This window comes from Molossus molossus, unplaced genomic scaffold, assembly GCF_014108415.1.
Source record: "Molossus molossus isolate mMolMol1 unplaced genomic scaffold, mMolMol1.p scaffold_m16_p_16, whole genome shotgun sequence".
Classification (NCBI taxonomy): Eukaryota; Metazoa; Chordata; class Mammalia; order Chiroptera; family Molossidae; genus Molossus; species Molossus molossus.
Window position 1 is genome coordinate 12212602 of NW_023425351.1, and position 72089 is coordinate 12284690.

Below are 72089 nucleotides of genomic sequence, written 5' to 3' on the forward strand. Positions count from 1 at the left end.
GCCCTCAAAATTGAACAACTATCCTAAAACCAAATTGAGCTATTAGATCTGTTTTGTAAGTTTTACTACATACAATGAGCAAACCAGTTAATGCATACACATATGATTAATATTTGTTAAATGATTCACGCTTATAGCCTTTGCTTAACTAGAGGCTGCTCCTTTTAGCTCTGGGATATTTTATCATCACCTTTTCTGTAGAAAGGACCCAGTAAGATTTTTCTACTTTAGTTTTCTAAAGGGAGAAAAGATTTCCAAGGAGAGAAGAGCCTGTGATGTGCCCCAGGCTGTCTGTTGCAACTGAGTTTGTTGTCCCTGCTGGCTGTCAGGGTCTCAGAGGCTGCTAGCAGTGCGTCCCCTGAGCTTGCTGAAAGAGCAATCCTGGGAGGTGCAGTTCAGGTAGGAGCTAAGCCTGGTTTGGAGGCTCAAGTGGTTGGTGTTCATTTTAATATAGTTCCACTAAACTTTCTTTTTCTCTCTCATGCTGACGATGAGAATGACTCATGGGAATTCAATCATGCATAGAAGCAGTGTAAATTAGATTGGCCAACCTCTGCAGTTTGGGCAAGTCACGAATTCTGACTTGTTATGAATTATTATTATTTTTTGTTTAAGATCATGGAGAGTAATGTGTGTGAGGTGTGGCTGACAGAGGGGAGAGGCAATACATTTATGAAGTATTTCCTCAAAGTTGCCACAAATTCTATTAACATTTCTGAAAAGTATTATTTAATACTTATTCTTCTTTCTTCCTTATACCTTTAGTAAAAGAAATTCTACTAGGTCAAGCCAATCTCTAATTTTGCTTCAGCCATTACTGAAACTCAGGGAATATTTTTTTGTTTTAAATGTTTATAATTTTAAAAGTATAGGCAATCCCATACAAAACAAACAAAAATAATACCTTGTGATTTTGTTTTTAATTTACTCCTGTGGATTTTTCTAGTAAGTAAAGATAGTAAGAAGAAAACTTTGATATTTTAGTTTATGATCACATTTTCTACTTAACATAATTTTAAAATAAATTTCAACAAGTAATTATTTCCTTCCCTTGCTTCCCAACATGGAAAACATGGAGTGCTGGGGAGATCTTCGCAGAGGCAGCAGTGTACTGGAAGCCCAGACAAGGGGGGCCCAGAGCAGGCAGGTGGAGTGGCTGGAAGTTTGATTACAGTGGGCGCATATGCAGATACAGTGAGCATAATGGGAGCCAGGTTTCTTATGTGGGAAAAGGGATTTACAAACATGGAAAGGTAGCAGGCTAGCAAGGCCTGAGATGTTGGGTTGGAATTAAAGGTATCATCAATTAACTCACGGTTTTAATAGTTTTTAAAGGTAAAAAAAGTAAATAAAGGTAGAAATAGAAGTAGTTATAGATACATTTGTGTATATGTACATGCACACATGTATGCATATATGTCCTGGCTCTGTTTGCTGAGAGTATCTAGAAGCAATGATACCCCAGTATTGATGAGAACCCAGATCTTGGTTTCTAAATGTCATCTTTCACTAAAAGATCCTCTTGACTCCTTGGAGACATGACTGAATCAGGCCTCAGATACAAACAGTATAAGATGAGCCTGGAATATCTTGTTAATGCCAAAAAGTAAGGAAATGGTCAAAGAATGATAGGAACAGATCAAAGGAATACAGGAACCAGCTTGGAAGGTGCCCTGCTGGCTAAATTAGTGACAACATGAGCACCCAAACAAATAGTGTTAATTAAGGATGCCACACCATCGAATAAAGAAGAAATCTATGAGTCTTTACTGATATAAATAAATTAATAAATAAAAGAAGGAAACCCTTCCTTATAGTAGAAGGAATAAATAAATATAGAAGTATGATGGAATAAAAAATTATCATTTGTTTCCCTGGCCAGTGTGGCTCAGTTGGTTGAGTATCATCGTGTACACTGAGAAGTTGCCAGTGCTATTCCTGGTCAGGGCATATGCCTGGGGTTTTGGGTTCAATCCCCAGTAGGGAATCTGCAGGAGGCAGCCTATGGATATTTCTCTCTCTTCCACTCCCTTCCTCTCACCCCCTTTACAATCAATAATACTTTTTAAAAATATTAAAAAATATATTTTTTCTTTATTGATTTTGGAGAGAGAGGGAGAGAGATATAGAAACATGGATGAGAGAGATACAGGAACATCAATTGGCCACCTCCTGCAAGGCCTCCACTGAGGAGTGGGCATAACCCCGGGCATGTGCCCCAATCAGGAATTAAACCGGTGACCCCTTGGTGCATGGATGAACACTCAACCACTGAACCTCATTGGCTAGGCTTAAAAATATTTTTAAGCCCTGGCCAGTTTGGCTCAGCAGTTAGAGCATTGGCCTGTGGTCTGGAGAGCACCAGGTTCGGTTCCCGGTAGGGGCACGTAACTCGGTTGCAGTTTGTCCCTGGCCCTTGTTGGGTTGTGTGGGTGGCAACCACTCCATGTGTCCCTTTCACGTCGATGTTTCTCTCTCTCTCCCCCCCCCCCCCACTCTATCTGAACAAAATATCAGAAAATGTCCTCAGGTGAAGATTAAAAATATACATATATATTTTTATTAAAAGAAATGGGTGTGCTCATTAAAAAAAGAAAACCACCATTTGTCACCCATCTAAGCTATGCTAAGGCAGGTAAGCGCAGGTTTGATGAAGAGTAGTATTAGTATAATAGCAAAGTTCTCCCTACAAAAAGTACTTATCAATTGCATAGGGGAAAATGGTGACTTAAAGATAGAGAAACTGTGTGGATACCAACTTGATCAAGCAATGAAGACCTGATATGTGGCCTTCATTGTCATGCCCCAAGAAGAACACCTCACCATTTTTGTAATTTTCCTGCCAAGAATGCATGAGCTAATATCAGATAAACCTAGGTGAGGGATGTCCTTTAGAATAAAAGTCCTGTACTCTTCAAAATGATAAAAGTTAAAAAAGACAAGGAAAGAATGAAGAACCATTCCAGATAGAAGTTTGAAGAGCCATGATAACTAAATACAGTGTGTGAACATGGACTCAATGTTGAACCAGAAAGAAAAAAGAGACTTTGTTGGAGCAATCTGCAAATTTTGAATTGGGCATGTAACTTAAACGGTAGTAATGTTAACTTCCTGATTTGTGTGATTGTATGGGAGAGTGTCCAATGGAGTATTTAGAGTGAGTGGAACATCATGTCACAACTTGCTCTTAAACGGTTCAAAAAAAGGTTAATGACATACATACATACCTACATACATACATATGTTTTAATATATAATATAGTATATTGATGTATTACTCATTTATGTAGTATCTATAACATATTGGTATATGTTATATGATAATTAGTATATGTATTATATATTGACGTCATATATTTATATTTTTCTATTTACATATTTTTAGAATGAGATAGAGCAAATGTGGAGAAATGTTTTTGTTTATTTAGGTAAAGATGGAGCAAAACTGATAAAATGCCAACAACTTGGAGAGTTTCAGTGAAGATTGTAATAGAGTTCTTTATAGTATTCTTGGAACTTCCTAGTAAGTTTGCAATTATTTACAAATAAATGATTTAATAAGAATGCCTGCGTCTTCATATATCCATATAAGTAACAAGTGCTTTCATAGTAGTTTAATCTGTGATATTTCCTATTTAAACATTTCCATGCTCCCAAACTCCCACTGGACTAACTTTAAAATCTGGAAAACAAGGACTGGGTCTTGCAGTCCTTTTCAGCCCCAGAATTCCATGATGTCGGGTGAGTTCCAGGAAAATGTTACACAATCAGAAGATATCACAAAGAAAGAGTTATTTGTCTTCAAATTCCAGTTTTAGATTGACAAATAAAATAATCTATTAGCTTTACTAAAATAATGTCTATCCACATTCAGAGTCTTAGTTCATAAAAACAGAATTTGCTTTGCCCTGGATCAAAGGTGGAATTTGTGCAGTAATTAAACGAAAAAAACTTTATTATAAAAACAGCAGCATTCCATTATAACCCAGAGCAGTAGAGTCTTCTTTACAATCCCTACTTTCATTTTATCTCAATTTGCTATTTTTTTCTGTATAAAGAACTTTCTCTAAAAGCATATATGCCCAGACATCCACAGACACACATACTCACATACACACACACTAGCACACCTTTACTTAGCAAAAGTGTTTGTGATTATTTGTTCACTTCTTTATTTGGATAAGTTAGAAAGAGATCAGGTCTTTGCCCCTTCCTTTTTTAAAGAAAATCCTTTTTAAAGAGATGGAGGCAGTTTAGGTGACTACAGCTTACCTGGTAGCAAGTTATTGAACAACTAAGACTAGAATTTAGAATCTTTTCGTTATACTGCAGTGAAAGATCTTGACAAGGTTTGTACATCTTGAGTTACTCTCTTTTAAATACATGTGTATGAGGCATAGTATCAAAGTTAAACTCTGTCTCTATGCCTTTAGTAGAAGAATCTAGTCCTACCCAGGTAAGCACTGATTGCAAGGTGCCTCTCTGCATTGCAAAGATTTTTCTAATGGAATACTGAATGTATTACATATCTGTGTATTTTTTCCTTGCCAGTCTTAACAGAGGTTTAGAAGGCTGATATACATAAAACAAATAATTTTTTACCCAGAAAGTAAAAATGTTCACATTCAAAGGCAATTAAAAAATGTACAATAGTTTACAGACCTCTCTGAAAGCTTTTGCTAATATAAGAAACAATTTTGATTAAAGCATAACAATGTTAATTATCACTAGTTATAAATACCTATTTATATTTATAATATAAATATTTATATTCCACAACATTATGGAATTCTATTATATTTTTTTCTTGAAACCATTTGTTTAGTTGTTGCAATGCATTTACCTTCAGTACTAGAGCAGCTTTTAAAGATTTATTCACCCAACGTGTCTTTAGATGTAAACATGCATTAATTTAAATTTTATTTTATTATTAAATCCCTGTGTAGCACTTACTATGTGCCAGCCTCTATTCTAAGAAGTTCATGAACGATGAACTCATTTTATCCTCATAAAACTCTTTGAAGTCATTACTATAATTATCCTCCACTTTACAGAGGGGGCACAGAGATGTTAAACAGTATGTTCAAGGATGCACAGCTGGGCAACTGTACAATGATGATTCAATCCCAAGCAGTTGAATTCCCAAATATGTGCTCATAAGTAATGCACCATGCTGCTCAGAGCCTCAGACATACAAATGCTGGAGAATTATGTGTTGACTAAATGAACAGACTGTTCTCTTGTCTCTTAGACTCATTTGGAAGCACTGAGCAAATTATCCAATTGCTCTGTACCTCAGTTTTTCACTTTATAAAATAAAATTGATATTTGCCACCTATTTCTCTTCCAAACAAAAGTAAGAATGGAGAGAATTTACTTTATCTAGCTGCTATGTGTACGTTTTTATGCATTAAAGTCTTGGTCAGCAGTTAAGTCCAAAGGAGACCAACATCAGTAGACCTTAAACATGTTACAAGACCACAACAATTCAGTATAATTAACAGTCTCCATCTGAATGAGTGTGAAGTATAGGGGCAGAGCTTTGGAGACCTCAACTTCTTTTTATTTGAACTTTATTTCCATATAATTTTGAACTGTTTTCTTTTCTTTTTTTTTTTCAGCTGAATTAGAATTTGTTTGAAGAAAATAATTCTCAAAATAACTTAGATGTTGTCTAGGGTTTAGATTATGTGCTCTAATAAAAAATACCTAATTGTAGATCTCCTAAATGAAAATTGTTTCTTGTGATAACCCTGCATCATTGATGTTAAATATATTATCATGACTTAGGGGACAAAACTAGAAATTTCTGTGCCAAAGGTCCTTAATTCACCTCTACCTATCTCTGCCTTTGTTTAATCCCTACAAATCCCAGCAAGTCCTTCATTAGCTATAAACATGGCATGAGTCCTTCATTAGCTATAAACATGGCACGGAAAGAAATTCCAAACGAGCCCTGGGCGGTTTGGATCAGCGGTTAGAGCTTCGGCCTGTGGACCAAAGAGTCCCCGGTTCGGTTCCCACTAGGAGCTTGTACCAAAAAAAAAAAAAAAAGAAATTCCACACAAGACCCACTACAGTTACCAACAAGGGCAAACAAGTGGTCCAAGCAAGCAATTCACCAATCTTTTTCAGGCTCAATCTCCTCTTCTGAAAATTGAGAATAATAACAAAGGCTGCCTAACTCCAGGGCTATCCTGAAGATCAGACGAGTTAATGTACGTGAAACTGCTTTGTAAACTTCTCTATGATTATGAAGAAATTAACACTAAAGCTTCTGGTGTTTAAAAATACCCCAAAGATAGAAATTTGCTTATGCATTATATCCACATGCAAAATTTTCCATGTAGATTCTTGGCCTGGACTTCCAAGTTGAATGAGTTCAGAAAAGCAATAGGACTTAATCCTCAGAAGAGGTGGGATTTCAGGTGCTTAATGTTCGGAGACAGAACCACTGGTGAAGAGAGAAAGTGCAGGTCTGAAATCAGGTGACCACGTGTCCTGCGTAGATGTGTCTGAGATGAAAAGGGTCTTTGCTGAAGTTTACAGAAATAATTCTTAGTGCCTTGCCTTGAGGAAAATGACCATATGACTTGATCAAAAAGGATAACCATTATAGTATCTATAAGCATTTATTAAATATCAATGGACTGGTGTAGGGATATAAAGATGAAATGAACCAAAGACCCTGTGTAGCTGTTAAAAAGTGTTGACTAAGTTGATGGCAAGGTCCAAGAAATGGACAGAAAGAAAAATTCAAGTTAACAGAGGTCAACTGAAGAATGACTGCAAAGTAATCCAGCAAAGATTTGTAACATTTTCTCTCCTGTTTAAAAAATTCAGGAGCCAACTCAGGTACAGTTTCAAAATCTGATATGCTTGTGGCTAAAGCAGCCCAGAGCTGTCCAGAGTGGTCTGTCCTATGATCTATTAACTTTGATCACTTCCATGATCACAGAACGCACACCTTGCCCTAACCAACCATGCTGACTTGGGAAACTTGGCAAGCCAAAGTTTTGGTGGGGAAAGGCAATATATTATCTTTATGAGAAAAAAATATCTCAAAGCGCTTAACTTACTGATGTCAGCATCACCTTTACATGCCAGAAGAAAAAAACATTTACGGTAGAACAGGCCCTTAGAACACTCAGCTGGAAGTGAACAGATCAGGGAGGAAGACTAATGGTGCCGCACTGTACATTCCTCTGAGGCAGGGGCCGTGTCTGCTCTCCTTCTGGGGGAGGGCAGGTGGGTATGCTACTGCTAAGAGGCTGTCTGGTTAGTTGATACCACTCTACAGGGAAAGCCTGGGCCTCTTCTGGGGTGTGAACACGGTGGGAATAGGAGGTCAGCAGAAGTGGGTGCATGGAAGCCGAGGCACTATTGAAATTTCCTTTAAAGTGGAGGGGCAGATGTGAAGGGAACGGGCAGGGCGGTGTGTGTGTAATTTGTCTTGGGCAAGAAGCTGGCTGCCTCACCCTTACCCTCAACTCCTGGAAGTCTGAGGTTCCCTAAGCCAGAAAATAAAGGGAAGGAGCCCACACTTCAGCCCGGGACCACAGCGGGCGCTGGGGGAGGGTATCTAAGAAACACCCCCGCGGACAAGTTTCTGAGCAGGGAAGTGGACCGGGAACAGCACATTTCCTGCTTTGCCTGTGCAAACCCCAGGCGGGGCCAAGCGGGAACAGGGTCGAGATGTCGCCCGCTGCCAGGGCGGGGTTCAGGGCGGCCTGGAGGGTCGGTGAACTGGGGACGGGTGCTGGCGAAGAGAGGGAGAGGGAGTGAAAACTGAACGCGCGCCTTCTACCCTCTTTCGGAACAAGCGTCCCCAAAGCCCCTCTAGCCGCGGCCCTTTTGGGGCCCGGGCTGGAGAAGCCGCGGCAGCCGAGGCGCAGGGTCGGGCGCAAGGTGCGAGGGACAAGGGGCTTGCACCCTGCGGGGACTTCCCGGGTGGACGTGGGGGTTGGGGTGATGAGCAGCGCCGGCTGCGGCGGCGGCGGAGCTGGTGGTCGCTATCTACCGGGCCACTCCTTCCTCCCCACCTCTCCCATTCTGCCCGCGACCTTCGACCTCGCATCCCGGACCCACGGGGGACTGGCCCAGGGACAGGGAGGAGACGCAAAAGGTATCCAGAGGCGCAGCGCCGCCGCCTCGTCGGCGCCGGGCGCGCGGTGCGAATCGGCGGGTCCGGCTGCGCGGCCCTACCTGAGAGGTGGGCGCTCCGGCCGCGCTGCGACGCACGCCGCCTCCCTCGGCTCCCAACCGCTGCCGCGGGCGCGTGATTTATAAGTGCAAAGGCCTTATTGTTGTTCTTTGACCAAAGGACACCATTGTTTATTCGTCTGCGGGCGGCCCCGACGTTTCCCCGGGATTTGCGGCGCGCACTCCCCGCTCCGCCCCATGGACTTGCTGTTCAGGGTCAATCTGTATATATCTGGGTGCCCACGGCCTTCCCACTGGATTTGAGTCACCTTCAGACGGCTCCCGCTTCCTGAGCATCGAAAACACAAAAGCCTGCAGGAAATCACCCAGCCTTTGCCTGGTCACTCAGGGACCCGGGAAAAGCGCGGTTTTGACTCCGGGTCTGAGCCACTGCTCGTCATCTACCCGGGTAATTTCTGCACTTACTGGCCAAAGGTCCCAAGTGGTAACGGGCACAATTTCTCGCTGCACTAGTCGCTTCCTCAACCAGCCTTTCTAGCCTCGGGTCCGGCCTGGGGACCTTGAGTGCGATTAGTAGCCAGGAGCCCAGAGCTCCTGGACTGTGCAGAGCGAATGCACCCGACCGGCTACGCGAGCGGGTATACAAGACTCATACTCTTACTCATAAAAGTTGCTTGTATTCCCTTCCCCTCCCCCGCTGTAAATCTCTCGTGTTGAGAAAAGCAAGGCTTGCAGGAAGCCACTCCGGATGTTTGCTGCGTTTCATGTGGCATTTGTGGCTGGCTCCGATAACGTCCTAAGTTCCACTTCCAACACCGCATTTAGAGACGGAAATAGGGACTGGGACTGTTTGCGGCGCTGCAGCCCCCAACACCCTCCCCCCCTAAATATATGAGAAATGAATAATAATTAGAAGAAATTAGAGCTAGGTAACGGTATTTAAAATGGACTAATCTTGAAAAGGCACCATTGTTCTCTCCTGGTAACTAGAATTAAATTGCTGCTTTATAAATCCCTGAGAAAATGTTATAAGAACTAGGAGGAGGGGCGCTAAAATTTGAAGCCCCCAACTGCTGGATGCAGTGCTCTTACCTGGTTTCTCAGTAATCTTAACTAACAAAAGTCGGTAGTGAGTCTTCAGGCACAAGTGCAAAAATAATGGGGAACCCCCGGTTTTCTTCCCCATCAGTTTCTCCACTTTCTTGGCACTTCACCATGCAAATAGGTAGGGGAGATAGAATGTCAGAATGAAGAAAACATACAAGGGTAAATACGTGCATATACATGTTTTTATTCAAACCTAGATTGTGTTTTCTATTTTATTAATTTATGGAATTAGTCAAATAGATTAGACAGATAAAATGGATTCTGGAATGAGCATTGTTTTGTTTAGTGTTCAATCACTATTCTAAGAAAATACCTATTAGTTCATAAAACCTTTTGCACTAATAGAAAATTCTACACTGACATCTTTGAAAAGACATTCATTACTATCTAAAAAAGTTGGAGAAGACTGCCAAGAAAACATCAAGAAGCAAGGCACTAAGGGGATTAATTTGTTCTCTCTATTTCCATAGTTTCCTTGCTTATATAACCATTTGCAATGCAACTATGCTTAATTTTCAAGCCCCTCTTTATTTAAAAAAAAAAAAAAAGCTTTAAAGGGAAAGTACACAATCAGTTAAATTTGTTTAAGATCAACTAATACAAAACCAACCATCACCTCCCTAAGGTTTTCTTAAGAGATTTTTTTTTTTTCTTGTCTGAACATGAGAGATCCAAGAACTAGAACCACACTCAATTTGTCCCCTGAATGAAGACTGGTTGGGGGGGAAGGGGAGGCAGCACTGCACAGATCCTCACAGAGTTAAAGCTGACTTAAAACAAGTGTGTAGGACTTCTTTGGAGAACTAGCAATGCCAGAGAAACTGAAGGCCAGCAGTTTCCAAAGCTCTGTGTTTCTTTATTTTTATGGATGCCACTAATAAGCAGTCTTGTCAGATTACTTTGTTATTGTAATAGCACACAAAAAGCTGCAGCATTCACTTCCCAGATCCTGGATGTAAGTCCTAGTTTTTCATCACCTTTTTACAGCAAACAAAGAAAATCTGTTCTTGAGATTTGATGCATTGATTTATTTTCAATGTTATCTAATTACGCAAAAATGGCTGCTTTCATTGCTTTAGAATACAACACAAATACACAAACACAACTTTGTGAAGGCAGACTACCAGAGAGGAACTCCATTCCCCAATTCTGTGATCTCTGTCAAGTTCCTTAACCACTCTGTGCCTGTTTCCTCTCCTGTAGATATAGTGTCTAACTCATGGGGTTATAAGGATAATCTGCTGTTTGGGCGGCACTCAGAACAGTGCGCGACATATTGTGCCATATATTAGCACAGTATAAGAGCTTGTTCAAGAATTCCACTGAAAAGTTTTCTCAGATTTAAACACAGACCAATAGTCATTCAGAATGTCATTTCAGTCTGAAGAAGCATATAGGAATCCCTAATATCTGCCAGGATAACTACCTTAAACTGGCTCTAAGAACTAGTTATTTTGTTGTTCAAAAGGATTTGCTGTCTTTCCTCTAATAGTTGGGTATTTAGATAAAGACTGCTACTGTTTTTATCACATTTTAGAAATCAGAACTAAGTCTTGCCTATTTTACTGAACACACACGAGAAAACGTAATTTTCTATGCATTCGCGTACAAATTTTCAGTGGTTGGTTCTCCTTACGCGCAAAATCTTTAAATTCTTCAGGATGACGGGATATTGGCTACAGAACGTCATTCGATATTTAAGCTCGTTTTAGAAATTAGAATTTACCTCGGACATAGCATTTAATATAATACAGCAAGCAAGTTGAGTCCCTGGGGAAATAGTCTATTTTATTTATTATCAACAGAGTCTGTTGAATTCGATAAAACACATTTGAAGAAGACACCTGTGGGGTTTTTTGGTAGAAGCTAGGTCACCCACTACTGAAACAACCTTAACTCCTGTGATAAAGAGTGGATGCTTAATGTGTTGATCCAAACTACCCTACCCAATTACTTCTATCCAGCACCATAGGAGGATTGTCAGGAGTCCCCCTTTCCGGGTCCAATAGGACGTGGCGCCAGAGTCCGGCTCTAGCCAGTTTTCCCGCAGGCAAGTATTTGGGTGCGGGGCCTGGGGAGGGGAAAAAGGCGGGCGTGGGGTTGAGCTGGGACTGGGACTCTGCGGCGGGCTGGGTGTGGACCTAAGAACTCTGGCCCGGCCCGCCCCCGCTGTTCTATTGGCCACAGCGGTGCAGAAAAGGCCCCGCGGCCCAGGGGTGCCTTCAGTGTTATTGGGCCGGCGGGGGCGCTGGTTACACGGTGGGCTGGGACTGGCCTGGAACGCCGGTGGCGGATTCGGGCCCCAGAAACTCAAGCATCCCGCGTGGCATCTCCCTCCCTCGATCCCATCCCTCCCCCCACATCGGGGGAGGCGGCGTGTCTGGCCGAGGGTTCTAGGGCGCGGGGCAGGGCTGGAACGCCATGAGCAGCCCGGATGCGGGGTACGCCAGTGACGACCAGAGCCAGACCCGGATCGCGCTGCCCGCGGTGATGGCCGGGCTGGGCTCCTGCCCCTGGGCCGAGTCGCTGAGTCCCCTCGGGGACATGAAGGTGAAGGGAGAGGCGGCGGCGAGCAGCGGGGTGCCGGCCGGGACCGTGGGCCGGGGCAAGGGCGAGTCTCGCATTCGGCGACCGATGAATGCCTTCATGGTGTGGGCTAAGGACGAGCGCAAGCGCCTGGCGCAGCAGAACCCGGACCTCCACAACGCTGAATTAAGCAAGATGCTGGGTGAGTCCGAGCTCGCGACCCAGGGTAGTGCGAATCGCGGACCCGCTAGCTTGAACCTAAAAGGGTGCGACCTTGGCGCCCGAGGTCGGGGGTGTGCTGCCTCCGCGTCCTTCCTTGGGGCCGTCCGTTTCCCTGCCACCTCTCGCTCTCCCAACTCCCAAACAGGCTTTCAGCCTCGGCCGTCGGTGCCCGAATTACTCAGGTGACTGGCAGCGCGGGTACAAGGGCTCTAGGGAGGTGCCTTTCCTCTTGTCCCAGAGGTGGGGACAAGTTGATCTAAGTTGAGCTAGGTCGATCCTTTCCGGAGTAGGGGAGTTTTTAGTTCTTTCAACGACCGGGAGTGGAAGAGCTGGGAAGCCGCTTCCAGGAGGCTAAAAGTGTGTAGTGATGCGCTTAGAAGATCCTAGATCTTTTGTCTTCTCGAAGTGCTCGGACTCCACTCTGCCTCCGGAGTTCCTACTTTCACTTTTTAACTTGACCCCCTTATCCCTCTAATTGCACAATTCAAGGTCGAAAGGGAGAGGTGGGGCCGGGGAGCGCGAGCTCAGATAGTAAGCCCGACACCCCTGTCCACTTCTCCACGACCCTACAGGCAAGTCGTGGAAAGCGCTGACTCTGGCGGAGAAGCGGCCCTTCGTGGAGGAAGCCGAGAGGCTGCGCGTGCAGCACATGCAGGACCACCCCAACTACAAGTACCGGCCGCGGCGGCGAAAGCAGGTGAAGAGGCTGAAGCGGGTGGAGGGCGGCTTCCTGCACGGCCTCGCCGAGCCGCAGGCGGCCGCGCTGGGACCCGAGGGCGGCCGCGTGGCTATGGACAGCCTGGGCCTGCCCTTCCCCGACCAGGGCTTCCCCGCTGGCCCGCCGCTGCTGCCCCCGCACATGGGCGGTCACTACCGCGACTGCCAAGGCCTGGGAGGGCCCCCGCTCGACGGCTATCCGCTGCCCACGCCCGACACGTCACCCCTGGACGGTGTGGATCCGGATCCGGCCTTCTTCGCCGCGCCATTGCCTGGGGACTGTCCGGCGGCGGGCCCCTATAGCTACGCGCAGGCCTCGGACTACGCCGGGCCCCCAGAGCCGCCCGCCGGCCCTATGCACCCCAGGCTCGGCCCGGAGCCCGCAGGCTCCGTAATGCCGGGCCTCCTGGCGCCCCCCAGCGCCCTGCATATGTACTACGGCGCGATGGGTTCCCCCGCGGCCGGCGGCGGGCGTGGCTTCCAGATGCAACCGCAGCAGCACCTGCCGGGCCCTGGGCAGCCCTCGCCCCCTCCCGAGGCATTGTCTTGCCGGGACGGCGCGGACCCCAGCCAGCCCGCCGAGCTCCTTGGGGAGGTGGACCGCACGGAATTTGAACAGTATCTGCACTATGTGTGCAAGCCCGAGATGGGTCTCCCTTATCAGGGACATGACTCCAGTGTGAACCTCCCTGACAGTCACGGGGCCATTTCCTCCGTGGTGTCCGATGCCAGCTCTGCGGTATATTACTGCAACTATCCTGATGTTTGACAGGTGCCCGATTCAACCCAGCCCGCAAGCCAGAAGCACAAACAGTGTTACACACTTCCGGAGGAGCTAAGGAAATCCTTGGCCTCATGTTGTTTTGTTTTGTTTCTAAGTTGCCTTGGCATATAATTTATGGTAATTTATTTTGTCTGACACTTGAACGAGGGAGAAAAATGTGAGGTTGTGTGTTAAGATTAGCTCAGATACTTGTTTCCCACAGTGTCATTGCCAAAACCCCATTTCCAAGTTCAAGTTTACCAGTTTTGAATGTCCCAGAACAACTTGCTCCATTTCCTGAAAATTTGTTGATCAAAGAAATTTTGTCTTGGGTGTGATTTTTTTCAGTCTTAAAAAATAATAATAATAAAATCTGGAATCCTACTTTTTTACTTTGCTAAGTGCCTCTATCACAAACGCCACTTTTTAGACTGTTAACTATTAATAGGATTTGACATTTAGCACGTAATTACTGTAAATTTTTCATTCTCTTATAAGAGTAGACCTAACTAACCCCAAAGAGAAAGAAGCCCTAAAAATGAACATTAGGATCTCCAAGTCTCATGTAACTGTTTTTTGCTAGGAAAAGAACCCACACTTAATGAGCCTGTTTCAAGTGATCGCAGTCTCTAAAGAGTAATGGTTAATCTTAACACTTTAATTACTTTAAATTTTAATATATTCCTTTTACTAGAAGAGAATGGTCAAGTAGTTTTGTTTTTTTAGTTGTTGAATCTTGAGACCTGCATAAAGAGGCTTCTTGTTATCCATGTTTCACCAGTGGTGTTTATATTCCCTCTCAACAATGAACTTGCCTTTAATAACCCTCACATGTCTACACGTTGGGAACTGGATTGAAAATAATTTGAAGGAGTCACAGGAATAAAATGTGCTTTTTAACCTTAACTTTCAAATTCTCACCCAAGATTCTGTTTTTTTGTTTTGTGTTCCTTTTTAGACAGAAAGGGAGAGAGAGAGAGAGAGAGAGAGAGAGAGAGAGAGAGAGAAACAGTGATTAGTTGTCTCCCACAAGTGCTCCAAGTGGAGATTGAACCTGCAATTTAGGTATGTGCCCTGACCTGGGAATCAAATCCACACCATTTGGGAAGAAGCTCCAAACAACAGAGCCACCCGGCCAGGGCTTGACCTTAATTTTAATGAACCTTAACATCTATAATTTCATTAGGATAACTGCATTTGTGGCCAATTACATTTCTTGACACCTGCAGTGAACTTTGGAGGGATCCAGGGGTAACCTGTAGGTGGTATGCTCTTTACAAATCCAACTAAAGCTACAGCACTAGGGCATCACTGTGCTGCATTCTAGAGAAGAAACTGAGTCACAGGGTTGTGAAGTAGGTCGGCCCTGCTATGTGCAGCAGCACAAATTGCAGTGTCCCTTTCAATTGCATTTTGCAGATTGAGACATAAATGGAAATGGATTACTTGCAATGGGCACTTGCTGTACCAGGTGTTTAGTCGAGGCCATTTTTTACTGAGTTGGAGCCTGGTCAATCCTGTGAGCTATTCTCCCCATTTTGCAAGTGAGAAAAGGAGACACTGAGTCCTCACCTGCCACATATATGGTGAAAACTTGGTGTCATAAGTGCTTACAACATTTATTCAGTGTTTTTCTTTGCACCAGGGTGTATCCTTGGACACTGAGAGAACTTGCATTCTGGTGGTGAGAAAGTATTTTCTCATTTCTATAGATAAAAGGACCGAGTAAGAAGGATCAATCGCTTAAAGCATTTATGTTAAAGAGCGATACTTAATTGAAATGGCTGGCTAGATTCTCTTGAGTAATGATCGGGTATGTTTTGTAATAAAGGTCCCTGGATGCTAGGAATATTTGGGACAGAAAGTTTCAGGGCAGAAAGGTAAGTCTGGTTTTTGGTTTTTGTTTAGTTTTTTGCTTCTAGTGCTCTACCCTTTTCCACATTCTTTCTTTGATTCCAGACAGGTTCTGCTTTCAGCCTTAGTTCCTTCCCCAGGATGTCCCAGGAGGCCTCACTGGATCAGGTTCAAGGCTGAGTCGCCTGTTCAGATCACACCAGACATTTTAGTGCATGCTTGGTTGACCCAAGGAGACTCAGTTGTACCCTTGGCTGCCACGTCTAAACAAAATAAGGAAAAGAAAGAAAAGAAAGAGTGCTTAGGTGGAAGAATCAAAAATACATTCCTAAGTACTCACTAGGTACAGGTGGGAAAAGAAGAGCCAAAAATGTAGGTATTCCCAACGCCTTTCACTACAGTGGAGGGCAGTTATTCTTCCCAATAATTTGACTGGGGGCGCAGAAGCATCTATCTAGCCCATTCTTTCTCTTGCTTCAGGTACCAGCTAATGTGATTGCTTTTGTTTTACTTTGGAAACAAACAAATAAAAGATAACATTGCTTTCTTCCCCATCTCTGCTTCTGAGATACTTCAGAAGTACGTCAAGTGGTAAAAATCCAGGGCAGCTCTTGCTAAATTCTAAGCACTCTTAGATGTCTTACTTATTTGAATTCACCTTATACGATACGAAGGAAACTAGGATTCCCTTCCCAGGAGCATGAACACGTGAACATACATATTTCATGAATTTTAGACAATTCATGACCCCTTATAACTTATCCACGCGTTGTAAGAATCTGAAGCTATCAGATTTAGAAGCCCAAATGGTGAAGATTTGTTGGGAAGCATGTCACCCAAGTATCAAAACAAAAAGGCAGTTTCTCTATATTTAAGTACACAAAGTGATAGCTCAAGAACTCGCTCACATTACTCACTTCTCCCTTTTTGAGATGTGAATCAAGGAACATGGGGAGTACTACGTTCCTCTCACTAAGTGTAAAGGAAACCCAGATGCCCTGCCAAGATGAATATAGGCTTTTCCTTTGTGCATTTATGGTGCTGGTGGTAGCTAGTCTCCAACATTGGCCCCATGAACCATACTTTGGTATTTGTATCTTTGCCTCCCACACTAAATCTGGGTTGGACTTTGCTTTAACCCAATTCACTATAAGTGATGTGGTGCCAGCTCCTGGACCCCACCCTTAGGAAGGCTCAGTAGATTTTATTTCTTGTACTCCTGGAACCCCTGGACTATTGTGTAAAAGACCAGTTACCAAGGAGGGAGACCATGTGGAGAGACCGCTGCAGAGGAGAGGCCCTGTGACTCCCTGACAAGAGAAGGCTCAGCCTTCCAGGCCGCTGACGCCCATCTGTTGCCTGCCCACCTGCTACCATCTGATTGGAACTCAAGAGAAGCCAGAAGAATAAATGCTCAAATGAGCTCAGGCAATTCACAGGTGGGAGAGATAATAGGGAAAAAAAAAAAAAGATGGTTGTTGTAAGCTACTAAAGTTTGGGGTGTTTTGTTATATAGCAACAGATTATCGAAATAGTTGTTCTCCTTGAATAATCCTCTTATATTTTTAAGTATAAGAATGTGGGCACTGATGGAAAAGGGCTTTGGGGCCTGCCAGAGATACCGATGTAGTTTTAAAGTGAAGGACAGAATGTAAAACTTGGACTCAGGTTAGCTGACTCCGATAAAAGCTAAACTTATAGACTCCTCTTTTCTCAAGCAGACTCAGATGAAGTGACCACAGGTACTAACCAGTGATTTTCTTGAGTATTAAATTTGTCTCAGTTTTAATGGTTTTATGTAGGAAACATACATAAAGGGGTGGAGGATCAAACCCAAGACCCTTCAGTGCCAAACTGACGCTCTAACCACTGAGCACACCACCCTGGAAAGAGAGATTTTACACCCATTATTTCAGCATAGATTTATTCCTTCAGTTTGCAAGGTGCTTCCCTCTGAGTCTAGAATATCCACCTAAAGAAAACTGGTATTGCCCTGGCCGGTTTGGCTCAGCGGTTAGAGCGTCGGCCTGCGGTCCTGAGAGACCCGGGTTCAGTTCCCGCTAAGGGCATGTACCTCGGTTGCAGTTTGTCCCCGGCCCTGGTCGGTTGTGTGGGTGGCAGCCACTCGATGTGTTCCTTTCACATCGATGTTTCTCTCTCTCTCTCTTCCTCTCTCTCCCTCCCACTCTATCTGAACAAAAAATGGAAAAATGTCCTCGGGTGAGGATAAAAAAAAAAAAAAGAAAACTGGTATTTATGTCTCTACCAATCCCCATCTGGAGTACAATGAGGAGAGTTCGGCTCCTGTTCCTCCCCACCATAAGCCTAGGAGCAGATCAAGCTTTCTTCAGGTACCACCTATTCTTATTCTTGTCTTCCTTGTAGTGAGAAAATTGCTATGTGTTTTCTTCTGAATTATTAGAAAACTTTATGTGAACCAACCATTCAACTTGCATGGTCCCCCTTACGCACACATAGAATCCTCACCACCGTTGGCAATTCTCCCAGCTTTATTCAAAATGCTGGATGTTAAAAATTCTTAGCATGGTATAAAATCATATTTAAATAGCAAAATAATATTCCTTAGTGCAATATGAAATTTCTTTGCACTAGCCCTGGCTAGTTGGCTCAGTTGGTTAGAGCATAGTCCCCTACACCAAAAAGGTTGCAGGTTTGATTCCAGTCAGGGCACGTACTTAGGTTTTGGGTTCCATCCCTGATCAGGGTGCTTATAGGAGACAACCCACCTATGGTTCTCTCTCTCTCTCTCTGTACCTCCCTCCTTTCCTCTCTTTCAAATTGATGTAAAAAACGTGTCTTTGGTGAGGATAAAAAACTGATTTCTTAGCACTAGTATACAAAAAGTGTTCAATAAGTTGTTGCCATGAAAATGATAATGTTCTGGAATGTCAATTTTCTCAGCAGCCCAGGTCCAAACAACAGTTTGGCTGAATAAAAGAAAAAAAATTAATTTTGTGGAAGTCATTTAAACTTTAAGGATCTTGTTTCCACTTTAGCCAAAGTCTTAAACACTTTGACAAAGTCGAATTCATAACAAATATTTCCAAATACTGCTGTTGCTCAGGAAGGTGATTTGTGAAGTCACACTCTGTGTGGAGACTCTAATAAACGTAAATAAATGGCAGTAAGACATGATGTTGACTCAGTGTTTTCCCCACGATCATGGTCAATGCCCATTCTTCTTGGAATCAGTACCCTCCCGTAAACCTGATCTGCTGTTAAGCAGGGCAAAGAAGAATGTGGCAAGCTTGCAGTAGACTGAGCAGTTTTGGTTACGCTTTATATCACCTGACCTGGCACCTGGTAAAAGTGCTCAGAAAATTGACTTGAGTAACTCGCTTGGTTGCTGTCACCCCAGTTTCCTTACCAGTGATTCCTAAAGAAACTGAAGAAATCAGGAGCTTCTATGTTGCTTCTCTTCTGTTTGAGACAGTTGCCAGTGGCTGTCACTCTTTTCTCTTGAATAATGTGTCAGAATATCACATATAGCAAAATAATTGGAGCAAAAAGTAGAGAGTGGCTGAATAATGCCACAGTGGCACTGTTCCAAAGGAAGAAAAGTCACTGCATTTTGAGTCGGAAGTTCATCTGGCTCAACAGTTTAGCTTTGTGAGCTTGGAGAAATCATTCATCTCTTTCTACAGTCTGCTCATCTGTAGAAAGTAGGGATAGTGGTAAAAGCCCTGACTCACTGGATGGTTTGCAGGGATTAAGTGAGATTGTGTTTAAGGGCTTGTTTCAGTGCCGAAGAAAATGCTCTCCCCCCTTTCCTTTTAGCTATCTCTCTGTGTCCTAGAAGACTTGGGAGGTTTAATTTCATGATTTCATTTGGAAAGAGAAGACAACAGTAACTTACCTCCCCTGGTATTTAGATTAGTGGATTGAGAATTGTATTAGCCTTATGAGATTGTCCGTATTAGGGAACACAGACCACATGTGTTTTACTCTAAGCTTTGGACAGGTTGGCCTCTGATTACAAAATAAGACTAGACATAATTGTAACTTAAAGAACTTCATATATAATGCCTGAATTAATAGGAAATTCCCATTTACATGAATATCTCAAGGTCTTTATACGGAGACAGTTATCAGGACACACTAAATACGATATCGAGTCCGCTAACATTCTCTTTTCAATCCAGCCCTTCTCACCAATCATAATTTCTCAAGTCCTGAATCATATTTCTATGTCATTTGCTTTTTTTTTAAAGGACTGAACAGAGCTGGAATTCATGAGGGTGAATAAGCAAAGTGGAATGAGGGAGGACAGCACGTTAAGAAATCATTTCTAGCTTCCAGAAGTAATGCTGAGACTTGATTCTCAGGTTTTTAAAATCAGCCCTCAGAAGTCAATTCCCTAGGGCAATGATAGATGGGATGAAGAGAAAAAAATTCTGAGACATCTATGAAATGAAGAAACAATTTTATAGTTATTCCCTATGCAGTGGGTTCTTCTGCTTATTTTAATACATCTGTTTGGACATTTGAAAACAATAGTAGGGGTTGCAGGTGCACACACACATAACCAAAAATACTAACTGAAAGGGTTTAATGAGCTTGCCGGAGGGAGAATTAAAAAAATAAAAATTCAAGCTTTTAGTTTCAATAAAGAGACTGGATATGGAAAGTGCATACTTTTATTTATTCATTTAAAATAAATTTTAAGAACTAAGTGCTGCACATACAAAAATGCAACATTACAGATGAGCTGGTAATATAAACTAAGAAGTTGTAGGATGATTCAATCTTCCCCACCTCCAGCCCATTCCTTGTGTCACTTATTCTATTCTATTCTATTCTATTCTATTCTATTCTATTCTATTCTATTCTATTCTATTCTATTCTATTCTATTGGGTGTTCCCCACATTAACAACTTTCTTCCTCTGGTGGTTAATTAATTAATATGCCTGAGCAGCTAATTCTCGGTTTTCAACATTGACTTCTTGCCATAATCACTAAGCATTTCCTGTGCTCTTCTGTCTACCGAACTAGTTAAATCCTTATTTCCATTTCCTCCACAGATTATCATTGCCTTTTGAAGTACTAAGATTACAAGCCCCTTTTCTTTATCCATCGCAAAGGCGAAGTCTTTACTCCACTGTCAGGTGAGGCTATTGGTGCTCCCATCCTTTCCAGGAACTCACATTCCTCTATTATGCGAATGTAGATATTTTTTGATACATCCCCCCCCCCCCCCCCGGCAGAGGGTGGGAAGCAGATGGACTACTGATGCATGCATTTTGTAGAAAGATATTTTTACAGCATTTCAATCAATCCAAGACAATTGGGACTGCTTACCATGGCGGATGGAATTTTAAATTCACTCACTTCTTACTCCCACTAGGAAAAATAAGTAGTATCTTTAAAGCTTTACACAAAGAAAAAAATAAAATGATGTAAAGGACAAACCCTAAACCTAAGGGTCGGTTTCCACCCACTCCCACCTCTCCATCCGGGGCCCTTCTTGGTTCCGGGGAGACCGTGCAGTTCCCTCCCTCGCGGACATCTGCGCAGGAGGGCGCAGGAAACCGAGGGTGCCCTGCTCCCCTCTCCGGGAACATACATCCAGCTGCTATTAATTCAGAGGAGCATTTTAACACTACTTTGCAATGATTTTAACTTAGAAGGTAAAAGATCTTACGTTTGGTGAGTGGGTCAAGGAGAGCACAGCCACCTGGGTGACAAGAACGAAAAGACGGCGACTTCGTGCGTGCGCTTGGAGGCGGTGGGTGCGCGCCCGGCGCCAGCGTACACGCCTTGCAACCAGGCGGAGCGGGAGGTTGGAGCCGGGCTTCCCTTCTGCGCTCCCTCAGAGGCCTGCCTGCCGCTCGGAGACGTCAGAGGTCCAAATGTGATGTCCGGGGCTGACTTTCCTCCGAGGAGGGGAGGGAATTTGGATCTCGGAGGATGACGTTCTGCCGAGGGGGAACTTAAACCCTATGTTGGACTGGGCTTTAGTGAGCGAGTGGCAGAGCTTCGCGACGCTCGGCGCCCGAGTTCCCCGCCGCGCAAGAGGAGCCGGGCGGCGGGAGCCACGGCTTTCTATGCGCCACGTCGGTGCAGAAAACGCCCAGCGGCCCGGAGGTGTCCGCAGTGTCACTGGGCCAAGGCGCTGGCCACGCTGCGGGCTGGGCCTGGCTTGGGGCGCGGGTGGCGGGTTCGAGGCCAAAAGACTCAAGAGCCCGCCTGGCATCGCCCTCCCACGCGCCCTCCCTATCCCCCCGCCTCGGGAGGCGGTGGGTCCGGCCGAGGACTGTGGAGCGCCGGGCAGGGCTGCAGCGCCGTGAGCAGCCCGAATGTGGGGTACGCCGGTGACCACCAGAGCCACACCCGGAGCGCGCTACTCGCGCTGGTGGCCAGGCTGGGCCTCGGTCCCTGGACTGAGTCGCTGAGTCCCCTCGGGGACAGGAAGGTGAAGGGCGAGGCAGCGGCGAGCAGCAGGGCGCCGACCGGGGCCAAGGGCGGGGCCAAGGCGAGTCTAGCCTTCGGCTACTCCAAGGTGTGACAGAGGCAGGGCGCGGGCGGCTACCACGGGGACTTGGCCCAGCTGGACGCCGAGCTGGCCCGTAGCTGTGACTGAGGCGGAGCGCGGGGGCCGGGGCGCCGAGATCCCCGGGGGATGCGGGAGGAGGGGGCTTCCGAGAGGGAGACGAGGGACTCCGGGAAAGTCCGCGTTGGCGGGTCGGTGGCTCTACCTCTGAGAATTTGTTAGTAGGGAGTTTCACCTCTGGGGAAACAATTCACTGGCAGGTGCAGAATCGTCCTGGTGGCGGGAGATGAAATTAAACAGAAAGATTCAAGATCAACTTGTTAACCATCTCCAGGTATAAATGTTAACACGAAATTGTAAAGCCTTGGGAAAGATTTTAAAGGTATCCTCTAATCAGGGAAGCCTCTCTAACAGAAATAACTCGGGAATGCTCTTACTCCAAGTTTTAAAAAAGAGTTCATTTCTCAGGTAAGAAATTGACTTACTAGAGATAAAAGTGTTGGTTATTAATGGAGCTGGAAATGCAGGCAACAGCCCTGGGGAGTGGGGGGGGGGGGACAGAAAGAACAAGCAAAGCTCTAGAATTTCAAGTGAGACTGGCTTGAGGGTTGTTGTTTAATGCTTAAGTTGGTGTTAGAAAATAGGGAGATGGTGACCTCTGGTTGTGAATAGTTCCAGCTTCTTACTCTTTAGGTGTTTTAAAGTTGAGGGAGAGTTGGCCTTTTGTTTAAAGAAGGACTAAAACGGCCAGACTTTATTTTCTTACAAATATAAAACCATTTGTCTTCACAACTAGTTTAATTAAATTTTTTAATTTCCTATTTTTTTTCATAAAAATTTAAGCAGGACTTTAAAGAAAAACTAGGTTATTCTCCCCAGTCTGAACTCCGAGCTAGTGATTGCTTACAAATTCTGTTCTCCATTGCACACATTTTCTCTGTATCCACAATCATAAAGACATGTAGGATTTTCTCTCTTCCCCATATCCAACAGTGGGATCACATTTTTCTTACTAGTCTGCATGCAGCTTGTCTTTTCTGTTCACAGTATATATTTGGCGCTCTTGTATTCCTAGAAGATGAACCTCTATTACCTGGTTGGTGGTATTCTTCACTCTTGGTGGGGTCAGTTCTACTTGTCCTGTCTTCAGTCCAATAAAAGGTTTTTTGTTTGTTTGTTTTTCTTGACTTAATCTTTTCAGGTACAGTTAAATTTTAAGTACGGTACACTCTATTCGTGTACAGAGTTTGTGCACACGAACAGAGTTTACTGCACTTAAAATAAAGGTGATTCAGTGGGAGAGCACATTTTTTTTTCCAGCGGAGAAGAAAAGGGGCAGAAACCGTGAGCATCCTAAGTGCAACCTTTTACAAGCCCAGTTCTTTCTGTATCCTATCTCACAGGGTGGATACCGGTGGATAGAAAACTCCGCCGGCGGTACTCTCTCTTGGAGACTGTCCCTAAGTTAAGTTGCCCACCGGACCCGGGCAGGTGTTGGCCTGCCAGGGTGCCTCCGTGGCACGTCCAGGACCTTGTATCCTAGGAAGCTGATCCCGTCCAGGTGGTGAAATCTGCCCAATAATCATTGGCTGCTGGAGTCTCTGGTGTTCCTGTTCTGGCATAATGGTTAATATTAATCTGCACTATCACATTGTTGATGTGGACGTTAAAATGTGCTTTTCCGCCGGTTTGTGAGAATACAGAGTTCTGAGACTTGGAAAACTACTCTCAGAGGGGCCAGCCCGGGAGCAAGAGTGGTTTTTCTGCGCTGGGCCCCTGCTGGACCAGACCCGCTACCGGAACCACTCTTCCCCATCCCCCACACTTGTCCCAAGCCACTGGCGGCCGGGCGGCCGCGGACAGCCTGGGCCTGCGCCATTAAGTAGAACTTCCCCGCGGGCCTGCCACTGCTGTCCCCGCACCGGAGTGGCCACTACCAGCCACTGTCAGGGCCGGGCGTGACCCCGCTCAACCTCTACCCACGCGCGACACGACCCCTGGACGGTGTGGAGCCAGATCCCGCCTTCTTCGTCGCGCCGCTGCCCGGGGACTGTCTGGCGGCCCGCCCCTACGACCCTCTGACTACGCGGGGCCCCGGGGCCGCCCGCCGGTACTAAGCACTGGAGCTCGTCCCCCAGCCCGCGGTCCCCGCGATGCCGGGCCTTCCAGGGCCCGCTCAGGTGCTAAGGCACCATAGGCTCGTCCGCAGCCGGCGGCGGGCGGCTTCCAGACGCAACCCCAGCAGCACCCACCTGGCGGGGGGCAGCCATCGCCCCCTCCGAAGCCGCTGCCCTCCACTGGGACGGCGCGGGCCGAGCCAGCAGTATTCTCAAGACAGCTCAGCTGGGGGTGCTGGCTTGAACCCCTGAACTCTGTCCTCTTGACTTCCTTAGCCAGTTTACCGTGTATTACTACAACTGGCACAATAGAAGAAACTTTCCTTTCTCATCATGAACATTCATTCCAGTAAGAACTGTTAAATTGTTAACACCTCAAAGAAGGCACTGAAAAAATGTGCTCTGCTTAAACATGTTTAGTCCTTTTTAAAATGCACATATGCTCACTGCTTTTACATCAAGGTTCTATTGTTTTTATAAAGTGAAAAATTAATGAACCTTGGTAGAAAGCACTTTTCCCTTGAAAAGGTATCTCATTTCAGCTAGTTGTAAACATTTAACACTTATTGTGTATCTTTCACATTTTAAATCATGTTTCTCAAGTTCTTGGTTATTAACATCTTTGAAATTTGGAAATAAAGCTTGTGCAAAAGTAAATGAGACGTGTCTTTGTCAGAGTCCCACAGGAAACATGCTGTACTTAAAATAGGCGAATGAAGAAAGATCAAGGGTCTTGCCCCTGTGGCTCAGTGGCTGAGGTGGCCCCATGCACCAAGAGGTTGCTGATTCGATTTCTGGTCAGGGCACATGCCCAGGTTGTGGGCCAAAACCCCAGTGGGGGACATGCAGGAGGTGACTAATTGATGTTCTCTCTCATCAATATTTCTGTTTCTCTCCCCCTCTCCTTTCCTCTCTCTCTAAAATAAAAAAATAAAAAAACTATATATTATATATATATATATATATATATATATATATATATATATAAAGATCAAGGAACAAGCAGAATGAACAGACCTTTATTCAAAGGACTCTGTAGAGAGACTGGAGGCATCCTAAATCAGGCAGTAGCTCAGAGCATCATCCAACAGCCATGATTGGGACTAGGGAGAGGCAGTCACTGGAAGCCAAGGTAATGGTAACTTTAGGGGTCCTACCAGCTGGGGGCTACGGCCTTGAGAAGAGGAACGAAACTACTGCCCTGGAACGTGGGGCCAGAAAATCCTGTTGCTCTCCTAACTTTTTTTCTTTTGCTCTTTTTTTTTTCTAATCCTCACCTGAGGATACTTTTTCAAATATCTTCAGAGAGAGAGAGAGAGAAATATCGTTGATGTAAGAGGGACACATCGACTGGTTGCTTCCTGCACAACCCCGACCAAGGCCGGGGACAAACCACAATCGAGGTATGAGCCCTTGACTGGAATCTGGCCAGGTTCTCCTAACTTTCTGACAGTGCCTCCCTTTGGTCAAACCTGGCCACAAAACTAGAGGACAGGGAACCTATGGATGCTGCCGCCGGGAAGAGGGAGGAGAATGCATCTACTAGGGGAAAGAAGTCCAGCCTTTCCCACGAACAGCTGCTCAGGGGGCAGTTCAGCATAGCACTTCAAACTTAATTGGATCAGGCTGACTGCCATACTATACTGTGTGTCTGAAATGTAATGGATGGTAAGAAGGAATCTTAGCTGCTGCTCTTCTCAACCTCAGACTTTTTTTTTCGTGATGGGGAGAGCCTAGAGGCACCCAGTGGAGCATGGTCATGAAGCCATCGTGGTGGGAGATAGAACAGAGACATGAGAGGACCTGCATCCAGATGACAGCATCTGAGCCTGTGAATCAAGGCTCCTGGGAGGTGAGCCATACCTCTGAATTCCTCAGTTATGTGAGTGAATGCTAGCCTTTTACTATTTACACCCCTTCAAATTGATTTTCTTCTTACTTGAAACACAGGGATTCATAACAAGTAATCAGAGACAGAGCAGGCTATAGATGTGATTCTTTGGTTGTCAGAGGGAAATACCAAATGTGGGGTATCCTGGGACCAGCAGCATTTGCATTGCCTCAGAGGTGTTTAGGAAGGCTGAATCTCAGGCCACTGCAGCAGGTCTGCCCCAAATACTGGTCTAGAACAGTACCTCTCGAACTTGAATTTATGTATGAATCATCTGGGGATCTTACTAAAATGAAAATTCTGACAGAGTAGGGCCAAGATTCTGCATTTCTAATAAATTCCCAGGTGAGGCTGACAGAACACACCTTGAGTGTCAGACCTAGATCCCTTATCCACACTGACTTCTTAGGCACCCTTCTTGGCTTAAATACATAGAGTAATTTCAGAAAAGCAGGCATTTCCTGTAATACAATATATTAGAATTTGATACCTTCTGAATCTTACTACCTTTCATAAGCCAGTGAGTCTCAAAATAAGCTGCAATCATTCTTTTTCTTTCTTTCTTTTTCTTTTTCTTTTTGGTACGTGTCCCTAGTGGAAACCGAACCAGACTCTCTGGTTCGCAGGCTGATGCTCCAACTGCTGAGCCAAACGGGCCAGGGCTGCAATCATTCTTAAAAAAAAAAAAAGCCCAAGGCCTGTCTCCCCCTAAGAGATTCTGACTTAATTGGTTTGGTTTGCAGTCAGGGTGATTGGTCTCTTGAGATGATGGACATATTGATTTCACAGTTGAGAACTGAGAAGTCAGTTATTTATGTATTTATTTAATCAAATGCTTATTGAGCATCTATTATATGCCAGCCACTAACTATATTGCTTCCAAAGATACACAAGGAACAGTGCCTGTTCTCAAAGAACTTGTGGTTTTATATGAGGGAAAGGCATGCAGATAAATCATTAATGTGTGGTCAGTGCAGTAAAACACAAAAAAGTATTATCTGGCAGAAAGCAGAGTGAACGACTCTGTGTGAAGGGGTTTGGGATAAAAATAATAATAGCTGGTATTTATTGAGTACTTACTATGGATCCAGAAGGCCCCAGGGAAGTGCTGACACTACCTGAGGCCTTGAAGGAGAAGGAAAGAGCCCATGACGGAAATGGGTGGGGGATGGCGAAGGTAGTTCTGAGCTGGCGTTTGGGGTGATGGGGGTGAGAGGATGAAGAAACTAAAGGAGATTACTTCTGTTTTCTTTGTAAAAGCTGGGTGGAGTAATGACCTCAGACAGGATGGTGGAGAGGTGGGAGGGGTGGAGTCCAGGACTTGAGAGGAGCAGCTCCAGACAGAGAACTCTCTGTGCACTGTTGAAGGCCCAGATGAACTTGGGGTTTACAGACTGGTCTTGATCTGCAGGATTGCATTATCAGCAGCTCCAATGACAAAACAGAAATATGGGACTGTAGGATTCTTTCAAAGTTGGGTTTTAAGAGCGGTGCAGGAGACAGACAAGAGGAACAGGGAAGGTTAGTGAGGTTTTGGCTCAAGAGTTTAATGGAGATGGCATGGAGGAGATAAGGTCTGGAAAGAACTGTTAGGCTTGGAAAAAAACTGGAGGGAGAAACTGGGTTGAAAAGAGAATGCTTCAGAGGGGCATTCTGAAATTGGTCAGAGCGATGATAGTGTACAAGCTGTGGGTGGAGTAAGGCTGCTGAAGGGGGTGAAGGTGAAGGACACTAGAGTTGTGCAGCCAGGAAACGGGATGGATTCCCCATGTGGATACTGAAACCCCCACAGTGGGAGGAGAGGTGAGAAGGAAGACTGCAGTGCTCTCTGGGCTATATTATGAGACACCCCACCAGTGGGAGTGGACTTCATCAAGTCACTCAGGAGATAAAAGAGGGGAAGTGAGAACAGGAGAAGTGACATGCCACAAAATCAGCGCTGGTAAAACAGGAAAATCCCACTCAGAGTGGAAAATATTGAGGAAGAAGTGGCAGAAATTCCTATAGTGATGAAAGAAAGTTTTATATATTCTTCTGGAAACCTGGAGATGGATTTTCTTAGTTTAGGGCTAAAAGTACCAGAATTTGGAAATTTTGTTGCCCTTAAGCACAGATGAAGTCCAAGGAAGAGAGCTCCTCTTATCAGTTTTGTAATCAAAGGTAGGGTTTACAGATAAGTGTCATTAGCAAAGCCCCGTGTCTGAGAACTTCCTGTTTGAATGAATTGTTTTAAGTTGCCAGGAGTTAAACTTTAGAAATCATTATTAAGAAAACATTTTTTTTCTTCTAATCAGCTCAAATTGATACCTTGAGACAAAGCCCCATTCACCTGACGTTAGTTATAGAGTTCTGCTCAGCCTGGAAGGGTGCCTGACTTCCCACATTTGACCTTCCCTTCCTCTCAGCCAGATCTAGAGAGCTCATTTTATCATAATTTTGAGCAATACTTGATTAGGCTCCTTATCCAGCAGGCAAAAGGACAACACCCTGTGTCAAGAGGGGCACTGTCAGACCCAAGGTAGTATAACGAATTCCGTAAGGTGGCTGGCTGGCTTCTCCAGAATTCCCCATGAGGGAAGATTGCTGCACATGGACATGGAAACATGGGTGCTGGAGTCCTCCTAGACTCCTCATTTTCCAGAGAATATTATCTCCAAAAAGACAGCAATAGAGACCCTGCAAGGTGAGCCCCTCTACAGAGAGAGATGGAGCAGCCCAAAGACCTCCAAAGATAGAACTCCTGTTCCACAAACCCATGGACAGGGGAGCATCCTCACATCTTCTCTGACCAGGCACTTGTGGGAAGACAGGGGTCAGTCTCTCTTAGGAGTTCATTATTAATGGCTGAGACACCCATGTTTGCAACGGAAGGGAGGTCTTCCTCTTCCCAAGTGGGCTCAACATCCTGTTCCACTAACACCACTCAGGAGAGTCCCAACAGGGAAAGATGGAGTTCTCAATCCCCTCCCCCTGGGCTGTCCCTTGGCTCTGTCATTGGATGGGTGTCCAACCAGTAGGTCCTAAGGCTATTTGGGGCAGGTGGACTCTTTTTCCCTTGAGGGAGTCCTAGGTCTAGCTATATATAGTGAGGTCCTGCACACCCTCTCTCGTTACTCATTTAGTTTGGCCCGGGTTTAAAGCATGAACAATCTCTTCCAGGCACTCCCTGTTTTCACTTCCCTCTGACCAGAGGGCCCCTCCTCTTGTCTGACCTGTGGGGGTCAACATCCTTTCTAGTTGATCCACCCCACTTCCTCCCTCAGGCTGAGCTCCAGGCTGCTTTTCAGCCGCAGGGGTTTCTGAAGAAGTGTTTCCTCTGCTGGTCCATGATCACCTCAGACACTCGATTCATGGTCTTGGGTCAGTGCAGATTTGAAAGCAGAAAGCTCAGTGTGAACCTTGGGAAGAAACATGACAGGAGAGGAGGGACTTGAAAACATCTATGAAGGTGGGCAAAAGGAGGGGTGCCAGAAGTAGGGAAAGCCACAGGCACCCCTGTGTTCCAGTCACAGTGGGGAGACCAGCCTGAGGGGTTTCAGAGAGGGTTTCTGGGATGCTCAGAGAAGAGTTAATAAAAGCAGCATACTGTTGGGAGTCAGCATGGGCCACACAGTAAGATAAACCTGGGTTCGCACTCCAGAGAGACCACTGGTTGACTCTAAGACCCTGGGCCCTCATCCAACCACTCAGAATGCCCAATTCTTCATCTATAAAGTGTGGGTAATAATAACTACCTGCAGAATCATTGCAAAGATTGAAAATATTTGTACAGTGCCCCAGCTGAGGGGTGGTAATAGGAGGAAATCTGTGTTCCTCTAACCTGGTATTTCCGTGTGTGTGTGTTTGTGCCCAGGGAGAGCTCCTGTCCAGCCTGAGCCTGTAGAGTAACCAGTTTACTGACCAGTCACTGGGACATAAACACAAAATGGTTTTGTGTTTCTTACTATGTATGGCTTTAACTATGCTCTCTTAAATTTTTCTGTCTTGCTCTTTAATGAACTCTTGGGAAGAGTTTATTACTTTCTAGTTACTTTTAGTTGTTAAAATCTGACATGTTTTATTTATTCTGAAACTGAAGAATGTAAAAGTCAATTCACTGGAAAGCCTCGGTCTTTTTTAAAAATATGTTTTTATTGATTTTTAATTTCCAGAGAGCGGGGATGGAAGAGGGAGGGAGAGAAGGATAGAAACATTGATGAGAAAGAAACACTGATTGGCTGCCTCCTGCACACCCCCTACTGGGCAAGTGCCGTGACCTGCAATCAAACCGGTGACCTCATGGTCCATGGGATGATTGATGCTCAGTCCACTGAGCCACACCAGCTGGGCTAAAGCCTCAGTCTTACTTCTGCCATTCTTTTCTCTGACGGCTTCAGCAGGGACGCTATCTACTAGTCCTGGAGGAGAAGGGGCACTGCTTGCCTTCTGGATATCCCCTCTCCCCTCCTTCATTAAGGCCAGCTCCTGCTGTGTGTGTTGGGGGATTAGAAATGTGGAGGAAGGAGTGGGAACATGACAAATGTCTTTTTACTTATCTGACCACCGCTGCACTTTCCTCGCTGGTGCCTCTCTGGAAATCATTTACTGGCTTAAACACCCCTATGTGACAGGGTTTGGCTCTTTTGTGGGCCACATGTGAGGGCCTTAGAGGGCACTGCAGGGCTGCCGCACTGCCTCCTTTCCTGAGTGGGAGATAGATTGTGGCTGGACAAACCCACATTCTCTTTTCTCAGTCCCTGCCCTGGGCAGTGAACCCACACATGGGGAGGCACCCTCACATGGAAGGTAGCTTTCTTGACCATGCACCAGCAAGATGGCTGAGGCCTGGCCACTTTGCATGGTGTTTATTTGGCCCCTGGAACATTCATGTATCCGTGGATGTAGAGAGATTACCTGGGGCTATGCCCTGCTGCCTCCTCTCCTTGTCCCGTCGCTTACCGTCTAATTCTCTTTCCCTCTATTTAGGTAAGATCATTAAAACTGATTCTAAGCTAGATGTCAAACCAGAGACCAGAATTAAGCTGTCCTTTATTGCATTCCTTTCAACTTCTATCTTCCTTTGAAATATGTGTTTCATTTTAAATGATTAATTTTATAACATATAAGACATTCAAAATTACATAATATAATAGCATATATCAGATAACAGATACTTGTTCACTGCTACTCATCTAAGAAGCAAAATAAAACAGCAAATGTTATTGTATGAGTACTTTTCAAACCTGTGTTTGGGTAACCCTGGACATCACTTTGTCAAGTTTAAAAATAATTAAAATTCAAATTGGAATTAATACATTTGTCTCTTACTTTTGGAAAGATTTATATTTTTATGATGCATTTCTATCCAACATTGCCCAAATTGATCTGCACATTGAATGCAAGCTCTATCAGAATTCAAAATGTTGTTTTTGCAGAAATGGACAACTTGATGCTAAAATTCATATGGGAATGCAAAGGTTCCCAAATAACCAAAACAATCTTGAAAAAGAATAACAAAGTTGGAGGAATTACATTTCCTGACTTCAAAATGCACTGTGAGGCTAGTTTGGCACTGACATAAAGATAGACCTATAGGTCAATGGAATAGAATTTTAAGTCCAGAAATAAACCCCTACATCTATTGTCAACTGATTTTTAACCAAAATGCCAAGACCATTCAATGAGGAAAAAAATAATCTCTTCAACAAGTGCTGCTGGGACAAGAAACTCCATATACAAAAATTAACTCAAAATGGACAAAAGTCTAAGAGCTAAAAATTTTAGAAGAAAATATAGGTGTAAATTCGAATGAGTTTTGAATAGGCAATGGTTTTTTAGATATGACATGAAAAACACAAGCAAAAAGGAAAAATAAATAAATTAGACTTCATAAATATTAAAAAGTTATGTACATCAGAAGACATCCAGAAATTGAAAAGATAACTTGGGCCAAAATATTTGCAAATTATATATCTGATCAGGGTCTAGTATCAAGAATATGTAAAGAGCTCTTACAATTCAGTGATAAAAAGGCAAATAATCCATTTATAAAATGGGCCAAGTATTTGAAGAGACATATCTGAATGTCTAAATAGACATTTTTTTGTACTGTCCTTGTCTGGATTTTGGTATCAGTATAATATTGGTTTCATAAAATAAGTTGGGAAGTCTTCACCCCTTATTCATTCTCTAGAAGACTTTATGTAGAATTGGTGTTAATTCTTCTTTAATTATTTGGGAGAATTTTTTGGTGAAAACATCTGTGCTTGGACATTTCTTTTCAGGGGGAGTTTTTAACTATTTATAAATTTATATTATACATTGTAATTTTAAAGTCTATGCTACATATAAATTGTAATTATGAATTCAGTTAGAGGACTATTCAAATCATCTGTTTTATATTGGGTGGTAGCATTAGTTTTTCAAAGAAGTGATTTGTTTAACTTATCAAATTTATGTGAGTAGAGTTGTTTATGGTATTCTCTTTATAAATTCATTTTTCTTTTCTTTTTTCTCTTCTCTTCTCTTCTTTGGTCTTCTCTTCTCTTTTCTTCTTCTCTTCACCTCTTTTTTTATTTGTTAATCCTCACCCAAGGATATTTTCCCATTGATTTTTAGATAGAATGGAAGGGAGGGAGACACAGAGAAACATGGATGTGATGTGAGGCACATCGAATGGTTGCCTCCCATACAACCCTGACCAGGGCCAGGGATCGAACCAGAAACCCAGGTGTGTGCTCTTGACTAGGAATCAAACCCAAGACCACTCGGTCTGCAGGCTGACGCTTTAACCCCTGAGCCAAACTGGCCAGGACATAAATTTGATATATGTAGTAATATCTCCTGCTTTGTTTCTGATATTGGTAACTCATAACTTCTGTCTTTCTTCATCAGTCTTACTAGAAGTTTGTTAATTTTATTGATCTTTTCAAGGAAACAGCTCTTAGCTTAATTGTTTAACTCTATTGTTTTTCTGGTTTCAATTTCATTGATTTTTTATTTTTTTCCTGTCAGTAAGGCATTATTTTTCTCTGGTTTTAATTCTGCTTTCAAGAATTTTTTTTTGTCTTAGTCCTCAATTAATTATAATGTGTCTTGGCTTGAATTTCTTTGAGTTTGTCCTGTTTTGGATTTGCTCAGCTTCTTCAATTTGCGGATGTGTTATTGACAAATTTGGGAAATTTCAGTTACTATATCCTCAAGCAATTTTTCAGCCCTGTCTTCTCTCTTTCTGGGACTTGCATTATATTAACGTTAGCTCTTATGTTATAGTCCCACAAGTCCCTGAGGCTCTGTTCATTTAATTCTTTAGTCTATTTTTTTTCTGTTGTTCAATTGGGTAATGTCTACTTTACAGTCAGTGACTCTTTCCTCTGTCCTTTCCATTCTTCTGATGACCAAGTCTCGTTCTGTTTTTGTTGTTGTATTGTATTTTTCACTAAAATCCACTGAGCTATTTTTGTTTTGTTTTGTTATTATATTTTTCAGGTCAAAATTTTCCTTAGGTTCTTCTTTATATTTTCTATCTCTTTGCTGCAACTTTTACTTACATTCTGAGTAATTTCACTCGTCTCAAGCATGTTTGTAATTACTCACTGAAATATTTGTATTAAGATTGTTTTTCAGTCTTGGTCAGAAAATTCTATTATCTCTGTTATCTTGGTGCTGGCATGTATTGATTGCAATTATTCTGTGTAGAAGGAGGTAACTGAGAAGGTGTGACCACCGGTTAACCCTCAAGCTGGACCAGGGCAATGGGAGGCTCCCTCCTTCCCTGTCCTTAAAGTGTAATTTTGCCCACTATTCCCACAGTGAGAGCCATTTTCAAGGATGCAGCCTTGAGAGAGCAATGTGTTGTTGAGAGCATCTAGACCAGCGCTTCTCAACCTGGGGGTCGTGACCCCTTTGGGGGTGGAACGACCCTTTCACAAGGGTCGCCTAAGACCATTGGAAAACACTTATTTCTTATGGTCATAGGAACTGAGACACAGCTCCTCTATCCACCTCCAGGTGGGTCTGCCCACATGCAGATACACCCACATGCAGATACGCCCACATACAGATACACCCTCATACAAGTACCCGGCATGATGACATCATTGTGCCAACCCCATCACATACACCCCATACATATACAGGTGTATGTGGCAGGGTTGGTGCCATAATGTACTTAGGTGAACCAGTCACACATGTGTAGAGAGCAGCTACTGTGTAGAAAGCAGCTACTCTGTTAAAAGCAGCTACTGTGTTGAAAGCAGCAGTATTGGAGGTAAAACAATACTTCATGATTTATAATTACTGGGTAAATGTAAAATCATGTACTGTAAAATCATCAACTACTGCAAAAAATAATAATAATAACTGTACCATGGGAACTTAGTCTGGATGCTGATCAGTCTTTTAATATTCAGCTGTGGTTGATGTGAATACTGCCCTTTTGTGATAGTAACAGGTATGTAAAAAAAAAACCAACAACACAGAGAATGGTAAATCATAGGAAACATTAATGAACTGTATTGACTAAACTATGCCATGTATCATCTTTTGTATTATAAAAGCTATTGTTATATATTATTTTCATTAGCAAACCATCCCATGACAATGGATCGTGTAGAGAAGAATGTAAAGAAAAGAAAATATAGTGAGGATTTTTTTAAATTAATTAATTTATTTTTGTTGCAGATGTTTCTCCCTTTTCTCCCACTGATTCCCTCCTCCACCCGTCCCCACCTTGTCCCCTACTTTGTTGTCCATGTCCATTGTTCCTGCATATATGCATATAAGTTCTGTGGTTTATCTCTCCCCCACCACTCCCTCTTCTGGGGATTGTCAGTCTGTACCCCACTTCCACGTCTTTGAAGCTACCCATTCCTCAGATTGTGATGTTTGTTATATTCCACAAATAAGTGAAATCATATGATACATGTCTTTGTCTGGCTTGTTTTGCTTAAGATAATACTTTCCAGGTCCCCCCATGTCGTCTCAAAGGCTAAGAGATCTTTCTTTCTTACAGCTGCATAGTACTCCATTGTGTATATGTACCACTGCTTTTTTTATCCATTCGTCTACTAATGGACATTTGGGCTGTTTCCAGATCTTAGCTATTGTAAATAGTGCTGTTAAAAACATCGGGGTACATATATTCTTTCTGATTGGTGTTTCAGGCTTCTTAGGGTATATGCCTAGAAGTGGGATCACTGGGTCAAATGGAAGTTCAATTTTTAACTTTTTGAGGTAACACCATATTGTTTTCCATAGTGGCTGCACCAGTCTGCATTCCCACCAGCAGTGTACTAGAGTCCCCTTTTCTCCACACCCTCGCCAACACTTGTTGTTTGATGATTTGCTGATGGTGGTCATTCTGACAGATGTGAGGTGATACCTCATAGTTGTTTTAATTTGCATCTTTGTGATGATTAGTGATGTTGAACATTCCTTCATATTTCTCTTAGCCATTTGTATGTCCTGTTTGGAGAGGTGTCTATTTAAATTGGGTTCTTTGTTTTCCTTTTGTTGAGTTGTATGAGCACTCTATATACATTGGAAATTAACCCCTTATCTGATATATCATTGGCAATTATGCTCTCCCATACAGTGGGTTGCCTTTCCATTCTGATGGTTGTTTCTTTTGCTGTGCAGAAGTTTTTTAGTTTGATGTAGTTTCATGTGTTCATTTTTTCCTTTGTTTCTCTTGCCTTAGGTGATGTATCAGTGAAAATTCTGTTGTGTATGATGTCTGAAATTTTGTTGCCTACAGTGTCTTGTAGGATTCTTATGGATTCACGGGTCCCATTTAAGTCTTTTATCCATTTTGAGTTTATTTTTGTGTATGGTGTAAGTTGATGGTCTAGTTTCATTTTTTTGCATGTAGCTGTCCAATTTTTCCAACACCATTTACTAAAGAGGCTGTCTTTACTCCACTGTATGCTCTTGCCACCTTTAAGTATTAATTGAGCATAATGTCTTGGGTCCATTTCTGGGTTCTCTGTTCTGTTCCATTGATCTATCTGCCTGTTCTTGTGCTAGTACCAGGCTGTTTTGATTACAGTGGCTTTGTAGTATAACCTGAAATCTGGTAATGTGATTCCTCCCACTTTGTCCTTCTTTTTCAAGATTGCTGTGGCTATTCAGGGTCTTTTTTGGTTCCATATGAACTTTTGAAGTATTTGTTCTAGTTCTGTGAAGTATGTCATTGGTTTTTTTTTTTTTTTTTTTTGTGGTACGTGCCCTTAGCGGGAACTGAACCCTGGCCTCTCTGGTCCGCAGGCCAACACTCAACCGCTGAGCCAAACAGGCCAAGGCTGTCATTGGTATTTTGATGGGGATTGCATTGAATCTATAGATTGCTTTGGGTAATATGAACAAATTAATGATGTTAATTCTTCCAATCCATGAACAAGGTATGTGCTTCCACTTTTTTTTATCTTTCTCTATTTCTTTTTTCAATGACCTGTAGTTTTCTGCAAATAGGTCCTTTAGTTCTTTGGTTAAGTTTATTCCTAGGTATCTTAATTTTTTTGCCACAATGGTAAATGGGATTTTTTTTTCAGTTTCTATTTCTGTGAGCTCATCATTGGTGTATAAGAATGCCGTAGAAAAGCTGGGGACAGGGCAGGGTGGGAGGGGGAAGCGGGAATCTGTGGGGGAAAAAGGAGAAACATCTGAAACAAAAATTAATTAATTAATTAATTTAAAAAAATAGAATGCCGTAGATTTCTTGACATTAATTTTGTATCCTGCTACTTTGCCAAATTCATTTATTAAGTCTAGTAAATTTTTGATGGAGTCTTTGGGGTTTTCTACATATAGTATCATGTCATCTGCGAATAATGACAGTTTCACTTCCTCCTTTCCCATTTGGATCCCTTTAATTTTTTCTTCCTGTCTGATTGCTGTGGCTGACTTCCAGTGCTATGTTAAATAAGAGTGGCAAAAGTGAGCATCCTTGTCTTGTTCCTGTTCTTAAGGGAAATGCTTTTAATTTTTGCCCATTGAGTATGATGTTGGCTGTAGGTCTTTCAATAGTGAGGATTTTTTACAATATAGTTTTACCTCAATAATTACAGCAGCAATTAAGAAACCGCAATGTGTTATTTGTTGTGAAGTTCTATCAGCCAAATCTATGAAGCTGAACAAACTAAAACGCCACTTTGATAGCAAGCATCCGAGCTTTGCCGGCAAGGATGCCAACTATTTTAGAAGCAAAGCTGATGGACCCAAGAAAGCCAGACTTGACACTGGTGGCAAGTGCCACAAACAAAACGTAGCAGCCATTGAAGCTTCATATTTGGTGGAACTCAGAATTGCCAGAGCTATGAAACCTCACACCATTGCTGAGGATTTACTATTGCCAGCGGCCAAAAACATTGTTTGAGTTATGATCAGAGACGAATTTGTTATGAAATTGAAAGCAATTTTCTTATCTAAAGACACTGTCTGCAGAAGAATAGATGACATGTCTGCTGATAATCTTGATCAGGTAATCCAGGAAATTAAATCTACTCCACTTCCGATATTTAGCATCCAGCTTGATGACATTGCTTATAGACGTTGCAAACTGTTCACTGTTACTGGTTTACGTGAGGTTTATTAATGATGATGACTTTAAAGATGAGTTTCTTTTTGCAAATCTCTTGAAATGACAACTACTGCACATGATATATTTGACACAGTGGTTCATTTCTGAAAGAGCATAAGATCTCTTGGGAAAAGGTTTGTGGTGTTTGCACAAATGGTGCTCCAGCTATGCTAGGATGTCAATCTGGATTTCAACATTTGGTACTGAATGAGTCACCAAAAGTCATCGGAACTCACTGTATGATTTGTCGGCAAAGCTGGATATGCAGAACAATGCTCTGCTATCTCACACTGAAGTGAGATGGTTGTCGACAGGAAAGGTTTTAATACGTGTTTTTGAGCTTCATGATGAACTCAAAATGTTTTTTAATCAGAAAGCAAGACCGCAGTTTGAAGCACTTTTCAGCGATAAAAGTGAACTGCAGAAAATAGCTTACTTGGTTTCCATCTTTGCCATCTTGAATGAATTAAATTTATCACTGCAAGGACCAAATGCAACATGCCTCGATTTGTCTGAAAAGATCCAATCATTCCAAATGAAACTTCAGCTTTGGCAAAAAAAATTGGATGAAAATAAAATTTATATATTGCCTACCTTATCCGCTTTTTTGAGGAACATGACATTGAACCAGACAAAAGGATTACGATAATCATTTCTGTGAAAGAACACTTGCACATGCTTGCAGACGAAATTTCATCGTACTTTCCACATCTACCTGACACCCCTTTGCATTTGCCAGAAGCCCATTCACAAAGTTGAAGATGTTCCTGAGACAGCACAAGAGGAGTTAATTGAACTTATTAACAGCAATGCAGGGAGAACTGATTACTCTACAATGCCAGTTACAAAATTCTGGATCAAGTATTTGCAGTCATATTCTGCTCTGTCTGAGACCATGTTGAGCCTTCTTCTTCCATTTCCAACAACATATCTTTGTGAGACAGGGTTTTCCAGCTTGTTGGTTATCAAGTCTAAATACAGAAGTAGACTTGTTGTTGAAGATGATCTTCCTTGTGCTCTTGCAGAGACTGCCCCGAGAATTTCTGATCTGGTGAGAAAGAAGCAATCTCAACCTTCGCACTGATGGCTTTTTATGCATACTGTTGCAAAATGTAGCAATGTAGTTTACTGTTGTTATATCGAGACTGTTACCTATGCTACACCATGCTTCAAGACAAAATCTCATTTATTTGTAATTAGAAATATATATTTCACAATATATAATTACATATTGTTTTTTGTGATTAATTGCTATGCTTTAATTCTGTTCAATTTGTAACAATGAAAATACATCCTGCATATCAAATATTTACATTATGATTCATAAACAGTAGCAAAATTACAGTTATGAAGTAGCAATAAAAATAATTTTGTGGTTGGGGGTCACCACAACATGAAGAACTGTATTAAAGGGTCGCGGCATTGGGAAGGTTGAGAACCACTGATCTAGACTAAATACATGACTGCAGCCAGTTAAGGCCTCCATGAAAACTCTTAAGATTCTGGTGGGCAGTATGGAGACCTACTCCAGAAGCCACTGAAGACAAGCCTTGTATGGAAGTTCCCTTGTTATTAAATATGCCACCTACCAATCTAGAGTGGTCTGCCTCTTTCTTGGCTCTCTCCTGGCCCTCAGTGTAGGGGTCCAATTTGTGATTCAACATTCAGTTTGAGATCTTCCTTGTTTTCAAACCTAGACATTTTTGTATTGTAATGTGAGATTCTGGATTTTATTTAAACCTTCTGTCTCAGCTAGCTTTCTTTAACACTGCTCTGGGAGGAGGAAAGAGAGTGCCTTTCATTAGTGCCTGGTGATAATATAAGTTCAGGTTCTTCATTTGGCCTTTGTTGACAATGAAGAGGAGACTCACTACTGCTGATTAAGGTGAGAGTTCCCACCCCCATATGGACCTCAGTAACACCGCAGTAAGGGGAAGCTGACCTCATTACCACCGGGCTGACTCTCCCAGAGGGTCACCCCGTTACTACCCAGTGGGGCTGGAAGTCCTGGTTCCCCATGTCCTCTCCACTAACACTGGGGGCAGGAGGGGCTTGTTCCAAGCTGGTAGGGAAAGTCTTGGCTTGTTACTTGACACTTTTGACACCAGTACAGTATTGGCACTCTTTATTACAGCCTAGTGACATTTGGAGAGGAGACTCCCCACTTGATCTTTGCTTGTGGGGTTGGCCTTTTACTTTTCCTGTGGTATTTGGCTGGAGCACAGTGGTTATTGTCTAAAAGTTTTCTGTCTTGCTAGGCTGCCCCTTTCTTGGTTCTTTGGCTAATGGGAGTGGGCTTTTGTTGTTTTATCTGTGCCTGTTGACATTTATGTGTTTTTAGCCTCTTCAACTTGAAGTCTGGGTATATGAAGCGAAAAGAAAACCAGAGTACTTACCACCATATTGTTCCTTGGGTTCTAAGATCCCTCGTCAGTTTGCCTTCTTCTTTCCACCTTCAGAGTCTTCTTGTTTTGTCTTATATATAATATCCGGGGTTTTTGATTGTACTTAACAGGAGAAATAAGAAAAAGTTTGTCTATTCCATCATTTTACAATGGAAGTCCCTGGCTTAAATTTATTTTATCCATTTTGTTTTATGATCATCTTTTCTTTGAGTGCCTTACTTTTGTTTTTCAATAATGATCTAACTTATATAATAACAATAATAAAATAATAAGAAACATTAATACATTTATTTTTCTTTAATTTTTTAAGTCACTTTTTATTTTTCAATTATAGTTGATGTATGATATTATATTAGTTTCAGGTGTACATTCCAGTGATTAGACATTATATAAATTACTAAGTGATCATCCGATAAACATACCCATTTGACACAATACATAGTTATTAGAATATTATTAACTATATTCCCTATGTTTCCCTATGCTGTACTTTACATCCCCATTACTATTCTGTTACTATTAATTTGTACTTCTTAATCTCTTCACCTTTTTCACCCAACCCCCAACCCTTCTTTCATATGGCAACCATCAAAATGTTCTCTGTATTTATGAATCTGTTTCTGTTCTGCTTATATGTCTTGTTTTTTAGGTTCAATTATTGGTAGTTAAGTATGCATTGCCATTTTATTGTTCATATTTTTAATCTTTTTTTCCTTCTTAAAGAAGGCTCTTTAACATTTCATGTAATACTCCTTTATATGATGATAATAAATTTCTTCAGCTTTTTTATTGTCTGGGAAACTCTTTGTATATCCTTCGATTCTAAGTGATAGCTTTGCTAGGTAGAATAATCTTGGTTGTAAGTCCTTATTTTTTATTACTTTGAATATTTCTTGCCAATACATTTGGGCTGCAAAGTTCTGTTGAGGAATCAGCTGACAGTCTTATGGGAGTCCCCTTATAGATAGATAACTGCTTTTCTCTGGCTACTTTTAACATTCTCTCTTTGTTTTTCTTTATTTATTAAAAAAATTTTTTTTCTTTATTGATTTTAGAGAGAGAGGAAAGGTGAGAGAGAGAGAGATAAAAACATCAATGAGAGAGAACATCGATTGGCCACCTCCTGCATGCCCCCCACTGGGGATTGCGCCCACAACCTGGGCATGTGCCTTGACTTGGAATTGAACCCAGAGGCCTCTAGGTGTATGGGTTGATACTCAACCACTTAGCCACACCGGTCAGGCTCTTTCTTTATTTCTTTTTTCAAAATATTTTTTTTTTATTGATTTTTTAGAGAGAGAGAAAAAGAAAGGGAGAGAAACATTGATACGAGCAAAACATCAATCTGCTGCCTCCTGCATACCCTCTACTGGGGATAGAGCCTACAGTCCAGGCATGTGCCCTGACCAGGAATTGACCAGGAATTTCGGTGCACAGGATGATGCCCAACCAACTGAGCCCCAGGAGCCAGGGCTTCTCCTTTTGTTTTTAACCTCTGGCATTTTAATTGTGAAGTGTCTTGGTGTAGGTCTCCTTGAGTTCATCTTGATTAGGACTCTCTGCACTTCCTAGACTTGTATGTCTATTTCCTTCACCAGGTTAGGGAAGTTGTCCATCATTAATTTTGTAAATAGCCTTTCAATTTCTTGCTCTCTTTCTTCTTCTTTGGCATCCCCATGATGTGAATGTTGGTATATTTTTTCTTTTTGCTGTTCTGATTGGATGTTTTTTGCTTCCTTATATTACAAATTGCTGATTTGATTCTTGGCTTCATCTATTCTACTGTTGATTTCTTGTACTATTCTTCATTTTAGTTAGTGCATCCTCCATTTTTTTATGCTGTTGAGATTCTAAGTTCATCAAGCATCCTTATAATCAGTGTTTTGAACTCTGCATATAGTAGATTGCTTGTCTCTATTTTCTTAGTTCTTTCTCTGGAGTTTTGTTCTGTTCTTTCATTTGGGACATGCTTGTTTGTTTGTTTGTTTTGTCGCCTCATTTCGTCAGTCTCCCTGTATTTGTTTCTATGTATTATGTAGAGCTCCTATGTCTCCCAAGCTTTGTAGAGTTGCCTAATATAGTAGGTGTTCTGTAGGGTCCAGTGACACAGCTTCCACAATCACCCAAGCTGGGCTCTCAAGGTGCACATCCCCCTGTGTGGGCTATGTATGGCCTCCTCTTGTAGTTAAGTCTTGATTGCCATTGGTGTGTCAGTGGGAGAGGTTTCCACCCCCCCACCCTAATGATCTGCTGCTAGGACTGGCTGTGACCACTGACTACCATGGAGGATCAGCTATGCAGGGGCCTTTCCCACAGAGCAGGACTTACTTCAGCAGGGCTCTGGTGCCGGTTGAGTCTGCTCCTTGAATGTGTTGCTTGTAGAGGTGGTTAGGTGATGATACTTTGACATGTTCTGAAGCTGTCCACTGGGTGTGCTGGCTCTGGGGCCTATAAGGATGTTCAGGCCAAGATTATCAGCTGCCCGTGTTTTTCCTGGGGCCACCCAGCATCATCTACAGAGCGATCCATAGGGGCTGCTTTTTGTGCTGGGCTTGGAGGTGCTCAGGTGAGACCAAGTTGTGAACCATTGCTAGCTGCTGCTAGTGCCAGGCATGGGGACACTTAACAAGAGTATGGGACTAGCTGAGGCCAAATGCTGCTTGTTTGAGAAATTTTAGGAAAATTTGAAGCATGAGTCAAGATAGGCCATTCATATGGAAAAAATCACTGGTAAGAGCTAGGGTGGGCCTGAAAGTTGGGTGGGATAGGGCCTCAGGGAATCAACAAGGCAGGGCAAACAGTGTGAACTAGGTTGATTGTGTCTCAGATATAGTGCCCGCCTGCTGGATCATCAAAGGGGCAATGTTTTCTGCTAGCACTTCTGTCTGGGACAAAGTTGCCCACTAGCTCTTGCCTTGATGTTGGACAATTTAGTTCCTTCTCATATGCTGCCCCAGTGCTGGAGCTCAGATGGAGTGAGTCTTAGTAAGTTTGTGCGTGTGAACCTTTAAGAGTGTGGTTCAAAAAAAAGTGTAGGATTGGGGATTTGGTAGATAGACAAAATGTAACCTTGAGGTATGCATTCTCTGGGCCTGGCCAGCCAAGGATCAAAGTATGCGTGTGAATAGATAAGGTGTCCATGGATATGGGTTTGGCAAGCCACCCTGAGAGTGGCAATGGGCAATATGCCCAAGCGTGAATGTATTTGTTATGTTTCTCCTATGTATCTCCTTTGAAAACAGCAAGAGACAGGAAATACGCTGGGCTTGGCTGTATGGTCAGCAGAGACTCAATCTCAAGGACTTAAGTAACTAAAAAACACCATGTAACCTAGGGAACCACTTTGCAAATAAATTCGACTGCATCCAGAGATCTTGAGCATTTGCTCCCTTGCGATGCTCCCCCTCACTTCAAGCAGTATCTGCTTGTAGTTCACTGTGCTGAGACGACCTCCGGCAGGCTGAGAGAGTTGGTAAAGAGGAACTACCTGAGATTCCAACAGCCCTCTGTCTCCCTCAGCCTCAATCCCACTGCTTTTTACAGCTAGAAATTATGGAGATCTCTTCCTGGCACTGGAACCCAAGGCTGTAGGGTTGGTGTGGGGTTGGGACCCTTCCCTCCTCAGGGGGTACCTCTGTCTCTGAGATATCCCTCCCAATTTTTATCCACCACACGTGAATGTGGGACCAGCTTGTTCCGTGTCTCTGCCCCTCCTACCATGTGACTTGTTTAAATGCCCAGGTGTAGGACTTCCATTCATCTCAGTTTTAGGTGGTTCTGAATAACAGTTGTTTTGTAGTTCAGTTGTAATTTTGATGTGGTTGTTGGAGGAGGTGAGTACCCCGTTTAACTACGCCACCATCTTGACCAAAATTTTTCTAATACAGTACATTTCTTTGTATTTGTAAGCACATGCCATTTAGTTCTGATTACTATACTAAGTAGCTCTTATATTATAGATGTGCAAATGAGGGACAGAGCATTTACAGAACTCACCTAAGATCTCAGAGCTGGTAAACAGCAGAGCTGGGATTCAAACCCAAGCAATTTGACTTAAGAATCCATGCTTTACTTTTTGTTCATCATTGAACCCCTAGCTGACATGTAGCCAAAGCTCTATAGATATTTGTTGAGTGAAATACTTATACCACTGCTATGGGGAATGCTCTTCCTTGGATTCCATTTCCCCACTGGATTCACCACATCTTCATGCCCCTTTCTCTCTCCTTTTTCCTCCTTGTCCATAATATTTGTATAATTTTCATGACATTTATTTTTATCTTGTATGGGTTTTGGTGACTCTGTCCAGACACATTATTTATTTTGATATATTGTGAGTGGTTTTTCTTTTCATAATTTCCTAATCAACATTTCTACACCTGATCATCTCTCTTGTGAGTAATTGTGTAAAGGGTGAGTGTTTCATATTCATCTTTATGTGTGGGGTCTGAGGGTCTCCAAATGCACAGACTAAAGAAGAGAGATCTCCACTGAAACTATGTGGTTTGTCCTATATTGGATTCACCGCAACTAGTTATGGGGCCTTCCTACTCTTCTGGATGAGAACTTTGGGCTCCTCATTTCCCTGTCCAGTGTGAAGCTTTGAAGCATGAATTTCCACTGGAGAAAGTTGAGCTTTGTTGTTTATTCCTTCAGTTTTATCTAAAACTTTTCAGTAGCAATTTCTGCTACTCTCTATTATTTAAATCCCATGGTTTTAAATATAATACACAGGTATAGAATTAAATATATATTTAATATGGGTTTCGTATCTGAGATCCAAATTTATATATTAAGCTGACTATTTGAGATATCAACATGGATGTTTATTTTCTTTATACCAAAAACTAGCCCAGCTGGTGTGGCTCAGTAGATTGAGCATTGTCCCATGGACTGAGAGGTCCCTGTTGGATTTCTGGTCAGGGCACGTGCCCAGGTTGCGGGCTCAGTCCCCAGTGTGGGGCGTGCAGGAGGCAGCCGATCAATATTTCTCTTTCACATTGATGTTTCTTTCTCTCTTTCCATTCCTCTCTCTCTCTCTCTAAAAAAAAATCAATAAATACATATTTAAAAGAACAAAAAACAAGTAATTGTTTTGGCTTCACTTATTTTGATAGTCCCTCCTTTTCTCATTTTTACTTTTTAATGAAGTTCTATCTAAAAAATCTTCATCTAACCCAAACTCACAAATATTTTTTCCTCTCTTTTCTTTTATAAATATTATAACTTTAGGTTTTATATTTAGGTCTATGATCTATTTTGAGTTAATTTTTGTACATGAATTAAGGTTCGCTGTTTTTATATATAGATGTTCAATGGTCCCCAAACTACTTGTTGAAAGAACTGTCTTCTCTCCATTTCATTGTATTAGCACATTTGTAAAAAAAAAAAAAAATCAATTAACTATATGTGTATTGGTCTGTTTCTGGACTTTTCATTGTGTTCAAATGATCTATGAACAAATATCACACTGTTTTAGAATTATGGTCAGTGTTGAACTTTGGTAGTATGAGTCCTTTATCTTTGTTTTACTTACTCTAGGACTTTTCCATATAAATTGTAGCATCCATTTGGTCAATTTCATTGTGATTGTGTTAAATCTATAAATCAATCTGGGGAGAATTGACAGTCTACCAATATTTTGCCGTCCGATCCATGAACATGTCTCTATGTTATTTAAGTCTTTGATTTCTCTCATCAATATTTTTTTTCAGCACTTAAATGTTTCATGTATTTTGTTAGATTTATCCTTAAATATTTTATGTTTTCTGATGCTTAATAGTATTACTATATTTTATTTTATTTTTCTTTAGGATTCTCTTTCTTTTTAAAATATGTTTTTAATTGATTTTATAGAGAGAGAAAGAGAAAGAGAGAGAGAAACATCAATTGGCTACCTCCTGCATGCCCCCAGTGGGTATCGAGCCCCAAACCCAGTCATGTGCCCTGATCAGGAATTGAACTGGTGACCTCTTGGTGCATGGGATAATGCTCAACAAACTGAGCCACATCAACCAGAGCAATATTACTATATTTTAAATTTCAAATTGTTGCTAGTTTATAGAAATTAATCTTGTGGCTTTGTGATCTTTTTTTTTTATTCCTCACCCAAGTATATTTTTCTATTTATTATCAGATAGAGTGGGAGGGAGGGAGAGAGAGAGAAAGGGAGAGAGACAAACATTGATGTGAGAGAGACACATCAACTGGTTGCCTCCTGCAGGTCCTGGCCAGGGCCGGGAACGAACTACAACCAAGGTATGTGCCCTTGACCGGAATGAAACCCACAACTCTTTGGTCCTCAGGCCGACGCTCCAACTGCAGAACCAAACTGGCCAGGACTGTGATCTTACTTATTAGTTCTAGTAGAGTTTTTTTATGTAGATTATTTGAGATTTAGTTTATAGACAATCATATCCTCTCTGAATAAAGATGATTTTATTTCTTTTTCAAATGTATATGCCTTTCCTTTCTTTTTCTTGGTCTTATTGCTTTGGCTAAGACATTCTATACTGTTGAAAAGGAGAAGTATCTAGGAGTCTTTCTTCTTTCTCTTGTGATATCACTCATTAACAAGTCACCTCCCAAGAGGGCAAATGGACATTTTATGTTTCTAGGTTCTACCTCTATTACATTCCACCTTTAGAGGCAATCAAAACCATAGTTTGAGAAGAAAGTAGAACGTGGTTTGGGGGCTGAGAAAGAGAGTGACTCAACAATCATGATAGTTCTTTACCCTGGAATGGACCTCCATTGATTATAGGTTCTTAACGGTTAGACCTTAAACATGTCTTTGAGGCAACTGGTCTCAGAGGAGAATGGTCAGTCTTCTTGTAACTGAGAGGATTGGATGCTTAGGCTGCAACATGATAAATATAGTTAGAAACTCTTTGAATCAGGTGTGGCTTTGAAGAAATGGAGGCATAGAGGGACAGTATTTACCTTCAAAATCCCTGCCAGCCTGTGCTAGGAAATAGGGCAAGTCAGTCTTTGTTTTAGACAGAGAGAGGACAGCATTTAGTGGCCATGTTGGTGGCAGAATATGATGACCCCCGTAGCAGTGCTTGAAAGACCCCAGGTCTCCTGTTCACTTGGTAGTGGATGTTCGGAGGATCTTTTTTTGGGACTGCAAAAGAGCCTGAAATTCTTGGATGATCCCCAAAAAGGTAAGAGAGAGTCCCTAAAAGGGTGAAATTGTGCTTCCTGCCACTCTCACATATCAGGAGTTGAATTAATTGGGAAAATTAATGAAAAGTTTTAATTTAATTGGGAAAATAAATGAAAAGTACTTGAATTCCAAGTGTTAAGGGCTTGTTTATATTGTTTACAATAAGTTGAGGTCATATTATAGAAGCTTTTGAAAATCAAAAGCATTTGAATTCTCTATAGGCAAGGTAGAATTATTAAATGGTTTTGAAAAAATAAAAGGATAGATAGTAAAATTACCCCATGAGCAACTGTATACTAAAACTTCCAGTGTGTGAAGAAGCATGGAGGCAAAGACAGGTAAGTCCTTTGCTGGAATGACAAGTCAATTAGTCCGTTTGGAGTGGAGTAGAAAGTAAAATATAAAGCCCTGGGAAAGAAAAAACCCTAAACGACACTTCTTAAAGATAACTTTCCCATAATTAATTAAAAATAATTCAAGAATTAGAATATATTTCCACTCTTGTTCTTATCAGACTACAATATACTTCAATGGATATTTCTTAGCATTATCAGGGACTAGACTTACTGTCCAGGTGGAGGGTGGCAGCCCCATTTACCAAGGAGAAACTATTTAAGAACCCATGGTCTTGGGCTCTTTCTGAGACATTGTAAAATTATTTTACAGTGTCTAATTTACACTAAAGTTGTTATTTCGGTTTAGAAACAAAATGTATCCTTTACACATTCTTTCAAAAACAATATTCTTCTCTGTTAAGCATAGATAAAGAATGCAAGAGTATGGCCCTGGCCGGTTTGGCTCAGCGGTTAGAGCATCGGCCTGCGGTCCCGAGAGACCCGGGTTCGGTTCCCGCTAAGGGCATGTACCTCGGTTGCAGTTTGTCCCCGGCTCTGGTCAGTCGTGCGGGTGGCAGCCACTCGATGTGTCCCTTCACGTCGATGTTTCTCTCTCTCTCTGTTCCTCTCTCCCCCTCCTACTCTACTTGAACAAAAAATGGAAAAATATCCTCGGGTGAGGATAAAAAAAAAAAAAAAAAAAAAAAAAAAAAAGAATGCAAGAGTATGCATTTCATAGCATTAATTCACTTTGATATTAGATGAAAACGGAACTGGTGCCTTTAATGATGAGGTTCATGGCAGAAGGAGGCACAGATGAACTGTACATTGGAAAGTATAATTTGCTTATGTCTTGAGTAATTTAATGAGAATGGCAGTCAATTTTCAAGAATATGGTAAGCATGAAACTAACCACATCTAAGACAGTAAGAAAATTGGAGTCACTGTCTCCATAATTCTCATCCCCCCAGTACCATATGATTAGAAGGAAACACTCAACTCTCCCTGGGGAAAGAAGAAAAGAACTGGACTGTGTGTCCAATATTCTGATTTTGTGTGTGGGGGGGTGATGCCCTGGTACTGGTTTCTGTCTTGCCTGGATCTGAGTGCAGACAGGAAAGAATCTCAGGTTAAGAGAACTGAGAATAAAGATGGTGATAGAAACTCACATGCAAGCACCCACATAACCCCTCCTAACTTCTCCTTGGGGAGAGATAGAGGAGTTTGATTATGTTTCCAGCATTCCAACTTCTATGGGAACTGAAAGACTGGCTTCTGTTTCACCTGTCTTGGAGCACTGATGGGCCCAGTATACTTTAGATACCTGAGGGTCACCAGGAAGAAAGGTAAATATTTAGACCAGTATGCAATCACCTGCCAGAGATCCTGCACCAGCTCAGTGTAATACCATTGGCAAGGCTCCCAGCCCCTGGCTTACCCCTGGAGAAGGAAGAGAAGACTGAAACTAACACCTAATGTTTAGACTTTTCAAGTGGTTGTCTGAGACTGATTTATTTGACAGTCTCAGAATGCAGATAGGACCTGGCATGCTGTAGATATCTGGAGGCAACTAAGAACAATAATAATAACAACAACAAAACAAAAGCTGGAAGCTTGTCATTGAGTCAGAAGGTCCATTGTATAGCAGACAGACAGACACCAGAGGGAGCAAGAGATTATGAACTCTTGGGGAAAAAGAAACTGAAAATCTCTGTAACTGGGAATTTACTAACACAAGTCTACAGAAGATGTATACACAAAGGAGGCACAGAGGAGGCTTAACATGCCTCCAGAATCACTACCAGGTTGATTGGTGAGGGTCTTTTCCAACATGTGGTCTGTTGGTGAAGACTAGGAGAAAGGACTGTTTGTTTGTTTGTTTGTTTTTTAAATGAGCAGATATCAACACAAAGAGTCAAAATAAATGAAATATTCTCCAACTAAAGAACAAGATAAAGCTGCAGAAACTGACCTAATGAAATGGAGATATATGAATTACTTGCTACAGAATTGAAAATAAATGTCATAAAGAATCCAGGAGAAAAACAAATAAACAAAATTAAAATTCCAGCAAAGATAAAAAAATATAAAAAGGAACCAAATAGAAATTTTAGAGCTGAAGAATACAAAAATTGACCTGAAAACGTTTCCAAAGGGTATTAACAACAGATTAGATCAAGAAGAAAAAGAATCAGTGAACTTACAAACAAGCTATTTGAAAGTATCCGGCCACTGGAACAACAAAGAACAAGAAAAAGAGTGAATAAAATTTAAGGGACTGTGGGTATATACCAGTCATATCAATGTACCCATTATAGGAGTCCCAGAAAGATAAGAGAGAGAGAAAGAACTAGAAAGTTTGGTTATCGAAATAACGGCCAGAACCTTCCAAATCTGGGAAGAAATGGGCTTCCAGATCCATAAATCGCAATGGATCTCAACAAAAATGAGTCTAAATAAATGTGCACTGAGAAACATTACAATCATATAGTGAAAAAACAGACAAAAAGAGAATTTGAAAGCAACAAGAGAAAAGTGATTGGCTATATACAGGGGGACCCTCCTCCACCTATTACTATCAGCAGATTTCTCTGCAGGGAGCTTGAAGGCCAGAAGGAAGTGAAGTGGTGTTTTCAAAGTACTGAAAGAAACTGCTAAACAAGAAAATAATAGCTAACAAAACTGCTCTTCAATTATGAATGAGGGAAAGACTTTACCAGACAAACCAAAGCTGAGGAAGTTTATTGCTACTAGATCTGCCTTACAAGAAATGTGAAAGGGAGTTCTTTAAGTTGAAATAAAGTAATGCTAAACAGCAAAATGAAAGCATATGGAAGTTTAAAACTCCCCCTGTACTGGCCTGCTCCTATCGCTTTGTCCTGATTAAATAAACAAAAGGCCAACTATGAAGCTTTCAGAAGCAAACTGAGGAAGTACCAGCTGGCCTGGTACTCTTCTAAATGCATTTGTCCTCTAAGCGAATTTGTTAGTTTTTAGAACTTAGAAAATAGAATGAATAGCAGGATAGATATGTGCTGACCCAGTTCACCCAGTTCCCTTTCACCTCAGCTCCCTCCCACCTCCGTTCCCTCCTGCTTATCGCTCACTGCCTCCGCTTCTGTACTTGCTGGCTTGGTCTTCCCCAACGCCAACAAGAAATGCCAGCTGCAGAAGTTTGTAACAAACCTTCTATAAAATAAAAAATCAGCTGAAAGTTGGGGCTGATCTCTGAGAACTGGGGATCAGTTGCCAGCCAGCTTTGCTCTCTATTTGGCTTTGGTGGTCTCTCGGTTCTCTCACGCCACAACACCCTTGGCTGGTTTGGCTCAGTGGTTAGAGTGTCGGCCCACAGAACAATGAGTCATGGGTTCAGTTTTAGTCAAGGGCATGTACCTTGCTTGCGATTCATCCCTGTCCCTGGTTGGGGTCGTGCAGGAGGCAGCCACTCGATGTGTCCCTTTCACATAGATGCTTCTCTCTCTCTCTCCCTCTTCCTCTCTCTCCCTCTCACTCTACCTGAATAAAAGTGGAAAAATTTCCTTGGGTGAGGATTAAAAAAAAAATTATCTGTAACAAAATAAAAAATTAAAAAAACCCAAAAAACAAAAACTCACTGATAAAGGTAAATACAGACAAATACAGAACACTGTAGCACTGTAATGGTGTTATGCAAAGTACTTGTAGTTCTAGCATAAAAGATGAAAAAATATTAAAAATAACTGTAACTATAAATATATGTTAATGGATGCACAACATAAAAAAATTTAAATTGTGACATTAATATAAAATGTATGTTAGAAGTAAAATTGTAGAATTGTATACAATTGAAGGTAAGTTGTTATCTACTTAAAATAGGCCATAATTATTAAAAGGTGTTACATGTAAGCTGCATTGTAAACACAAAGAAAATAATGACAAGATACACAAAAGAAAAATAAATTATTCAAAACATATCACTACCAAAAAAAATCAAATACAAAGGAAGGCAGCAAAGAAGAGAGACCAAAGAACCAAAACACAGAATATAATTAATAAATTGGCAATAAGTCCTTCTATGTTAATAATTACTTTAGCCCTGGCCAGTTTGACCCAGCGGTTGGAGTGTGGCCCACAGGCCAAGGAGTCACAGGTTCAATTCCGGTCAAGATCACGTACCTTGGTTGCGGTTCATCCTCAGCCCTGGTCGGTGGTGCGGGAGGCAACCTATCGATGTGTCTCTCACATCCATTTTTTCTCTCCCTCCCTCCCACTCTATCTGATGATAAATAGAAAGATATACTTGGGTGAGGATTAAAAACTATATATATATATATTAAATGTAAATGGATTACATTTTCTAATTAAAAGACATAGAGTGACTGAATGTCATAAAAAAGCAAACAAGATACAACACTGCTGTCTACAAGAGACTCACTTTAGATTTCAGGACATACATACATTGAGAGTAAACAGATGGAAAAAGATATTCCATGCAAATATAATAAAAAGTTACCTGTTTAATACTGCTAATTATCTTTTTCTTCTGAAAACCTTCCAACGTCACTTGGATGGGGATATATAACATCCTGCTGGGAAAGGGAGAGTGGAAAATTGCCAACAATATCACAATCTACCAACTTAAGCTACAGGCAGCTTATTTTAAACATGAAATAATAGAAAATAAACTACCCATGAATTCTTTGTAAAAAATTATTTGGCAATATGAAGTCAAATCAAATTTAAAAAATGGGTCAAAATAAAGAATTAAAAATGGAGAAAAGCCCTGGCTGATATGGCTCAGTGGTTAGAGTATTGGTCTGCAGACCAGAGTCTCAGGTTTGATTCTGGTCAAGGGCACGTACCTCGGTTGTAGTTTGTCCTCGGCCCTGGTCAGTGTCATGCGAGAGGCAACCAGTTGATGTGACTCTCTCATGTCGATGTTTCTCTCTCTCCCTCCCTCCCACTCTATCTGAAGATAAAATAGAAAAATATCCTCAGGTAAGGATTAAAAAAAAAAATGGAGAAGAAATATTTTACCACATTATTAATTTTAAAGTTATAGCAAAACTGAAAATTTTCTTATAAACAAATAAAAACCAATAAAAAATGCAGTAGAAAAATTTATTTCTAATAGTAATACAAAAAATATATAGGAATGAACTTTATAAGACATATTTAGAGACTATATGAGAATACTTTACAAGCTATTTTGGAAAATAAGATTCAAAGAAATGCAAAATATGCCTTAGTTTAGATAGGAAAATTAAGCAATAAACACCTATTTTAAGTGTACCATTTGATACATTTGGAAATAGTCATACTCCTGTGATACCTTGCCACAATTAAGCCAAAAATAGCCACAAAACCTGAAAGTTTTTGTACGCTTCTTTGTAGACCTTCCTTCTTGCTTCTTTCATCCCCAAGCAAGTAGACAGAATCTGCTTTCTGTCACTATAGATTAGTTTGGGATTGCTAGCATTTTATATAAATAGAATCACCATTTTTTTGTCTGGCTTATTTATAATGATTCTTGAGATTTATACATATAATCATATGTGTCAGCAGTTTATTCCCTTTTTTATTGTTGAGTAGTATTCCATTGAATGGACAAATCCATTCATCCATTGTTGGACATTCATCTTTTATTGAAAATTTATTTTCTCTAGGGTAAATATACAGGAGTGGGTGGCTGGATCAGAAGATAGCAAATATTTAACTTCGTTAGAAATTGACAAATTGTTTTCTAAAGTGGTTATAGCACTTATTTTATTTTTATAAATCCTCACCCAAGAACATGCTTAGAGAGAGAAAGATAGAGAGAGAGAGAGAGAGAGAGAGAGATGCATTGACATGAAAGAGAAACATTGATTGGTTGCCTTCTGCATGTGCCCCGACTGGAGATTGAACTTGAACCCCAGATGTGTACCCTGACCAGGAATCAAATCAGTGACCTTTCAGTGCATAGGAAGATGCTCCAACCTACCGTGCCACTCCGGCTGGGCTAAAGTGGTTACAGTACTTTTGATTTCCACAAGCAGTATATGAGAGTTCTAGTTCCTCCACATTCTTGCCAATATTTAGTATTTTAAAATTTTAATTTTAGGCATTCAAGTCATTCTATTACATATGTGGTAGTATCTCATGATTTTAATTTACATTTCCCTAATCGCTAATGATGTTAAGTATCTTTTCATGTGCTTACGTGCCATCTTTATATTTTAATTGATTAAATGTTTGTTCAAATCTTTGTCCATTTTTTTATCCTCATCTGAGGACACCTTTGCATTTATGTTCAGATAGAGTGGAAGGGAGAGGGGGGAAGAGAGAGAGAGAAATATCGATGCGAGAGAGACACATTGAGTGGTTGCCACCCACACAACCCCATCCAGGGTGGAGACAAACTGCAACCCAGGTATGTGCCCTTGGCCAGAACCGAACCCGGAACTCTCTGGTCTGAAGGCTGATGCTCAAACTACTGAGCCAAACCGGCCAGGGCCTGTCCATTTTTTTATTATCGCTTTTTTGTTTGTTGTGTTGTTAGAGCTTTTCTGTATAGGAGGTTTTTTCTTTTTATCAGCTGTATGCTTTGCAAAGATCATCTTCCTGTCTGTGATTGTTTTTTTATTCTCTTAACAGTGTCTTTTGAGGAGCCGAAATGTTAAATTTTGAAGTACTATTTATCAATTTGATTTTTCTTTTTTATGACAGCTTTATTGAGGTATAATTGACACATACAATCCACCCATTTATTTATTTAAACTTTTTTTTCTTTATTGATTTTTAGAGGGAGAGGGAGAGAGAGAAACATTGATGAGAGAGAACATCGATTGGCAAGCCCCCCAACTGGGGATTTGGCTCACAACCTGGGCATATGCCCTGACCGGGAATTGAACCTGTGACCCTTGGTGCATGGGTCAATGCTTAACCACTAAGCCACACTGACTGGGCTGAGGTCTTTCTTGATTTTTTTTTAGCCTCATCCCAGGACATTTTTTTCCATTTTTTGTTCAGATATAGTGGGAGGGAGAGAGAGAGAGAGAAACATCGATGTGAAAGGGACACATAGAGTGGCTGCCACCTGCACGACCAACTAGGGCCTGGGACAAACTGCAACCAAGGTACACGCCCTTAGTGGGAACTGAACCCGGGTCTCTCCGGACTGCAGGCCGACGCTCTGACAGCTGAACCAAACTGGCCAGGGCTCTTTCTTGATTTTAATGTAACATACATTTTGATATGTTGTGTTTTCTTTTCTTTTTGTTTCTAAGTATTTCTTAATTTCCCTTGTGTTTTCTGGTTCAATTCATTGGTTATTTGAAAGCATATAATTTAATTTACGTAATTTTGTAAATTTTCCAGTTTAACTTTTGTATTGATTTCTAACTTCATTCTGTTGTAGTCAGTGAAGATACTTTGTATGATATCTATCTTTGTAAATGTATTGAGGCTTAATCTGTGGCCTAATACATAGTTTATCTTAGAAAATGTCCCATGTGTACTTAACAAGAATAGGTATGCTGTGTTCTCTATATATCTATCAGGTTTAGATGATTTATTGTATTGTTTAAGCCCTCTATTTTCTTACTTATCTTCTGTCTGGTTGAACTAGCCGTTATTGTGAGGGGCGTTAAAGTTTCCAACTATTGTTATAGAAATGTCTTTTTCTCCCTTCAATTTTGTCGATTTTTGCTTCAAATATTTTGATGGTCTGTTATGAAGTATATAAATGTTTATAATTACTATATTTTCTTGCTGTACTGAATTTTTATTAATATATAATGTCCTTTTTTGTCTCTTCTAACCTTTTTTTTTATCCTCACCCGAGGACATTTTTCCATTTTTTGTACAGACAGAGTGGGAGGGAGAGAGAGGAAGAGAGAGGGAGAGAGAAACATCGATGTGAAAGGGACACATCGAGTGGCTGCCACCCGCATGACCAACCAGGGCCGGGGACAAACTGCAACCGAGGTACATGCCCTTAGCAGGAACCGAGCCCGGGTCTCTCTGGACCGCAGGCCGATGCTCTAACCGCTGAGCCAAACCGGCCCGGGCTCTTCTAACCTTTTTTGATTTACAGTCTATTTTTCCTTATATCAGTATAGCCACTCCTGGCCTCTTTTTTGTTACTATTTGCATGGATTGTCTTTTTCTATTCTTTCACTTTCAACCTGTGTCTTTGGATCTCAGGTGACTCTCTTGTAGACAGCAACTAGGTCATGCATTTTTATCAGTTTGCCAATCCTGTCTTTTGATTAAGTAGTTTAATACATTTGCATTTAAAGTAATTACTGATGAAATTTACTTCTATCATCGTGATATTTTTTTCTATATGCTTTCTAAATGAAGCTTTCCCTGCTTTATTTCCTGCATTATTGTTTTTTATTTTTGATTAATTACTTTTTTTGTAGTAAAATGTTTAATTCTTTTTTCATTTCCTTTTGTGTATATTCTATAGGTATTTTCTTTGCAGTTAAATCTTTAAAGTATAGCACTTTAAATTTATAACACTCTTATTTGAACTTACACAAAGATTAACTAATAATATACAAAAACTCTGCTCCTTTACGACTGTGTTTTTACCCCTTTTGTTTGTTAATACCACAAAATACAATTTATAATGTGCTTTAAACTTATAGTTCTTTTAAATGCATTAGTCTCCTAATTTATGTAAAAACAAGATTTGGAATTACAAACCCATACAAGAACAATTTACACTTGATTTTTTATCCTGTACATATACGAGTAGTCTCTTAAAGCATGTTGAAAACAAACAAGAAGTACAATTACAAACTATTGCTACAGTAACACTAGCTTTTGTAATTGCTCATGTATTTACTTTCATTGAGATCTTTATTCTCCATATGACTTTGACTTACTGTCTAGTGTCCTTTCATTTTACATCACAGGATTCCCTTGAGCATTTCTTGTAGAGCAGTTCTAGTGGTCATAATTTCCTCAACTTTAGAAATGACTTAATTCATCCTTCACTTTTGAAAGACAGTTTTGGTAGGTATAGTAGTCATGGTTGATGGTGTTTTTTTGTTTGCACTTTGAATATAATGGCTTACTGTCTTCTCACCTCCAAAATTTGTGATGAGAAATAAAATCATAATCTTTTAAAAAAATATATGTGTTTATTGATTTTTTTAGAGAGAGAGAAAGGGAGAGAGAGATAGAAACATCAATGAAAGAAAACACTGATTGGCTGCCTCTGGCACACCCCCTACTGGGGATGGAGCCCGCAACCCAGGCATGTGTCCTGACTGGGAATCGAACCTGGACCTTTCAGTTCATGGGACAACAATCAATCCACTGAGCTACACTGGCCAGGAAGTCTTTTTAGTTTTTATATTTTTTATTGATGTTTCTATTTTATTCACACAACATTTTCTTGACTTCATCCATATCTTTATTTACTTCTTTGAGCATCTTTTTTATTTTACCATTTTAACTCATCTTTATTGTTGAATGTATTACAGATGTTCCCCCCTTTTTTCCCCATTGATTCCCTCCTTCTCAATCCCACCCCCTTCTGCCTTCCCCACACTATTGTCGGTGTCCATTGGTTATGCATATATGAATAGAAGTTCTTTGGTTTATCTCATCCCGCCCTCTCCCCTTTCCTTTGAGGTTCATCAGTCTAACAACCAATTTATTCTTCTTAATTCCTTCATCTTTTCCACCCATATCCCCATCCTCTGCCCATCTAACAAGCAACAAAAACTTCTCTGTATCTATGAGTCTGTTTTCGTTCTGCTTGCTCATTTTGTTTGTAGATTCAATTGTTGATAGATATGTATTTATTGCCATTTTATTGTTCATATTTTTATTCTTCTCCTTCAAGAAGATCCTTCAACATTTCATATAATACTGGTTTGTTGGTGAACTCCTATAGCTTTTTCTTGTCTAGGAAACTCTTGATATGTCCATTGATTCTAAATGATAGCTTTGCAGGATAGAGTAATCTTGGTTATAGGTTGTTGCTTTTCATCACTTTGAATATCTCTTGCCTCTCCTTTCTGGCCTGCAAAGTTTCTTTGGAGAAATCAGCTGACAGTCTTATGGTAGCTCCCTTGTAGGTAATGGACTGCTTTTCTCTCACTGCTTTTAAGATTCTTTCTTTATATTTATCCTTTGGCATTTTGATGATGATGTGCCTTGGTGTGGACCTCTTTGGGTTCAACTTGTTTGGGACTCTCTGTGCTTCCTGAACTTGTATGTCTGTTTTCTTCACCAAGTTAGGGAAGCTTTCTGTTATTATTGTTTCAAATAGGTTTTCAATTTCTTGCTCTCTCTCTTCTCCTTCTGGCACCCTTATGATGTGAATGTTGGCACACTTGAAATTGTCCCAGAGGCTCCTTACACTATCCTCATTTTTTTGGATCTTTTTTTCTTTTTCTTTTTGCTGTTCTGATTGGGTGTTTTCTGCATCCCTATATTCCAAGTAGATGGTTTGCTTCTTGGCTTTACCTACTCTACTATTGATTCCCTGTAAATATATTTCAGTTAATGCATCCTTCATTTCTGACTGGTCCTTTTTGATGTTGTTGATGTTCTCACTAAGTTCCTTGGAGGGCTCACTAAGTCCCTTGAATGTCTCTTCAAGTTCCTTGAGCAACCTTAAACCTGTGTTTTAAACTCTGCATCTGATTGATTGTTTATCTCCATTTTGTTTAGTTCTTTTCCTGAAGTTTTGTTCTTTTCTTTCATTTGGGACATGTTCTTTTGTCTCCTCATTCTGGCTGCTTCCCTGTGATTGTTTCTATGTATTAGGTAGAGTTTCTATGTCTCTTAGGCTTTATAAATTGGCCTATTGTTGTAGGTGTCCTGTAAGATCCAGTGGCACAGTCTCCCTGATTACCCCAGCTGGGTCCTCGAGGTACACCCTTAGTGTGGACTGTACACCCTTTTGTTGTAATTGAGTCTTGATTGCTGTTGGCAAATCAATGGGAGGGATTTACTCAGGCTGATGAGCTGCAAGGATTGGCTGTGCCCACTAGCCACTAGCCTCTGACTACCTTGGAGGATGAGCTGTGTTGGGGCCCACCACACAGATCAAGACTTACTTCATCAGGGCTCTGGTACCCACTGAGTCCACTCATTGAGTGTGTCACTTGTGGCAGTGGTTGAATGGTGGTGTTTTGATGTGGTCTGAAGCTGTCCACTGGATGTGTTGGCTCTGGGGCAAGGTCAGTCACTGCCTGTGTTCTGTCCATGGCCACCTGGCAAGATCTACAAAGTGATCTGCAGATGGCTGCTTCTTGTGCTGGGTTTGAAGGTGTCCCCAAAAGCCAAGTTGTAAACCAAAGCTTGTTGCTTCTAGTGCCAGGCCTGGGGCCACTGAACGAGAGGTATGGGGCTCTCTGAGACCAGATGCTTCTTGTTTGAGAGATTTTAGGAAACTCTGAAGCAGGTTCCAAGACAGGCCAATCCTATGGTAAAGCCTTTGGAAACAGATTGGGTGGGCCTGAAAGTTGGGTGGTGAAGGGCCTCAGGGAATCACCAGGGCGAAGCAAATAGTGTGAGCCACATTTCTGGGGTCCCAGATATGGCAGCTGTCTGCCGTCCCAGGAAACTGCTCACCAAAGGAATGTCAGCCTCTGCCAGCATCTCTGTCCAGGAGGAAGCTGCCACTCCAGCCCTCATCCCGAGGCCAAACAGCTCAGTTCTTCCCTGTATGTGTCTGGCACCCATCAAGCTGCCTCCCTTTCAAGCTCAGAGAATGCAAGTCTGAGTAAGTCCGTGGGCAGGCTCTTTAAGAGGATCTTCCTGGGGGTCCCACAGCTGCAGCTTCCCGCTGCCTCAGTTCCTGCTAGTATTTCCAGCCAGAAGTTATGGGGACTTTTCTTCCTGGCACTGGAACCCTGAGCTGGGCACCTGGTGTGGGATGGGGACCCCCTCACTGCTCAGGGAGGACCTTTCAAGCCAAGGTGTCTCACCTGATTTTTATCTGCCACATGTGGGTGTGGAACCAGTCTGTCCGTGCCTCCTCCCGGTCTTGGTGTGGCTTCTTCTTTGATTTTGTAGTTGTAGGTCTTCCATTCAGCTTGATTTCAGGTTGTTCTGAATGATGGTTATGTTGTAGTTTAGTTGTAATTTTGATGTGGTTTTGGGAGGAGGTGATGCTGCATTTACCTATGCCACCATCTTGACCGGAAGCCTCTTTGAGCATCTTTAAGACGATTGTTTTATTGTCTTTGTCTAGTATATCTGCCAGTAGGCTTTTTTTCAGGAACAATTTCTGTTAGTTAATTTATTTTTTATCTAAATGGGCTATACTTTCCTGTTTATTTGTATGCCTTCTGTTTGTTGTTGTTGTTGTTGTTCAACACTGGACATTTGAATCTAATAACATGGTGACTCTGGAAGTTAGATTCTCTCCCTTCCCCAGAGTTTGCTGTTTTATTATTTTTCTTTATTGCTTCTTTTTGGTTTGTTTGTTGTAAGTTGTCTCTATGTCGAGTATCATCCTGAGGTGTAAATTTAATGTTTTCTCATGTCTTTTCTGAGTCTTTTCCTTAACATGTTTCATTATTTTCCTATTTATTACATATATGTAATGGATTTTGAATGTCCTGATATTTAATGTCTGGCTCCCCAAAGTGGGGAAAAAAATGAAGGCATGGAAAAAGGGGTACTGGCAATACAAATTCTCCAGAAGTCACATCAACCAAAGGTGGAGAAACTTACAACAATGGGAGAAGGTGCAACAACAATTGTTGCCCATTTCTTTGTCTGCACTTCTGTGATCAGAAGCAGTAATTAGTGATCAGAGCTCAGATCCCCAATATCTAGAGGACAGACCTTTTGCTCACCCTGGCCCCCTACAGCCTGTGTATAAGCTGCTACAGGAATATATGCACAGCTGTCTGGTATGGGGGTGGGGAATTGTTAGCTGCTACTGTGCTAAGAAATTGAAATTAACTGCAATTCACTGTTCAAATCTTCCCTTAGAAGTAGCAAGCTTTCATCCCTTAGAAGTAGCAAGCTTTCAATTGACTGCAGAATTCCAAAATAGTTACATCAGACTGATTCTGTCAGTACAATTGTGTAGATTTCTGATGCTTCCAAGTCTCCATCTTCCCAGATTCCTCTCCCATAGTTTTTTTTTTTTTCTTTAAGAATTATGGTTTTAGTGTTGTATGTAAGAAATCTATGACCCAAGACATGTAGATTTTTTCTCCTATTTTTTCTTCCAGAAGTTTTATAGTATTAAGTATTACTTGTTGTTGTTATTAATCCTCACCCAAGGATACTTATTTTTTTTAAGAGAGTGGAAGGGGGATGGGGAGAGAGAGAAACATCCCACATGTGGAATCAAACCCACAGCCCAGGTACATGCTCTTGAACAGGAATTGAACCCATGACTCTAGTCCTTAGTGTCTGGGTCGATGCTCTAACCACTAAGCACATTGACCAGGGCATGGTGTTACATTTAGTTGTATGAACTATTTTATGTTAAATCTTTGTATATAATGTTAAATAAAGATAAAATTTCTATCTTTTTTGTTATATGGATACCAAATTGTTTCAACACCATTAGTTGAAAATGCCCTTCTTTCTCCACTGCATTGCATTTGAGTATTTATAAAAAATCACCTGTGAGTTCTTTCTTTCTTTCTTTTTTTAAAGAGTGAGGATTTCTTTTCTTTTTTTTACTGTTTTATTCCTTTATTGATCCTAGAGAGAAAGGAAATGAGAGGGAGAGACAGATAGAAATATTGATGAGAGAGAGATTGTGCGTTATTTCTGGATTCTCTATTTATTCTATTGATCTATTTACAACAACAATTGCTGTTTGATTAATGTAGCTTTGTATTCAGTCTTGAGATTACATTGTGTTAATCTTTGAACTTTGTTCTTTTTTCACAAATGTTTTAGCTATTCTTGGTCTTTTTCATTTCATGTGAATTTTAAAATAAAATTGTAAATTTCTACAAACTAGCCATCTGGAATTTTGATTGGGGTTTCATTGGATTGAGATCCATTTGGGAAAAATTGATAGTTTATAAAATTTGGTCTTCAAACCATGAACAAGATATAGCTCCCAATTTACTTAAGTCTTCTTTAATTTCTGTCAGCAGTATTTTCTAGTGTATAGAGTACAGGTCTTTTGCATGTTTTATCAGATTCAGATTTATCTCCAGGTATTTCATATTTTTGATGCTATTAAAATTTCTAAAAATTTAATTTTCTTATTTTCTATTGCTAGAATGTTGGAATACAATTTATTTTTGTATCTTGATCTTGTAAAGTGAAATCTGGCTAAATTCACTTATTGGTTTTCTCAGTAAAATTTTCCATATAAATGATTATGTCATCTGTGAAATAAAGAATATTGTACTTTTTTTCCCTTAATCTGCATGACTTCTATCTCTTTTTCGTGCTTAATTGCACTAGCTAGAACTTCAAGTATAATGTTGAATGGAAGTAGAGAGTACAAACATTCCTGTCTTGTTTTTTACCGTAGGTGACAAACATTCTGACTTTCACCATGAAGTATGTCATTCTGAACTAATTCCAATGGCTTCTTCCTTTTCATATTTGGGTTGTTGTTTGGAACACCTACACTTGACCTCTTCATGTTGTGGATAAGGAACCTGAATTTTTACCAAGTCACCAGGATGATTCTTTGTAAACTAGGCAGTGATTTATGATTACTTTTGGGAATTACTGAATGAAATGAACTTTTTGGTCCCTTGAAGTTGCAAAATTCTGGAATTCAAGCCATTACTTTTTTTTTTGACATAAAGAGCATCTATTCAGTTCAAAGAACACAGGTGTTTTCAAAGCAAAATGTCATTTTAAGTTAAATTTTCCAAATATAAAATGATCAGAAATGCTAACAAAAAGCTAGTTATATTGCTGCCTAATATAATTCTATTTATTCAATTGGACATGCCTTTATTGAGTTGTCTCCATTTACAAGATACTGTTCTAGGAGAAGGTAGAGACTTATATTTATTTTCGTAGCTGCTAACAAAGGTTACACATTATCTAGAGTATTAATACACTTAAAATGGTTCTGCATTTCCTTGAGACTCAAACTCCTACTGCTGTCTGTGGGAATTGTGAGTCTGGGGCAGGAAGAGCCTTGGTAGAAAGAGGAACTTCCTCTGAGGCTACCTGCTGTGTTTGGTTCATTAAACACTCTTCTATATTAGGCCAAGACAGGAGATAGCTATAAAATCATAAAATCCCTGGGATGTGTTCCCTTTCAGCATTGTAGATTGAGGCTCATATGCCCACGGTGTTGGCAACTTTGCGTCATCCACCTAACTGGCATGTTTTAGTATAACATAATGCCAACTGCTTTTAGCATTTGGTACAATTAATATCATCACTGGATAGAAATTTTATCCTTTCCAGAAAACATTTTTAACTAACTAGACCCTGATTAACATATCATATGGTATAGTCTGAATGTATTAAGAATCAAAAGGAAAATTTAGTTAAGGGAAGAACAGTGGTCAATTGTTACGTCTAATCTTATCATAGTTTCCAAACACAAGTTGATGACAGATGTCATATATCTTTTTAACAAAGATAGTGCCAATATTGTTTCTTACTGAAATGAGTTTTTAAAAAGAAAAACTAGAAGTTTCTGTATATCAAATGGAAATAAGTCAACTTAGTAAAACCTAAGTAGGGCCAAATGATGAATGACAATATTATGGCATTTCATGTAAACAAACTACTCTGTTATTTAATGCTTCTTATATTTTAATTTAGAATTGCTACAATGTCTGGGAATACCCATTTTATACTGTAGAATAAAAAATTTTTATGGGTTTTCATGATTCAGTTTAAAGCAAAGGGAGATATGCTTCAGACACGTTCCTTGAACATTCTCCTCTGGGTAGGAAGTGGTAGCGTCGACTGAAAATGTGGCCATCAGATGGGAAGAAAGCCTACTAGTGCAACAAAACATCTGTCTCCCCTACTTGATGTGTTTTCTTCTTCTGTGGTGTTTCTTACTTAAAACTAAACCAAAGCTCAGTGACAGTTTAATATCAGAGAGAAAGCAGGTCAAACTACAGCTTAAAGTGATTAGGGAGCAAATTGTATGCTTAGGACTAGCCCCTAAGCCCTTCTTACTGAGCTGAGGGCTCCAGGAGCTGCCTGACTTTACAGAAATGAAGTCTCATCTACAAGGGCAAAGGTCAAGCTCTGTTGCTCACTCATTGGGTACTGTTCGGTAATGCTTATCTGAATTTTTCTGTCTTTATAATGAAGATAATAATATTGAAATTTCTGTAACACTAAAATGATATAATTTATTGAAAATATTCTTAAATTCTCAAAAAATACTGTAAACATATAAGACAGTGATACTAAAACCATCTTAATAAAAACATATTTATATTGTATTTAGTAACAAGAGCATATTTGCGAGAAATTTCATGTAAATTCAGGTCTCTGAAAGCAATACAATATTTGAGGAGCCCAGTTTGAGAGTTTTATTTGCCTTTCTTTTTATTTCTAATTCTGTGTTTTTATTAGTTTCTTTTTCTTTTATTGTTAAAAATACAACTATTCATTAAATAGATAATTGTTGATTACTTACTGTGTACCAGGCACTGTACAGCTCATTGTGGGGCACACAAAAGTGCTAAAACACTGTTCCATTCCTTACTGAGTTTATACTGTTCTCACTGTCTTCAAATTTTACATTTTAGTATCATTAGACTGACTTGTGGATTTTATCGGTATGCTTCCTGAAATCACTCCTTGTGCAATGAACAAAACTGATCATTGCTTTAGTGTCAACAGAGATTTTCAATGTAACAACTTTCTTCAGATAACATAATGTGTTTCTCAGAAAGGAAGTTCAAAAGGACCATTTCTGTTAGATTGCTGACCTTGACCTCCTGTGGCCAAAAATCCTGTTTCCCTGTGTTTTTAAAGGAAACACGTTTGAGAAAAGCTCCCAATCCCAGATTTGGTGGTTTTCCTTAAAGCCTGTTTGGATAGACAACAATGGAATTCTGGGAGAGGTCTGACATAAGCGGATTCATCTGATCCCTCTCAGGAGAGAGAAGTGTTTGTTTACTCTCCACAGAGTGCTATATTTCTATGCATGTGCTATTATTAGAGTCCTTTGAAGTAGAAAAGTCATATGTCATAGACCTTGTGATTAAACACTTAAGACTGTTTATCTGATGTGTATGTCCAGTACATGGAAAAGAAGAAACACCTGTTTGTTGCAATTGGTCTCTGAAGAATTAGGGAGCAAAAGTTTGCAGGTTTTGATTCTCTACACAATGTCACATTTGTTTATCTTACATCATAGGATACTTTTCAAGTGTTTTCAAATAGTTGATTGAAATAGGCAAACACGATTGCATTTGGAACCCAATAAATTTATATAGAAATTTGTGTCGAATCTAGAAGTTAACTGGAAATAATGCCTACTCTGCGTATATGTATTATGCATATTAAATGAGATAAGCTGTATAAAATTGCTTTCAGAGCACAAGTATTGAAAAACTATAACATTTCTTATTTCTTTGGCTGAAACATCACATTTATTTTTTAAAATCTTTTAAAAAGCCCTGGCTGGTGTGGCTCAGTGGTTGGAGCATCAGCCTGCTCTCTCTTACATTGATGTTTCTCTCTCTCCTTCCCTCCCTCCTACTTTGTCTAAAAATTAATGGAAAAGTGTTCTCAGGTAAGGATTAACAAAAACAAACATACAAACAAAATAAAAATATTTAAAAAATTTAAGTTCTAGTGTGGGCAGAGTGTTAGGGGTGTGGAGGGATTGAGAAGAGAGAGAGAGAGAGAGAACATGGACTTATAATTCTTCAAAAAATTTTAAATAGAAAAGTACAGTTAAAAAATAATATGTAATTTCATTGTTTTTACACCATAGCAATATATCTTAGAAGATTTTTTACATAAATTTATATTTCATTTTTAAGTGGCTACATTCAATTTCCTTGTGTGAAAGGAAATAATATGTCCTATATTGATAGATATTTAATTAATTTTGTTGGACTATTAAAAAGTAAAAGCCGTCCGGCTGGTGTGGCTCAGTGGTTGAGCGTTGACCCATGCGCCACAAAGTCACTGGTTCGATTGCTGGTCAGAACACATGTGGGCCTGATCCCCAGTGGGGGGCAATCCAAGATGTGGCCAATTGATGTTCTTTCTCATCGACGTTTCTATATCTCTCTCCCTCTCACTTCCCCTCTCTCTAAAATCAATAAAGGAAAAAAAATAATTTTAAAAAAGACTCATTTAAAAAAAATAAAAACAGCCAAAATGAATATTTATGTTACATACTCTTTTATTCATTCTCAAATATCCCTTTATTAAGGCAAAGTGTGTGAAAAAAATGTAAAGACTCACACAACATGATGTGCTATTAAAGTTGTGTGCTAACTAAACTTTACATTAGGCAAGGAGAGAATTGTCTGCAAGGGGAAAGTCATTTCAAAATTGTAAAAGACAATCCATCTTTTTGTTGTTGTTGTTAATCCTCACCCGAGGATATTTTCCCATTGATCTTTACACAGAGTGGAAGGGGGAGGGAGGGAGAAAGAGAGAAAGAAACACATTGATTGGTTGCCTCCCGCATGACCCCAACTGGGACCGGACATCGAACCTGCAACCCAGGTATATGCCCTGACAAGAATCGAATATGAGACCCTTTGGTCCATGGGCCGATGCTCTAACTGTTGTGCCAAACCACCAGGGCAAGACAATCATCTTGACTTCTAACTCCAGGACAATGGAGTAGACAACAATTTTCCTATTCTTCTGGCTAACTGAAAGCACTGAACATTAAATATAGAATAAGTAAAAGATGTTAAAAGATGGAGAACAGCCCTGGCCGGTTTGGCTCAGCAGTTAGAGCGTCAGCCTGCAGACCAGAGTCCCGGGTTTGGTTCCCACTAAGGGCACGTGCCTCGGTTTCGGTTTGTCCCTGCCCTGGTTGGGGACATGTGGGTGGCAGCCACTCCACGTGTCTCTTTCACGTCGATGTTTCTCTCCCTCTCTTCCTCCCTCTCTCCTTTGGGCTCTATCTGAAGAAAAATGGAAAAATGTCCCCAGGTGAGAAAAAAAAGATGGAAAACAGAAGGTAGACTGGGGACCTTGGGACCTAGATTTTGTTTTGTCTTATGTATCTCAGCACATTAGAGAAACTGGCAATTTGGAAATATCAATAGACATAGACCGAAAAAGCCTCAAGAAAAATCTACACTTTCTAGCCAAAAAACGAAGGAAAGGACACCCTAGCAAGAAACTTTTAGGTAATATCTGCTTTACTCCAGCCAAACACCACAGAAAAATACTGTGGCCTTATCTTCCTTCCATTGTCCTCAAGCAAAGGCCAAGACTTTCATCCTTGCCGTGTAGTAACAAGGTGCCCCCACCCCACTGAAGAAGCTTCAGTGAGGGCTGAGTGGAGAGCTGGGACTTGTGCTCCCTCCATTCTGCAATATCAGTAGAGACAACATAGAATGACTGGCCTTTCACCTTCCTCTCTTGCTGCAGTGGTATCAGAAGAAGCCAAGTGAGAACAGGGCTCTCACTACTGCTAGGTAGTAATGAAGTCATCCTCCACAGTGTGAGTGCAGACTACATGGGGTGCAGTAATGAAGAGCTCTTCCCCCTGGGTCTCAACAAAGGCCAAATAGAAAGCCTGGTATTAATGAGTGGCACCTTCCTTCTCTCACCAGAATGCTGTCAGAGAAGACCTGCTAAAATGTAAGATTTAAATATGATCCCGACTCTATAATACCCCAAACAACCAATTTGAACTGAATATTACTCATAATAGCAAGCAAGAAAGCAAACAAACAAAACCTCAACTAGAATAAAAAAAGGTAATCAATGAAGGCAAACTGAGATGATACAGATATTAGATTTATCTAATAGAAATATTAAAGCAGCCATCATAACTATGCTTCAATGAGAAGTTACAAACACAATCGAAACAAATAAAAAATACAGAAAGGCTTAGCAAAGACATAAAAAAAATCTCCAGAGAAGAAATAGAAGATATGAAGAAGAAACAAATTGAAGTTTTGGACTTAGAAATATAATAACAACAACAACAACAAAACACCAAAAAAACACACTTAAAGGATATGTTCACCAGCAGAATGGAGAATACATGTGAACAAATATAAGAGTTTGAAGACAGAATAATAAAAATTATTTAATCTGAATAGAAAAGAGAAAATATACTTAAAAAAATGTACAGGGCCTCAGTGGTATGTGGGACTATAATAAAGATCTAATATCCACGACATCGAAATCCCAAAGGGAAAGGAGAAACAAGGTGAGGTTGAAAGTATTAAAAAAAAATAGCTGAAAAGTCCTCAAATTTGGCAAAAGACATGAATCTATAGATTAGAAGAGCTGAAGAGCTGAGCAATCCACAAACAGGATAAATTTGAATATTTCTGTGCCAAGACACATCATAGTCAAACTTCTGAAAACCAAAACAAACAAAAATTGAAAACAGCCTGGCCAGTGTGGCTCCGTTGTTGAGCATTGACCCTGCACCAAGAGGTCGCCAGTTTGATTCCCCGTGAGGGCACACGCCCAGGTTGTGGGCCAAATCCCCAGTGGGGGGCATGTAGGAGGTGGCCAATCGATGTTCTCTCTCATTGATGTTTTTATCTCTCTCTCCTTCTCCTTTCCTCTCTCTCTAAAATCAATAAAAAAATAAAAAATAAAAGAGAAACAACTATAAAAAAATTGAAAACAGGCAGAGAGAAATGTTTCATTCCCTACAGAGGAAAAGTAATACAAATGACAGTGGACTTCTCATCAGAAACAAAGGAGGTGAAAACCAAGTGGCACATTTTTAAGAGCTGAAGGAAAAGAACCCAAAATTCGATGTCTGGTGAACGTATCCTTCAGGAATGAAGGGGAGGACACAGGGCAAACCCCTGCGTCCAAGAATGGAGAGACGGATGAGTCCATAGACACAGCACCCGAGAGCACAGACTTCAGAGCTGAGACAGGAATACCTGAAATGTAATTACATAGCAAATTGCTGAAGGCTCAGAGTGGACAATGTTGAGAGTAATCAACTCCAGGGAGACCCACAATTTTGTGAGATTTACCTCCAGTAGCTTGGCCAGAAAAATCCCCCTGAGCTTCTGTCAGGAAGAGAAGGAAAGGAAACTTTTAGAAATACAGTTGGCCCTCGTTTAGCGCGGTTAATCAATTCCAGATTCTACCGCGACAAATGAATTTCCACAAAGTAGGATTCTTTATTTAAATAAATAGAATATTTTCGCAGTTAGAACATAGAAAACCTGTTTACAACCTTCTAAATATGTTTTTTAAACATTACTAGAGCCCTCTAGACATGAAATAACACCCTTTAGTCACCATTACACTCGTATTATCCAATATATTAGACAAAATTAGAGAAAATAAGACATGTTAGACTTTACAAATATATTATTATTGTACATTTAATTACACACACACAGTTCTTAAAGACAACCACTAACCTATAAAAATAATGCAACTTGTTTGATGATGAAATGATGAAGATGAAGAGATGTACTGCACAGCAAAGAAGAGCAAGGTTACTGTTCCTCTGAAGGCACAACCTCAGTAGGAGAGTCTTAAGGCAGTATCTTCAGCAGGTGCATTATCATCATCTTCTGCGGAAGGAGCACTAGGAGTAGGCAGTGGGTGTCTGGGTGCGCCACTGAAAAACATTATGATAGGCAGTTGCTGGCGCTGTCTTTTCATATGCGTGAGGAGGCTTTTGTAGGGTTCTATCTCTCCATCAAGTGCACGGGAACCGCAATGCATGCATCATTTGTGGGTCCCATTCGCCAATCCTGTCCCGTACTACCTTAATATTCTCATGACTTGCGAGAGACGCTCAAGTGTAAGGCCAGCTTCCTCCTCCTGACCCCCAGGAACCTCTGGCTGCTCTTCCTCCTCCTCCCTCACAAACTTAGTCATTTTCACCAGATCCTCGTCAGTTACGGGATCCGAATATGTCTCTAGCAGCTCATCCACATCATCGCGGGTCATATCCGTGAAACCTTCTCCTCCCAGCATCCAGGCTAGCTACTTGCTTTATCCACTGCCGAGTTGCTTATATCCTTTGGGGTGAATCCTCTGTAGTTGTGGACAATTTCAGGCCACAACATCTTCCAGCTGGTCTTCACAATCTCCACCTTTATGTCCTTCAGTGCGGCCTGGATGTTCTTCAGACAGGTCACGATGGTATACTGCCGTCAGTAGTCCTTCAGCAAGAAGTTCTCCTCAAGGTCCATGCCTTTGATGAGGTGCCGCAGGGTGTTACGTGTGTAGAGGGCCTTGAACGCATGAATTATGCCTTGATCCATGGGCTGGATCAGCGAAGTGGTGTTGGGAGGAAGAAACTCGATCCGCACACCATCATAGGATAGGTCTTGCGCATGACCTCCAGTATTGTCCATGAGGAGAAGGACATTAAACATGAGTCCCTTCTCCATGAGATACAGTTGACTTGGGGGATGAAGCACTCGTGGAACCAGTCCGATGACAGCTCCTTTGTGATCCAGCCCTTGTCGTTGTGCATCCAATGCACTGGCAGCAGGTTCTTGTTTCTATTCTTCAGGGCCCTAGGTTCTTGGCCTTGTAGGTAAGGGCAGGCTTGAGCAAAAGTCCCTCAGCATTTCCACACATAACGATAGTCGTGCAATCCTTATACGCCTTGAAGTCACGGAGCTTGGCCTCCTCCTTGAAAATGAATGTCCAGGAAGGCATTCTTTTCCAGAACAGTCCTGTTTCATCCATATTGAACACCTGTTCTGGATGATACTCGCCCTCCTCAAGGATCTTCTGGAACATGTTGTTCACGTAGTCCTCTGCTGCAGGCTGGTCAGCAGAGGCAGCTTCTCCATGGAGAACGACACTCTTCAGATGATACCTCTTCTGGAACTTCTTGAACCAACCCTTGCTCACCGTGAAATCCATGAATGTTGCAGAAGAGGGTACTGATTGAGGTTTGTCCGCCATAAAGTGCTGATAGAGCTGCTTCGCCTTCTCCCAGATGACCAGTGGATCCAACGGAATGTTTTTCTTGCGGCTGTCACTGATCCAAACGGCTAGGGTAGACTCCATTTTCACTATGAACTTACCACAACTTGTCACGATGCGCTTTGCTTCCTTGTTGAAAGAGACAGTAGCCGTTGCACGGATGTTCTTTTCATCTTTATGGATGGAGCGAACGGTAGACTCATTCAAGTCATAATGGTGGGCAATTTCCATGATTTTCTTGCCATTTTTGATCATATCCAAGAGTTTCACCTTCTCCTGGATGGTAAGCATCTTCCTCCAGTGCTTAGTTTCATTGTCAGAAGGCTTAGAAGAAGAAGCACGTTTAGGAGCCATCAGGGGGCTTAGATAAAAGTTCTCAGAAATCACAAACACAAGAGCAAAGATGCTTAGAAGCGTGTATGAAAGAAACGAACTGGCATGAGGATAAGCCAGTCAGTGGCCAGGATAGGAAGAGGATATAATAGCCAGTCAGTGAAAAGCATGCTCTGATTGGCTTGGTTTCACCACACTTGATTTTTTGGAAAAAAGTTATTGCCCACACACAAGGAGTGATCGAGCAGTTCCACCTGGCATTGAAGGATTTGCAGACGTGCTTGAATACATAGGCCTACAGTTCATATGTACAGTAATTTTAATTTTAATTGTAATACAAAGGTGTGTAATTGACTTAGACAACCAAGTGTGCACTGTATCATTTTCACTGTCTCAGTCAATTTTTTAATGAATATATTTGAAAAAACTGCGATAGAGTGAAGCCGCAAAAGTCAAAGTGCGAAGTGGCAAGGGACGACTGTAATAGAAATGAAGAATGCCTCTGATGGGCTTATTAGTAGATTAGATAAGGCTGAGGATAGAATCTCTGAGTTAAAAGATATATCAATGGAACCTTAAAAATCAAAAAGGAAAGAAAACAAAAATTGAAAACAAAACAAAACCAAGAACAGAACATCCAAGGATTGTAGGAAAACTATAAAAGACGCAACATACACTTAATGGGAATATCAGAGAAGAAAAACAAAAAGAAATATTTGAAACAATGACTAGAATTTCACCAAATTAATATCAGGCATCAAACCACAGATTCAAGAGGCTCAGAGAACACTAAGCAGTATAAACACAAAACAACAACGGCAGTCAAACAACACTATCATATTTTCTAAGCATATTATTTCCACAATACAGATAATCAAAGTTAAAAAAAAAAATCTGAAATAATCCATAGGGGAAAATTTTTATCTATAGAGGAACAAAGATAAAAGTTATTTCAGACATCCTAGAAACCACGCAAGCAAGAAGGGAATAAGGCAAAATATATAAAGTATTAAGAGAAAACTCTCCCATTAACCTTGAATTCTATACCTTGTAAAGCTATCCTTCAAAAATAAAGGAGAAATAAATATTTTTAGACAAAAATATTGAGAGAGTTTGTTGCCAGTAGACATCATTTGCAAGAAATGTTATAAGGAGTTCTTTAGAGAGAAGAAAAATAGTGTAGACAAGAAACTCAGATCTACATAAAGAAAATAAAAATATGGATGAAGGAATAATTGAAAATAAAATAAAACTTTTATTTTTTTTATTCTTAATTTATCTGACAGGTAACAGTATTTTAAAAATAACAACACCAACAATGATTTAGTCATATATATATAAATATATATGAAATGAATGACATAAAGGAAATGATACAAAAGATGAAAGAAAAGAATTAGTATTATTTTGTCATTATAAGATACTTA

The 72089-nt window shown here is 41.0% G+C and overlaps 1 protein-coding gene across 1 annotated transcript; it reads left to right on the plus strand.

Moving 5' to 3' along the window:
* The first annotated feature begins 11688 nt into the window (after positions 1 to 11688).
* Positions 11689 to 13913, plus strand: SOX17 (SRY-box transcription factor 17). The gene is made up of 2 exons (XM_036264280.1): positions 11689 to 11998; positions 12591 to 13913. The coding sequence occupies exons 1-2, from the start codon at positions 11692 to 11694 to the stop codon at positions 13502 to 13504; spliced, it is 1221 nt and encodes a 406-aa protein (XP_036120173.1). The 5' UTR covers positions 11689 to 11691; the 3' UTR covers positions 13505 to 13913.
* Positions 13914 to 72089: the final 58176 nt, after the last annotated feature.

Excerpts from the sequence above, each read along its gene's own strand:
- SOX17 (XM_036264280.1), top strand. The coding sequence starts at position 11,692 with ATGAGCAGCCCGGATGCGGGGTACGCCAGTGACGACCAGAGCCAGACC. Across the intron at positions 11,999-12,590 it reads TGAATTAAGCAAGATGCTGG|GCAAGTCGTGGAAAGCGCTG; the intron begins GTGAGTCCGAGC and ends ACGACCCTACAG.